This window comes from Pongo abelii, chromosome 19 (assembly GCF_028885655.2).
Source record: "Pongo abelii isolate AG06213 chromosome 19, NHGRI_mPonAbe1-v2.0_pri, whole genome shotgun sequence".
NCBI lineage: Eukaryota > Metazoa > Chordata > Mammalia > Primates > Hominidae > Pongo > Pongo abelii.
In genome coordinates, this window is record NC_072004.2 from 31,228,283 (window position 1) to 31,300,371 (window position 72,089).

The 72,089-nt window shown below is 40.0% G+C and overlaps 2 long non-coding RNA genes and 1 pseudogene across 2 annotated transcripts; 1 reads left to right on the top strand and 2 right to left on the bottom strand.

Moving 5' to 3' along the window:
- LOC129051283 (putative uncharacterized protein LINC02693) overlaps positions 1–12,509 on the bottom strand; it is a 19,183-nt pseudogene extending 6,674 nt beyond the window's left edge.
- A 12,167-nt stretch (positions 12,510–24,676) lies between these two features.
- On the bottom strand, positions 24,677–44,469 carry LOC134760540 (uncharacterized). Its single transcript, XR_010138194.1, has 3 exons — positions 44,266–44,469; positions 41,793–42,526; positions 24,677–25,071 (listed from the first exon to the last, which is right to left on the bottom strand). It is a non-coding gene; the product is annotated as an uncharacterized LOC134760540 (long non-coding RNA).
- A 65-nt stretch (positions 44,470–44,534) lies between these two features.
- LOC129051284 (uncharacterized) lies at positions 44,535–47,389 on the top strand. Its single transcript, XR_008515387.2, has 3 exons — positions 44,535–44,782; positions 46,602–46,748; positions 47,119–47,389. It is a non-coding gene; the product is annotated as an uncharacterized LOC129051284 (long non-coding RNA).
- The last annotated feature ends 24,700 nt before the right edge of the window (positions 47,390–72,089 follow it).

Below are 72,089 nucleotides of genomic sequence, written 5' to 3' on the forward strand. Positions count from 1 at the left end.
TCCATGTTAGCAAATATATTTTAGAAAATTAGAGCCCAGTTTCTCTCTGTAGGTGAAAGAGTTATAAATAAACAAAGGGAGAATGCTAGCATAAACCCTAAGGTGCTGGACTGGACTTAGGAATGTCAGTATGAACCCATGTCTATTTTAATGTATCTGTTTAGATGGACAGATGTAGATAGGTAGATGCTGAGTTTGTATTCATGCATACATGTTTAGAAACATTCACGTGTTTCCAAACTATGCTGAGAGGGCCTCGAAGCAGTGATATCCCAGTATTAATGAGCACACCCAGTACCCAGATCCTGGTTTCTAAATGCCATTCTCCTATAAAAGAAACCAAGGCTTCTTGGAGAAATGACTAATTCTAGCCCTGCCATGAAAAACACGAGATGAGACTAGAGCAACTTGCAGTGCCAGAAAATAAGAAAGTGCTTTTAAAAAACATAAAACGGTGGGGACATGTCAAAAGAAGCCAACCTGGAAGAGCTATGACTCAAGGTGGAACAATGTGAGTGGCAAACAACTATGACAGCACTAAACTGTAACCAAGAACATAAAATAATATCCACAAGTCCATACTGATATAGAAAAGATTAAATAAATCAGGAAGGAAAGACAAATCTTCCTTGCAGAAGAATTCCAAGTAATAAATGTTGAAGGAGCACAAATAGAAAACTACCACTAGAACACCACAGTAATCATTACTGCAGGAAAGAGTCATCAACGAATGCAAAAATTTTGGATGAAGAAACAGTATGTTTCTGTGGCCTCAAAACATCTCCCTCCAAATATTTATTATATATTTTTCTTGTTTTTCCTCTTAATTTCATCTAAAGATCTATGACTAAAGCAAATATAACACTGTGTAGTGGGGTTTATGCCATGCAGATGTAAAATTTATGGCAACAACAGCGCAAAGGATAGGAGATAAATGGCACTATTCTGTAGCAAGTTTTTCTATTTTACATTCACTGTAATAGTACAATATTAATTCTAGACTGTGAGAATGTTAATGATGCACATTGTAATCCTTGGAGCAACTGCCAAAAAATGAAAAAATGTGTCACTTCAATGCTAATAAAGGAATAAAACAATACAAAAAAGTACTTGTATAAGAATGTTCATAGATCTTTACTATTATGATAGCCCAAAACAGGAAATAACCCAATATTCATCAACAGAGAAATGTATGAACAAACCATGGTGCATTCATACAACAGAATACTATTCAGCAATACAAAGGAACAAACTACTAAAACACACACTATGGAGGTGTTTCACAAATATTATGCTGAGACTGCTGGACATAAAAATGTATATTGTATGATTTCAAGTAAAACGAACTTACGGTTAAAAAACCCCCACAACAGTACTTTCCTCTGGGGAAGTTAAAAATTGCCTAGGAATGAGCATGAGGGTGTTTTCTGGGGATGATTGAAATATTCCATTCTGAAAAGAGGTGAAGGTTATATGGGTGTATTTATTTTTCAAAGCTGTACAATTAAGATTTGTGCCTTTCAATGCATGTGTATCTTACCTCACCAAAAAAGAACTAAAAAAATAAAAATAAAATGAAGGGTGGTAGGGAAAGGGCTGTGGTACAGAAGAAACAAAAATGGCACATGATTATTAGCTGTTGAAGCTGGATCACGGCTCTATTGTACAATTTTGTTCAATTTTTATATATTTAAATTTTTCTGTAACGAAAAGACTTGCACAGAAAGACAAAACTGATCTGTAATGTCAGCTGTTAAGACACTGGTACATTTGAAGAGGAGGGAGGGAGAAAGCGCTTGTGGGCCACATGAGTGAGGCTGCTTCTATTTCTTGGTTACCCATGTGTATTAATTTTGTCATAATATACATTGAGCTTAAGGGAATGCTTTATGCACGTATTTCTACATGCATGTTATATATCAACAAAATATTTAAATACCACATATTTGCACACATAACTTAGTATCTCAGAGTAACAGCAGCGTTTTTTTTTTCAAAGTGGGACACTTCCACTCACAGCATCATCAGATGAACTGTAATATTCTGATGTATCTATTAGTGTCCTAATCCTTGGGTGAGACCCCCTAGGTCTTCCCATTTTTGCCTCAATTTAGTAAGTAGTAAGACTCTTATTTCTGATGATGTGATTTTATTTCCCAGCAAAGTCCTCCCCAAATCAAGGCCACAATAACTAGCACGGTGTTCTGCACATCGTATGCACTCAGTACTTGTGAAATTGAGCTGAATCAGAAACAAAACGAGGAGCAGAGGTCAAGTCCTGCAAAAGATAGCATGTAAATAATGCAAGTAAGACTGAAAGGCTACAGCTCGGCAGCAAAGACTTCACATTCGTTTGAGAAACCATTTGCTACTAGTTCATCAAAAGACGTTGGTTTCACGCTGTGGTTCTCTATTCTGGCCACACATTGTAACCAGTTGGAGAGCTTTAAACAGCAAGGATGTCTGGATCCTACCCCAGGGATTCTGATTTCACTGGTCTGTTGCAATTTGGGTTTTGGGAATTTTAAAAGCCCCCTGCCACCCAGGTGATTATAAGGTGCATCAGGGGTGAGAACCTTAGCTGTGCCTGATTTCCTTGTGTGCTGCTGGGATTTGCCTCATTGCAGCATCTCAGCTTTGTGGGGAGGGGTGGTGGGCAGTCTTAGAAAACAGCTCTGCCCTGTTGAAATCAAAGGATGGCTTCAAGACGTGCTCAGCTGCTTGACTAAATTGCAGCAGGAGGAAATGTCTTTTCAGCAGATCTATCTTTACATCACTTGCTTTCAGAGTAAGAGGTTGTTTTGGGCACAGCATTTTGATTTAGTCTGTGTTGAAGACCAGTAATAGCCTACAAATACCAAAATGGGATGAAAAGAATTTCCAAACATGTGGAGTGCTTTATACGTGTTTCTTCATCCTTCCCTGTGTCTATGCCCTTTGCAATGCGCTTTTACAGCTGCTCCCATCCAGAGTTAGAATCTGTTTCCCAAGACTTGGATCCAGCTGGCAGTTTTGGGCCCAGTCTCAAAAGGTCTTGAATGCTTCTTCCTTTTCTTTCAGAACCCTGCCATCTCCATGACAACAAGCCCAGGTTAGCCTGCTAGAGGATGAAACACTATGGGGAAGAGAACCAAAGTTGCCCAGTCCACAGTCAACTCACTCTCAACAGCAGAGCTGCCTGGTCACCAGCAGCTGACCCCCTTCTCCCATACACACACATGAAGATTGCTATACCTTATAAAGGTACGGCAGGTTTTATAGGTATAGCAATTAATTTATGGCAGGAGCCTGCCATAAATTGCTGACTTGCTCAATCATGAGCTAAATAAGTTTTGGGATGGCTCATTACACAGTAACAGCTAACTAACACACCCAGAGCTGACAGGATGCCAGGATTAACAACATGCTGACTACAAGTTAGCTGGCACACTATAGGGACTGTCTAGGTACTGAATTCCTTTTCCCCTTATTAGAAGTTGGGTCCCTTGAATTATAAAGAAATGCATGTAGATGTGTATGTGCTTAAAAGTCACACAGTATCGCACAACACAGGAGGAAATAGATGACAGCCTGACCACTAGGGCAAAGGCCAAATAGCAAGGTAAGGCATTTGTCTGGAATCTATTCCCTCCAAATCTAAACTCTGGAGGTCAAGGCTGTGGACAGGTCCCACCTCCTGGGACCCCACTGTCCTCTGATCTCTGGAGGGGAGAATGGTCCCATCAAGCAGCAGATGGGCAGCAGTGGCCTACCTGTGGCCACCTCCTGCTGGCAGCCCCTGCTGTCTCAGGGCACTCTCTCTTCCTTTGGGACTGAGAAGAGATGTGGGTAGGGAGGGGGAGCTCCCTCGCTCCTGGCAGAGAAGTGCGGTTCAGGCCCTTCACCTTCCTGAGTTCAGGGAGTCAGAGCCTTCAGAACATCTGGAATCTGGCTGCTTTGAACTGAGATATGCTAGAAGTGTAAAATATGGAGTGAGTTTTAAAGATTTAGGACAAAGAAATGTAAAATGTTTCATTAATAATTTTATACTCATCACACATTAAAATGATATTTTGGATACATTGGGTCAAATAAATTATATTATTACAAATCAATTCTACTTGTTTCTCTTTAGTTTCCTTAACCTGGCTAGAAGAAAATTTAAAACTACAGGCAGGCATAGCTCATATTCTGTTTATATTGGACACGGCTGTCTTAAAGGACTGCCTCCCTTCCGAAGCTCAGGCTGCCTCCAGTCATGGTGGAAGGGGAAGTGGAGCAAGGAAGAAAGGAGATGGGGTGCCATGCACTTTCACAACAACCAGCTCTCATGTTCCATAGAGCAAGAACTCACTCACTACCACCGGGACAGCACCAAGCCATTCCTGAAGGATCTGTCTCCAGGACCCAAACACCTCTCACTAGGCCCCACTTTCAACTTTGGGAATCAAATTTCTTTCTTTCTTTTTTTTTTTTTTTTTTGCTAGAGGACAGGAAGGTTATACAATCTGAAAATTTTAAATAATTTGTCATTTTGTTGTTTCCATTTGTGAACAAAGGACTTAATAAAAAATTTAAGATTTAACATTACAATAAAATACATTCATTTCAATATCACACTGGAATTCAACATTGTTTTGCACGGGGGCTGCAGAAACAATGCAGAGCTTCTTCCTCCTCCAGACCCTCACAGCTCAGCAAGCCTGTCAAGGGCTGGTTGCTGGCCACTGCGTTTCCAGTTTTTGTAGGTTCTCTTCCTCCCAGGTGATTAAGGAACAAGGCCAAAGGTGTTTGAAGCTTTCAGAAAACACAGGATTTTTCTTTCTGTGGCTCACCAGCATTTTCATTTCTGTATCAGCAACACCATATGCAGGCCACAGCTGAGCCAAAACACACGATGAATTGAGTCTGAAATCAAATTGTACCTAATATTTACAGCCATGTGCATTACTAAAAAGGGACATATCTTCCAACAATTCCAGTAAGTTCCCAAGACTTAGTTCACACTAGGTACTACCCTGTGATGGTGTCCCGTGCTTGTTACTGGGGGCAAAATGGGACAGTGTTTGCTGAGTTCATGGCTGAGGGGCTGCGGTGCCATGCAGGGAGCAAAACTTCCCACTGAATAACACTCCTCTGTGAGAGCGGCATGGCGGCCAAGGTCAGCTGGCTCAAGGCAACTGCCTCCTTTTTTCCTAACAAGCAACATTTTCAGGGAAAAACCCCAGCTTCAATGTAGGAAGGTTTTGATGGTGGCTCAGGCCTGGGACCGAATTAAAAAGGAATAAGGAGATAAAATCCACATTTTAATTATAAACAAATGTCTCACTGAAAAAATTCCAGACCCATAAATCCATCTATGTATTAGTTATTGGAGTAATTTAAAATGTGAGGAAATTATAAAGTGTGTGTCCCTTATTATATATTTCTTCCCCCCCACCACTTTTTAAACATCTAAAGTTCCTAACACATAGATACTCTTTATGAGGAAAAAAAAACCTGTTGACATTGATACAGTTTGAATATTTGTCCCCTCCAAATCTCATGTTGAAATTTGACATCCTAGTGAGACCCTGTCTCTACAAAAAATTAAAAACTTAGTTGGGCATGGTGGATTGAGCCTGTTATCCCAGCTACTCAGGAGGCTGAGGTGGGAGGACCTCTGGAGCTCCAGGAGTTGGATGCCACAGTAAGCTACGGCTCAGCTCAGCCATGGCTTCTATAGTGAGCTATAACTGCGCTACTTCACTCCACCCTGGGTGACAGAGTGAGATTATCTCTTTAACAAAACAAAACAAAACAGAAGAAAGAAATTTGATTCCCAATGTTGAAAGTGGGGCCTAGGATGGGTGGAGTGGTGCAAGCCTGTAATCCCAGCACTTTGGGAGGCCAGGGCAGTCGGATCACAAGGTCAGGAGATCGAGACCATCCTGGTTAACATGGTGAAACCCCGTCTCTACTAAAAACACAAAAAAATTAGCCGGGCATGGTGGTGAGCACCTGTAGTTCCAGCTACCCGGGAGGCTGAGGCAGAAGAATGGCATGAACCCGGGAGGCAGAGCTTGCAGTGAGCTGAGATCATGCCACTGCACTCCAGCCTGGGAGACAGAGCGAAACACCATCTCAAAAAAAAAAAAAAAAAAAAAAAGAAAGAAAGAAAGAAGAAAGAAATTTGATTCCCAATGTTGAAAGTGGGGCCTAGTGAGAGGTGTTTGGTCTTTGAGGGCAGATCCTTCAGGAATGGCTTGGTGTTGTCCCAGTGGTAGTGAGTTCTTGCTCTATGAAACATGAGAGCTGGTTGTTGGAAAGCATGTGGCACCCCACCTCCTTTCTTCCTTGCTCCACTTCCCTTTCCATCATGATTGGCGGCTTCCTAGGGTCCTCACCAGAAACAGATGGTGGTGCCAGGCTGGTACAGCCTGCAGAATCATAAGCCAAATAAATCTCTTTTCTTCATAAATTACCCAGCCTCAGGTGTTCTTTTATAGCAACACAAAATAGACTAATACAGACATCAATGTGAATATTTAATATTGGAAGGTTTTTTTCATTTTCTATTTTGTCTGTATAGCTAACATTAAAGAAGCCAAAGATATAGAATGCTACATCTCAGATATTGCATTTTGTAAAAAACATGAAGGTGAAATCTTTGTTTCTTCAATTACTAATCAATGATAGTTGCACTTTGCCCATTCTATGCAGAATACAGTTCCATGAACCATGGGGAGATGGAAAATAACCATGTCCCAGCCTTCCAGGCAAGTCCCTGGAAGGAATGGCTTGGTGCTGTCCCAGTGGTAGTGAGTGAGTTCTTGCTCTATGAAACATGAGAGCTGGTTGTTTGAAAGCGCGTGGCACCCCTGGTGCCTGGAAGGCTGGGACAGGTAAGATTGCATCTCTGTGCTCTGCAGTGTCTGTCACACAGCAGGCACTTAATGAGAAGGCTGCTGAATGAAAGAATATTTCCAACCAGCCTGGAGCCCAAATGCAGGTTCTCACTGAAGTTCTGACCTCACGTTGTGGGCATTGTGGGCTTCCATGCACATGTCCACACCACCAGTGCATCCACTTCCTTCCTGGACCTGAGCAGAGCCCCACTTTCCAGCTCCTGCCTGTGAGGGGATAACCAGGCCCCTGGGACCCACAGCTCCAGCAGCTGGAATTCAGAGTTTATGACCTGCTGTTTTCCACATTCCCCCTCTCACCGCCTCAGGACCTGCACCCCGCTGCACTGCACCTTCTATTCTGCTGTCACGGCCCAGAGCTCTGTTCATCTGCTTCAAGCAGCTCTCCACCCCGCTTCCTCCCTCCCCTCCTGCTGGTTCTCTTTCTTTCATTGGTTCTTGTCCCGTTCCCTCAGTCAAAGAACTCTCCTTCCACTCTGCCTCATTCACATTCACTTGGGAACCAAAAATTCACCCCACAGCTTAGTGTTCCCAGTTGTGGAAAAATTCAGACACCTTCTGGAATGAGACAAATGTGAAGAAGCCAGACATGAAAAAACACTTATATGGATCGATTTATATGAAATGCCCAGAGAAGACAAATCTATTGAGACAGAAACTGGATTTGTGGTTGCTTACAGCTGGGGTAGGTGGTGGGGGGAACAGAGTGATAGCTAAAAGGTACAGGACTAACAAAAATGTTGTAAACTTAACCATGGTTTTGGTTGCACATATCTGTGATTATATTAAACCCTAGCAGATCATAAGGTATGTGAATTTTTCCTCAATAAAGCTGTTTAAAAATAAAAAAAAATTAGGCTGGGCACAGCAACTTACCCTGTAATACCAGCACTTGGGGAGGCTGAGGCAAGAGGATTGTTTGAAGCCAGGAGTTCAAGACCAGCCTGGACAATAGAGTGAGACCCGATCTCTACAAGAGATTTAAAAAATTTAGCCAAGCATGGTGGTGCACACTTGTAGTCCTAGGTACTCAGGAGGCTGACGTGGGAGGATCACTTGAGCCTGAGAGGTGAAGGCTGCAGTGAGCCGTGATCATGCTACTGCAATCCAGCCTGGGAGACAGAGAAACATCCCAACTCAAAAAAAATTATTACGAACTATTTTATACATACAAAATTACACACACACACACACATACACAGACTCACATAAAAGTAAAATAAATAATTGTACCCATCACCTACTCCACTACATTTGAAGCCGTCTGCATGGTTGGCCCTTCTGAAATGTAACCCCATCTGGGACAATCATTCATCTGAAGCTTTACAAAAAGTATTATTTCCCTGACTTTCATTATACTTTTATTACATAATAACATCTCTAAATAATATATTGTTTCCCTAAATAATATACTGCTTAACTTTGTAAGTTTTTACACTTTCTATAAATGTGCTGTGTATCTCTGTAACTTGCATTACTCATTCCACATTGTATTTTCGAGAGCCTTCTATGTTTTAAGTAGTTTCTTATTCAATTCTATACATTGCTTACTAATTAGCCTTTAAATTGAATATACTAAGACCTGCTGGAGAGAGAATTCTTGTGGGATAATGAGTATAAAGTGCTTAAAGCAGTGCCCCATTCATTATAGGTATTCAATACATGTAATACTATACACAATATTTTAATACTGAGTAATTATATACATATTATGATTGCCCCTTTCTTTGTGGATGTACATTATTTCATCAGCTGCACTATGAACTAATAGTTTTCTTTCTTTTAGGGGAGGAGGTGGGGTCTGGCAGTATTGCCCAGTCTGAAGTACACTGGTGCAATCACAGCTCACTGCAGCCTAGACCTCCCGGGCTCAAGGATCCTTCCACCTCAGCCTCCTGAGTAGCTGTGTCTATCGGCAGGGCCACCACTCCCAGCTAATTTTTAAATTTTTTGTAGAGATGGGGTTTCACCATGTTGCCCAGGCTGGTCTCTAACTCCTAGCTCAAGTGATCTGCCCACCTTAACCTCCCAAAGTGCTGTGATTACAGGTGTTAGCCATTATGCTGGGCAAGAATTTTCAAACTACGGTAAAATTCAAGTTACAGAGACCTTTGGGAAATGCCTCATTCTAGGTATTTGAAGCTTCCAGATAGCTAAGATTAAAAATTTTTACATACTAACTTGTTTCTAAGTGTATGCTTTTACATTTAAACAAACTAAAAACATGAGCTTTATAAAAAAATTTCAGCCATTTCCAAATTCTCTTCCAAACTTGTTTAGAAACATACATGACAGAGCTTTGGTCGGATTGTGCAACTTTTGTGTGTTCTGTTTTTAAAATATTACTTAACTTGTACACTTCCACACATTGGCATGGCACATCATTGCCATTTCCAATATGTTCCTGTGCTTCACCAATTTCCATAGCTGTCAGAGGGAGAGCAGCCCAGGTGACAGGAAATGAAGTTGTCTGGCTCTGAGACCTTACCAGGAGGACTTCTGGGATCCAGAGTCTTTGCATGGGGCAGATGACATATTCTTAGAGGCCATTCATTTTTTCCACTGTAGCTGCTAGTGCCAGTTTCCACTCCACTGCCTGAGGGTAGGTTGATCTTGAAAGCCCTCACCGATGGATTTGTGGTCACGCCTGGAACCCTGTGCCAAAGAGGACTGGGAGGTCCCATTCAGGAGGGAATCCTCTGACTTATTACTGGCATCTGAGCATCTCCCAGCATGGCTGTTCCTACTTGTAATAAGGTGATGTCAAATGACTCCAGGGCAGTGCTCCAGTTCCCATGAACACATCTGGTCACTCTGGGAGCTTCTGAGTCAGTGAGCTCTCTCCTTACATCCCGATACACTGTTGTTTGCAAAAATATATTTTTATAGGCAAGGTATTTGTGTTTTGGATTTGCACCCTGATGTAGGCATTAATTTGTTTAAAAGGATAATTTAACATTTTCAGGAAGCTGAACATCTTTAAATTGTCTTTCAATTATTTCTAGTTTTATTGCATTATGACCCAGAAATGTGTACAATTTTTGTTCTTGTATACTCACTAAGGATTCTTTTTGTTTTCAGAGTAGGACCAAAGGTATTTCTATTTGTTTGCAAGTCTGTTGGCTCAGTTTCTAAAGAGTTCATTTTGTTACCATGTTCTTTTAAGTATATACATACAGGTTAGTTATGTTTCCAGTTTCCTGTGCTTTTTATTTTTTTTTTAAACAAACTTTTCTGGCCCTTCATTCTCTCAGACTTTTCCTTCCATGCCTTATGCTGTAGATAGAGTCTATGATCTAGCATTTGTCAGTTAAAATTGTATTCACCTCTGGAGACCAGAAAATCTGACCCACAAAGCAAGAACAAGCAAGGGTAGGAGATGAGGCTGAAGAGGCAGGCACCAGGTTCTCTGAGCTTTTATTCACTGCAATGAGTAGACAGTGGCAGGGTTTACACAGGGTTGGGGGTATGCCTATATCATGTTTTAACATTTTCAAGAGATCACTCTGGATGCTTGAGAGGAGGCTGGACTGTAGCAGGGCAAGACAGGAGGCAGGGAGGTTGGAGGATCTTTGGCAGTAGGAGGATTTTTGGCAGTAGATCAGTAGGAGAGGAAGGTGACTGAAACTGGCTGTGGAAATGGAGATGGTGAATCAAGATGCTGGTTGCACTCAAGAGCCACAGGACTTGCTGTGTGGTTGCATGGGGGTTGGGGGAGAAGGGAAAGGAGTCAGGGATGACTCTTGGTGCTCCCCTCAGGGAAGAGGCCCCAAGCCCAGTGGTTATCAACAGATGGATGGTATTTAAAGCTATGAGACTGTGTGGGATCATTCTGAGAGGATCACTAGAGATCTGGTGGAGGAGGAGCAGGAGGATGAAGATAAAGGTGAGAGGGAATCCAGGAGGGAAGGTCCCTAAAATCCAGAAGAAATGGTGGAAGTCCTCAATTGTATCGTCTGTGTCAAATGCAGCTAAATGACTGAGATAAAAGTCGTTTCAGCAAAGTACCCTGGAGGAAAGCTAGAGAGGAGTGGGTGCAAGAGAGGACATGAGGTGAGGCAGTTGCATGGAGCAGAGAAACAGATGGTAAATGGAGAGAAATCTGGGGTTAAAGAAGGTCTATTTGTTTAACGCACAGCATTAAGGAATGCTTGTGTGTGGACACTAGCAAAAAATCGGTACAGAGAACCCCAGAATTCTGGGGTCATAGCCCGAAAGGACTCCTCAGCTCCAAATTTACTTGAAGTTACAGCTTCCATCTTTAAATTAAATGGGATTTTTTTTGCCATCTATTTCATCATACAGGATGTGACACAGAATATATCCGAAATTATTACTTTCCTGGAAGAATACATCTTAGTTTTTAATATCTAAACTGTATAGCAGCTATTTATCTCACAAATCATTTTTCAGGCTGGGTGCGGTTGGTGACTCATGCCTGTAATTCCAGCACTTTGGGAGGCCAAGGCAGGAAAACTGCTTGAGTCTAGAAGTTCGAGACCAGCCTGGGCAAAGTGGGGAGATGTAGTTTCTACAAAAAATTTAGAAATTAACAGGCATGGTGGCACACACCTGTGGTCTCAGCTACTGGGGAGGCTGAAGCAGGTGGATCGCTGGAGCCCCTTTCGTGGTGCAGTTTGGGCAAAAGAGCAAGAACCTGTCTCAAATTTTTTGGCTGATGGTTGTAGACATAATGTTTGAGCTTTCAAAAATTACAGCATTTTAAACTAAATAGTTTGCTGGAAAAAGCCACATGTTGCTTCCAGCAACAACTGGTAGACCATCAGGATCATGACAGTCACTTCAAAAAGCTTTGGTGTGTTGACAAAGGGGAGGTTCAGGTGACAAAGGGAGGTTCAGCAAAAGGATGTTGCTGGTCTCAAGCCATAGCTACTGCATCCAAGGCAACTGCATGTTAACAACCATATCAAATGTGGGTGACCAAGTGGCAACATTTAAGCATTTTACATCCTAACTTATGTGCAACTTAAACCTACTGCCTCATTGTGAGTTAGGAAATTGGTAGGTTTTTTTTCTATTGACTTGCCGTGCCCTATAATTTTTCCTATTTAAAATAATGGGAAACAAGTTTTCAGTTTTTTTCTCAGAAAAAGTCTGACATTTCAGGCAGATATGTCTGACAGTTATTACCAGCAGAAGAGTTTCTAGCCTTTTCATCGTAAAATTTTAATTACTTACCTTGAAAATTACTTAACTTCGTTCCTTCCAAATCTGGTAGTAAAATGGGTGTTCCAGAAAGCTGTGGCACGGATCTGCTGCTTTGCTCTTCTCTGCACAGACCTGGGGCTTGAGGAGCCTGCAGCCACGAAGTACAGGACGTCATCAGAATGGAAAAGTGATCCAGATGGTCCCGCAGGCGCAGTGCTGGGGCGCAGAAGTGCAGCCTGTGCACGGCGGGTGGGAGGCCTGCGGGCTCGCGGGGGCTCGGGACTGTGTTCTTGCGGCCCAGAGGCACACACAGGACAAGGAGGCCCCGACCCAGGCTGTTGGAGCCCGCGAAGAGGGGGTGAAACTCCAAGGGGCGTAAGGGTGATCACACGTGCGGCCAAGCTTCCCGTCTGCATGGCGAGGGGCTGGGCCTTTCCATCGCGATTTTTCTCCCATTATGCCGGGCGCGGAGCGGGCCCTGGGGCGGCGGGACCGGTGCGGGCGTTCTGTCAGCACGGAGTCCTGGAGGCCGGCGGGGGGATTCGCAGCAGCCCGAGGGACGGAGGGACGGCAGAAAGGAGTCTCTACTTCCAGGTTCCCAGTGATCGCTACCTTCGTTACAAGCAGTAAACTGACGACTTCAGACACCGGCTATGGAGCTCCACACGCAGTCCTCAAACAGCCAGCCCCGCCGGCCAGGCGCGCAGCGCAGGTCTCGGGGGCGGGGCGGGGCGGAGAGGACGAGGCGGAGCTGGGCGGGGTTGAGGAGAGGGGGCGGGGCGGGGAGGAGGGAGCGGGGCGGGGAGGAGGGGGCGGGGCGGGGGGGGCGGAGAGGCAGGGGGCAGGGGGCGGGGGGCGGAGGGGGCGGGATGAGGCGAGGCGGGGGGAGGGGATGGGGCGGGGCTTGGCGGGGGCGGACCCGCCCGGCGCTGAATCCAAATCGTATCTAAGCTATTTTCTAGCTCTGACATCGTATACATCACTGCATATGTCAATAGCACGCCAAATACTGTATAAACCAATATTGATTTTTTTTTCTTCTCGGGAGGTACTATATAAATAAAGTACTTACATCGTATCTAATATCAGAACATTCAAATCCCATATGGAAAAGATTATAAATTGACCATGATCCTGTAATTCTGTTTAGCAACAGTGCGTTCCTTCTCAGTCTTCACATTTAAAATATCTAACAGGCTCGATGTCTTGAGGCTTTTTCTTTTTAAACCCAACATCCTTTTTCACATTTATAAGTTTAGTACTTTGGTTTTGCTCAATAAAAAGGTGGGGTTAAAAAAATCTGAATTATTCTGCAATGTTTCAGGCAACAGAGGCTGAAAACAACACTGTAAAGGCGGGGGGACAATTCTCATACTCTGTGAGTCTTCTTGTTTAATTTTCATTAAATTTCCAGAATAATAAGCGTAGGATAGCTAACATCTGTCTTTGCGTCGTAGCTTAGTCAACTTTTACTGAATTCACAATATGGCATCAGAGATTTAATCTGCATTTCCTAATTCTTATAAATTAAAGCTGAAGTTTAAGCTTCATTCGCACGTCAGAAATACCACTTGCCCTGAATAAATAATGTTTTTAGAAGTGAGCATTCCTGATCTCCCTGTTTGTTAAGAATTGTCTTCTTTTTTCAGCTGCTACTCTGCTAAGACAGAGTTAGCCCCGAGCTATGTTATCAGTTCAAGGCTTTGCAGATAGCGCTGTGTTGTGGGGGGAAAATAAACATGGTTTTCAAAAAGGAGGAGAACATTTCTATAACGTTGAGACTTTTAGTAATCAGGGCTATTGATGTCAGATGGCTGTTGGGACAAATGACATCATAAAAAATACAAAATTTAAAATTATGTTTGTTTATGTTCGTTTATCTTCAGATTTCTTAGTAGTAAAGGGGCTGTGTTTTCACTCAGGCTTATGTGATGATGACATTCCTCAGACCAGCAGCTATCTGCTAACATTCTGTCCTGGACTTGGGGCGCATCTGTGACAGTAGCTGGGCCTGTCATCCAGTGAATAGCTCATAGTTGACTCCCCTCCATCAGTATAAGCATGGGTGTGGGTGACTGCATGGTAGAGGGGGCCGGGGTAGCCAGGGACCAGAGGTTAGTCAACCATTGGGTAAGATGTATAACTGTTACTCAGGCTCATAATTTTTCAACTTTTTCAGATAGTAATAACAAGAAAGTCCATCCTTACCAGTGTCAGTCTCTGTTTTAAGTGTTATTCATATATTACCTCATTTAATTATCACACCAACCCTATGAGAAGCTGAGGCTCAGAATGTAAATAGGCTACTGAGGTCACATTGCTGGTGGATCTTAATCTCAGGCCAGCTTGGCTCCTAAGTGTGTGTTCTCACTCTATTGCCTCTGGAACAGGAAGGAATATATGGATACTGTAAATTGTTAAAGAACAAGTTGAAAGAATTTTATTTCCGGCAACATGGGCTGACAAGAACCAGAAAACAACAAAAACTTCTGGAATACATATAAAGAACCATTTTAAAAAATGTATCAATGAGCTGCAAAATAATTAAGAGTTCGCAAAGGCAAAAAAATTAAAATTAAAAAGTGAAAGTAGAAACCCAAAGAAGTAATTAGATGCCATTTTTCACCCTTAAGTTAGTTGCCAAGTGTCATACTGAAACTCTCTTTTCATAGTCTGGGAAGAGGATGGGGCAGCAGAATAGCAGACAAAGTTTAGATCCTGTCCAAGGTAGGAGGGTTAGGAGAAGACATCAAAAGTAGGACACGGCTGGGCGCGGTGGCTCAAACCTGTAATCGCAGCACTTTGGGAGGCCGAGGCGGGCAGATCACGAGTTCAGGAGATCGAGACCATTCTGGCTAACACAGTGAAACCCCATCTCTACTAAAAATACAAAAATTAGCCGGGCGTAGTGGCGGGCGCCTATAGTCCCAGCTACTCGGGAGGCTGAGGCAGGAGAATGGCGTGAACCCGGGAGGCGGAGCTTGCAGTGAGCCGAGATTGCGCCACCGCACTCCAGCCTGGGCGACAGAGCAAGACTCCGTCTCAAAAAAAAAAAAAAAAGTAGGACACCAAAAAGATAGGTTTAGTGTAGGAGGGAACTATGAATCAACCTGTCTGCCTCCCCTGTCTCCTGCCCACTCAATCCCTGCAGCCCCTGGAGCAGCAGACAAGATTGTCCATCCTGAGGGAAATCATCTCTCCTGAGAGTGAGGATACATTAATATATAACCATGGGCAGCCCTTCCACTGGTGGCTTCACACATAAGCTGTATAATCTAAAAAGTCTCAAGCTGCAAATTTAAAGTGATATCAGGTTTTTAATGCCTTCCAGGTGCCTGGCAAAAGCAAAATGGAAGACAGCTTCAAGGAATGTAAGTTTTTAATGAAAAATCACAAACATGTATAATGGGCAAGAGCCAGCAGAAACAACGTACAAAGGAAACAACCTACAGAGACTGAAGATATTAGAGTCACCAAACATCACATGAAGTGTGTCTTACACGTAAAGAAACCAGGGGATTAAAGAGCATGAGTATGAAAATAATCAAGTAGATTGGGAAAAATTACCAAATAGAAATCTAGATTTGAAAAATACCATAATTGAAATGGAAAGTTTAATGGATTAGTGTCACAGCCAACTAGATACTACCAAAAAGAGAATAATGGCTATGATGAAATAAATACATTTTTAGACTTGTAAAGACTTAAGACTTTCTTACCTGGAGACCTGCACTGCAAGAAAAATTAAAGGATGTCTTTTAGGCAGTAAGAAGGATACCATATTGAAATCTAGATCTGCACAAAGGAATGAAGAGCACTGGAAATAGTTACAACATGGACAAATATATGATTTGTTATTATTACTTAAGCCTCTTTTAAATATAATTGTTTAAACAAAAATAATAAAGTACTATGGAATTTACAACATGTAAAATAAAATGGATGACAGTCATAGCTTAAAGACTAGGAGGGAAGAAGTATACTGATGTAAGTTTCTTATACTAAAATGATATATTATCACTTGAAGGTAGACTGTGATCTGTTGAAGACATGCACTATAAACACTAAAGCAACCACTAAAATAACAAGCCAAAGAATTGTAGCTGTTCAGGAAAAAACAATCGCATCAAAAAGCGGGCTAAGGACATGAATAGACAATTCACAAAAGAAGATATACTAATGGCCAACAAATATATGAAAAAATACTCAACCTCACTAATTATCAGGGAAATGCAAATCAAAACCACAACACGATACCACCATAATCTTACAAGAATGACCATAATTAAAAAATCAAAAAATTAAAATAGGTGTTGGTGTGGATGTGGTGAAAAGGGAACACTTTTACACTGTTAGATGGGAATGTAAATTAATACAACCACTATGGAAAACAGTATGGAGATTCCTTAAAGAACTAAAAGTAGATCTACCATTTGATCCAGCAATCCCACTTCTGGTTATCTACCCAGAGGAAAAGAAATCATTACATGAAAAAGATACTTGCACATGCATGTTTATAGCAGCACCATTCACAATTGCAAAAATAAGGAACCAGCTCAAATGCTCATCGATCAACGAGTGAATAAAGAAAATGTGGTATATATGTGTATATGTATATATGTGTATATATATGTGTGTGTATATATGTGTGTGTGTATATATATATATATATATATACACACACACATATAATTCAGGTTTTTCCACTTAGCATTTTATCAATAAACGTATGTGGTTGAGTGCATATGCATGAGAGATTTGGTTCTGCATTTATTTCAGATGGTCTTATGTCCTATGTGCTTATCACTAAATATTATTCTATTGTAGACCATGTGCATTTATTTTTACATATGTCCTTAAAGGAGCAAAAACATTTACCTTTGATGTTAAAGCAAGTAAACAACAACAATCTGTTCTAATGCCAGAGGAACAGCAAACCGAGGGTGATTGTAAAAGTATATATATGAATACATCACTTTAGAGGCCACTTAATTTTTTTCCAAGGGGATCTTTGACTATATGTCATTTGTATTTTATTTAATGATTTTATAATTTAACCCCTAAATTATAAATCTAGAATTTAGAAAGTATATTTCCTTACTGGATTACATTTTTGGAAATATTATTTTATATGTGTACAAATATTACAAGTCATTGTAGACACTGGAAAAGTATATTATTATTTAAAGGCAATAAAGATTCTACAATAAACTGTTATACCAAATAAAATTGTTGGTGCATTTTTTCCAGTAGATTTTGTACGTATTACATATTTAACCTTTTTTATTCAGCACATAATTTTTGAGTATTTGCTAAGTGTCTGCATTATGAACTGAGTTTAAAGACTGAAATAATAGACATGGCCTCGGACATTTAAAATTAAAGTTAGGTCCCCTATTTATATATCTAAAAATGGTAATTATGAAAACTTGTTGAGATTTTTACCTAGATAACATCACGATAATACACTTGATGTTGTTAATATTTGCAAGTGAGCAAAAAAGAAAATAAAAAGATGGTTTAATTCATTCAATGTACACTTTAAAATTGCAGAAAATAGTCAAGTTTCTTTGCTTTGCAATTGAAAGTCTATATGTTTTTCTCTGCAACTTGGCCTTTGTGGAGTGAGAGAAACAATTATTCTTCCAGCCCAATAAAGGCAGAAGAGTAACAATAAATCTAATATTTTAAATGCTGATCAAAAGATAGTAAACGTATTATTTCAGAATACTGAGGTCAATAAGTTGATCTACAAAAAAAGCCAAACTGACAGTATAACTGAATAAGGAAAGGCCCAAAAGAGATAAAATACTTTTTGTTTTGTTATCTCGGTATGACACAACTTACCCTACCTATGAAGACCCTAAATTACCAAGATGGGTGGCTTATAATATGGAGAGTAAACAAAGTCATTTCACTTTTAGCATTTTTATTTCTCTAAGAATAAAATGTGTATGAGGAATTTATAAAAAAATTGACACTATATGTTAATACTACAATGAGCACTTCGAGAAAAGATTTTTTTACTCTCTTACCAACAGGATGTTAACGGTATTTATTTTCTCCAGAAATAGTGTGGCAATAAAAATATCAGTATGTGGGTAAAATTAGTGTAGTTTCTTAAACAAATGAGTTAGGCCACAGGCTAATTATGTGTATTTCACTGGTTTTTGAATGCCTACAATCATATTCTTTATAAGGCACAGAGAAGATTTTCCAAAAAAACAAATATAGGAACCTGAAAAGTAATTACCACTTGGTAGTGACAATATGGATAGGGTGAAGGGCGTCATCAGGAAGCAATGAAAAAGATACATTTGCAGTTAAATTTGAAAACCATGATGTTTAACACATATGGTAATAAAGAATACTTTCTCCTGTTTCAAAATTATTATAGACTTCAAGATAGAAGCTAAAATATCTAGGGATAATGATATGGTTAATCACAAATTAAAAATTAAAGGATATTTTGAGTATTATAAGTTAAGAATGAGAACTTATTGCCCAATGAAAAGGGGATAATTCATTATGTTTCATATCCATTGAATTAAAAGGCCCCATAACCAAGGTAATTTAAAAGTTTAATTTGATTTAAAAGTCTTGTTTTGTTCATCAAGCTGAAGGGTTTGCTCCCAGAAATATTCTAGGATTGCATATCCCCAACTCTGTATGAAGTATACAAAGAATGTTATAAGGGCCACCATCTAAATGTTATTATGTAAATAATTTAGTACCATTTCATTTGCCTTTGTAGATTTAAATATGTAAATGGCTTTCTCATATTAGGAAACATCATTTTTCAAAACCCAGATAAACATAATATATTGCAGGAGAATAATTATTTATTTATTAAAAATGAAATGCTGGATGCTAAGACCAAAAGACATGAATTATTTTGTACTAATAACTACTAACATTTTATTCATTAACACATAAAGGTCAAAGATTTTAAAATAATCTTTAAATGATTAGCAACATGTTGACCTTTTACTTTTTTTGTAAACCTTTTTGAGTCTTAAAAATACTAAATTATACAAGCAATATTAAATATTAAATTCAATAAACTTGAATTAAAATATTCAAATTTACTAGAATATGGACATTGGAAAAATGAAAATAAACAGAAGCATAAAGCAGCATATGTAAAATTAAGAAAGCTACTGAGAGTGTTTAAAGTACATATTCATCTGTAGTCTAACTTCTGCCATAAATAATGAGTCTTCTCAGTAAAACACAAATTGTTCATGAAGGGAAAAAGCATGTTGTATTAGGGAATATTCAACATAATTTTTTTAGTACTAACTTGTGCCTCGAATTTTATTTGTTTTTGTATTATGGACTTATGCACTTGATAATTTCTTTTTTCATAAAAAATTGTATTTACAACTCTGTTCAAAAGCAGTTTTTTTTTATTTTTTGAGACAGAGTTTCACTGTTATCATCTAGGATGGAGTACAATGGTGTGATCTTGGCTCACAGCAACCTTTGCCTCCCTGATTCAGGTGATTCTCTTGCCTCAGCCTCCTGAGTAGCTAGGACTACAAGCATGCACCAACATGCCTGGCTAATTTTGTGTTTTTAGTAGAAATGGGGTTTCACCATGATGGCCAGGCTAGTCTCGAACTCCTGACCTCAGGTAATCCACCCACCTTGGCCTCCCAAAGTGCTGGGATTGCAGGCAAGAGCCACCATGCTCGGCCTCAAAAGCAGTTTTTAAAAGCAAACACAATATAACACCAAAGCTGACAAATCTATGCTCACCGAATTTTGCCAGGTTTAAAAAATTATTTACAGAATACTGCATCAAAAATAAGGCAATAACCCAAAATATACCATTAAAGATGTATCCACTCCTACAACTAGAAAGAACTAATCTATCTGGTAGCAAATGATACTTCATTCAGTTTCAGCATGTCTGAAATCTTTTTTTTTTTTTTTTTTTTGAGACGGAGTCATGCTCTGTCACCCAGGCTGGAGTGCAGTGGCGCGATCTCAGCTCACTGCAAGTTCTTCCTCCTGGGTTCAGACATTCTCCTGCCTCAGCCTCCCATGTAGCTGGATTACAGGCGCCCACCACCACACCTGGCTACTTTTTTTGTATTTTTGGTAGAGACGGGGTTTCACCGTGTTAGCTTGGATGGTCTAGATCTCCTGATCTTGTGATCTGCCCACCTCGGCCTCCCAAAGTGCTGGAATTACAGGCATGGGCCACCAAGCTCGGCCTCAGCATGTCTGAAATCTTTAAGGACAAAAGTGATAAAACATGACCTTCATTCTTCATTAGACTCTTAGAACACTTGAAGGAAAATAATTTCCAAAGCACAAATTGGTAAAGAGATTTAATCTTTCAAAAAGATATTCAGTGTTCAAAATCCAAGAATGCAATATCAGGCTGGGCACGGTGGCTTATGCCTGTAATCCCAGCACTTTGGGAGGCCACGGTGGGTGGATCACCTGCGATCAGGAGTTTGAGACCAGCCTGGACAACATGGTGAAACCCTGACTCTACTAAAAATACAAAAATTAGTGAGGCGTGGTGGTGTGCACCTGTAGTCCTAGCTGCCTGGGGAGCTGAGGCAGGAGAATTGCTTGAACCTGGGAGTTGGAGGTTGCAGTGAACTGAAATCATGCCACTGCACTCCAGCCTGGGTGACAGAATGAGATTCCATCTCAGAAAAAAAAAAAAAAAAAAGAATGTAGTATTGGTATACACAGCTAATATACTGAATTAAAGAAACAGAATAATTTGAAGAGCTATCTTGATGAAAAAGGAGTCATGAGGAAAGTTGTATTCATGTCTCTGAATGAAGGAAATTGCAATGTGAGAAATTAGTACTATGACTACTATACTAAAAGCTTATTGCTAACATGTATTGAGTTATTAACGTGTGTTAGGCAGAGTACCATATAATTTAAATGTCTTATCTCATTTATTGTAGATAAAACGTAATTTTGAGCTCTGGGATTATAAATGAATTAACCGGAATAAACTTCTATTTAAGTGGTCATCTGTAAATTGGTATCTAGGAACAGGTGATACAGTGCCCAAGTTTTCTAAGTATTCTTATTAACTGTTTTTTTTCTTGGATATTGCTCTTTTTTGGTCATTTTGATTTTTTTATTTTAGAAAACTAATAAATTCACTCTTCTTGGTACTGACCCTTGGGTTTCATAGAAGAAAAAGTAGTTAAATTCTGTATCTTTAATTTTATTTCTTTTTTCTCTTTTAAAATTATTTTTAATTGGCATGTAATAATTGTACAGGTTTATGGGTTACAGAATGATATTTTGATATATTTATGCAATGTGTAATGATCAAGTCAGAGTCATTAGCATATCCATTACCTAAATCATTTATTATTTCTTTGCAGGAGAATATTAAAAATCTTTTCTTCTAGTTATTTGAAAACACACAATAAATTCCTTTTAACTACAGTCACCCTGCAGTGCTGCAGAGAACTATAACTTAATCCTTCTCTCCAGCTGTAATTTTGTATGTGTTAACCAAATTTTTCTTATACTCCCCTTTCTCTTTCCCGTATATGGTAACCAATACTCTACTATCTAAGCTTCCATACGTAAGTGAGAACACGTAGTTATGTGGTGTTTCCTTCTCTTTTTTTTTTTTTTGAGATGGAGTCTTGCTCTTTCGCCCAGGCCAGACTGCAGTGGCGCTATCTTGGCTCACTGCAAGCTCCACCTCCCAGGTTCATGCCATTCTCCTGCCTGAGCCTCCTGAGTACCTGGGACTACAGGTGCCCGTCACCTCACCCGGCTAATTTTTTTTTGTATTTTTAGTAGAGACAGGGTTTCACTGTGTTAGCCAGGATGGTCTCGATCTCCTGACCTTGTGATCCGCCTGTCTCAGCCTCCCAAAATGCTGGGATTACAGGCATGAGCCATTGCACCTGGCCTGTGGTGTTTATTTTTCTATGCCAGGCTTATTTCACCTAAGCTAATGCCCTCCAGTTGCATTCAGGTTGCCACAAATGACAGGATTTTGTTCTTTATTATAACTTAATAGTATTCCATTATATATGTATGTCACATTTTCTTTATCCATTCATCTGCTGATGGACACTTATGTTGATTCCATATCTTGGCTATTGTGAATAGTGCTGTAATAAACATGGGGGTGCAGGTAACCCTTTGATATATTGATTTTCTTTCCTTTGGATATATATTGAAAACCATACGATTAAATCAATAAACACAATGAAAGCATTTGGCAAAATTAAACATTCTTACGTGACAAAAGCCTCTCAACAATTTAGTATAGAAAACATATGCTTCAACACAAAAGGGCATAAAGACAAACCCACAGCTAAGATCATACTGAATATGGAAAAGGTGAAAAATGAAAACTGGAGCAAGAAAAGGAGGCCCACTTTCACCACTCATATTTCACATACTGAAAGTCTTAGCCAGGGCAATTCAGTTAGAGAAAGAAATAAAGGGTGTCTGAATTGGAAAGGAGACAGTCAAATTGTCCCTGTTTGCAGACAATGTGATTTCATACACAGAAAAAACTAAAGACTCTACCAAAAACTTCTTAGAGTGATAAATGAATTTAATAAATTTAATAAAGTTGCAGGATATAAAATCAACATACAAAAAACAGTAGCATTTCTATATGTTGCTAGTAAACTAGCTGAAAAAAATTAAGGAAGCTATTTCTTTTACAATAGCTACAAAAATGTAGCTATTGTAGAAATAAACTTAACCGAGGAAGTAAAAGATTTCTACAACAAAAATTACAAACATCAATGAAAGAAATTAAAGAAAACACAGAAAAGGAAAGACATCCAGGTTTATGGACTGAAATAATTAATATTCTAAAATGACTCACTATCCTACGTGATTTACAAATTCAGTATAATCACTAGCTTGTATTTTCAAAAGCATCTTAGCTGCATATTCTTAAGTCATTCAAATGACAATGCCTGGATTTAAGTGTAAGAGGTATTTTTATATCTATTTCATATTGGGCACAATATAGTGTGCTCGACCTCAAATTTGCTCAAAGATTGGAGCAGGTGCTGACAGCGAGGAGAACCCAGACAGTGGGCGCAGGCACTTCTGAGCCTGTGGGGTCACGGGGGCCCTCCCAGGCACCAAGAGTGCAGAGTGCCTGGGTCTGCAGCCGTGGCTTGAAAGGCTCCAGCTGTACCTGGGAGGGTGGGGCTTCTGCCTTCTCCTGGCTCCCAAGAGCACAGGACTGCCTGGGTCGCAGACCCTCCTTGGGCAGCTGCAGTTGCGCCTGGGGAGTTACTGCCCTGGCAATTTGGAAAGGGCTGGGCTCCCACTTGTCCCCAACTCCCACTGGCTCCATAGAGTGTGCAGCCCTGGCCGTGACTCCTCTCTGCGTTTTCCCTGCAGTAGTGCACGGGCGAGGGGCAGGTGGCATGGGGGCCCTGGCTAATGCCGCACAAATGAACCTGATGCTCCTGGGGCCAATCCTGCAAGACCCGGCTGCCAGCGCTGATGGGCTCCCAGATGTGGTGGGAAGCGAAGTTGAGGCCACCATGGAGGGTCTGCACCTGGGAGTGGGTCCTGCCCATCCATTAGGGGGCGGTGCAGTCAGATGCCTTGAGGACACAGGGAACGGGGACCTACCACCGCCACTGCTGCTCCTGCTGCTGCTCCTGACAACACTGCCCGTGCGGCCCAAGTGCTACTGACATGATGGCAACTGCCACTCCAGATGGCCAGCCGCTCCCATCAATAGTGTCCATATCTGGGAAGAAAAGTCAGGAAATAAATTATTGGTCAATAAAAATAATAGCAATAATAGTCCATGTTAAATTGACTGATCACCAGTGTTTGCTTTTGTTTAGGATTTTATTTTTTGCTTCATATTTATTAAACACATTTTATTTTATTGAGAACAAAATGTTAGATTTTTGGAAATTCATTTAGTACTTGTAAGTGTACTCTAGCAATGAAATTCTTAGCCAAACAGTTTAGACTCTAGTTTATATTTTATTGGTCAGAAATATTGTGTAATTTTAAAAATCTTGGTATATGTCTACATATGTTTAGTTGCAATTTAACTTTACCTACAGTCAGGTTTAATAGCTATCCTTTTGTGAAAGGATGATATCTTACCCTTTGTAGATCCACAGTGCCTATCAACAATGTTTACTTGCAACATGTTGACAACTAACAGAAGCAAGGTATTAATTTGCTAATAACTTATTATCCTGGGGGACAGTACTATTCATTCCCAGGCACTTAAATTTCTACCAAGACACATTTATATATAGCTGGAAAGAAATTGAAGAAAGCACAAAAAAGGAAAGACATCCAGGACTGTATTATTTTAATTAATTAATTATTAAATTAACGTTTCAATTATCTTGAGTGCTTTCTCATATGAGATTTGTCTGGAATAGTAACATACCAGGACTTCTGCTTTGGAATTTCCTTTTTTCTGAATTTCTTTTTTTTGTGTGACAACTTAGCATTTTTTTTATATCTTTCTAAGTTGATACTGTTTTATTATTTCCTTCAAGAATTGAGAATGTACTTACATATTGAGCATACGAAATTTCCCGTTATATCAAATCTTTATTTATTACAAAATTCAAATAAGCTAATAGATCCTAATGTTGCCATTGTTTGCATTTTCCTCTAGCCTAAAATTATTTTTATTTCAATTTTTGGAAAATTATAACTCTTGTTTAATATCATCTCCCAACTCAAAACCAGATAAATAAAGCAATAAAGAAAACAGAGGCCAGGCACAGTGGCTCATGCCTGTAATCCCAGCACTTTGGGAGACCAGGAATAGTTGATCACTTGAGCCCAGGAGTTCAAGACCAGCCTGAGTAATATAACAAAACCCTATCTCTACTAAAAATACAAAAATTAGCCACGTGTGCTGGTGCATGCCTGTAGTCCCAGCTACTTGGGAGGCTGAGGGACAAGAATCACTTGAACTTGGGAGGCAAAGGTTACAGTGAGTGGAGCTGGTGCCACTGTCCTCCAGCTTGGGTGGCAGAGCCAGACCTTTTCTCTGAAAAAAAAAAAAAAAAAAAGAGAAAAAAATGTTTCCTAATTAGTAAAGATAGTTTATAGACAAGATCAATAATAAACAAGATGTTTATAATCAAGATCATCAATAAACAAGATGTTTATGAACAGCCACAATTGCATAAGTTGGAAAACAATCATTTAGGTAAAGTTCTGGTGGTGTTGTATGTGCCTGTATGTGTGATAACATTTATCTATTAATCTTAATGTCATGCAAGGACAGTATCTTGATTTCTGCACTCCAAATTATTTCTTATTAGTAAATAAAAATAAGTTTATCAGGTAGCAAATATTGCTTAAAAACTTGAAACACAAAAACATTGATATTATATGTATATATTTGTCAACACATAAAATATTCTGCATTTGTCATTTGCTCAAGTCTGAATGCTTTGGTTAGAAAAAAAGCTTCTAAATTTTATTTCTAGAAGATCACAATCTAAATTTCATATTCCCAAAGTTAATAAACAAACATAGTTGATAATTTTTCACAGCTGAAAGATAGGCATTATGATATATAAAATAGAAAAAAGTGAAGATTTATGTGGTTTAGCTGAGTCAATGAGTCAAAAATGTGGAATGCTGAAAAAAATAATGAAATATTTTATCCCATTCATAGAAGCACTTCTTCAAATTATAATTTTCAGAGATGATCATAGTACATTCAAAATTAATTTTTAAATTTTGGTAACTGCTTTAATAAGGATGATTGAGAAACTGCAGTGTATTAAGAATATAATAGTAGGGAACTAGGAACATCAGCCCTGACTCAGATTTCACCCGTAACTACTGAAAATGATAAAGAGAGGTTGGGGTGACATGATTCATATATTTGAATGTCTATCATGCTGAAAATTTCATTTTATTTTAATTTCTTAATTGAAGGATAAAATTTTATGTATTTATTTTGTACAACATGATATTTTGAGGTATATTTACGTTGTGAGGTGACTAAATCTAGCTAATTAGCATATGTATTACCTTATATGGTTATGAATTTTGTGGTAATTAACATCCAAAATATATAAGAAATTCAAACAACTCAATAGCAAGAAGGCAAATGAACTGATTAAAATATAAGCAAAAGATCTGAGCAGACATTTCTCAAAAGAAGACATACAAATGGCCAAGTAGGCATATGCAAAAAATGTTCAACATCACAATTATTATGGAAATGCAAACTACAGCTCCACTCTGCTGTCATCTCACACCTATTATAATGGTTATTATCAAAAATACAAGAATTAAACGTGTTGATCAGGGTGTGGAGACCAGGGAACCCTTGTACACTATTGGTGGGAATATATTCACTTCGTGTAAAAGTAATTGCAGTTTTGCCATTACATTCAATGGCAAAAACTTCAATTACTTTTGCACTAACCTAATAAATTAGTACAGCCGCTATGTATTAAATATTAAGTTTTAGGCCACTAAGTATTATGGTTCTCCAGAAATTTAAAAATTGAACTACTATATGATCCAGTGATCCCACTGCTGGGTATCTACCTATCCAAAGGATATAAAATCAGTATATGGAACAGATATCTGCACTCCCATGTTTATTGCAGTATTATTCACAGTAGTCATGATATGGAATCAACTTGTGTCCATCGACGGGGGAATGGATAGAGAAAATGTGGCATATACATACAATGAAATACATTCAGCCACAGAAAAGAAGGAAATTCTGTCATTTGTGAAAACGTGGATGAACCTGGAGAATATTATGAGCTAGGCCAGAAAGACAATTATCACATAGTCTCATTCATATGTGGAATCTAAAAACGTTAATAAGTAGAGAGTAAAATGTTTTTTTGCCAGCAGCTAACGTGGTTGGGAATGGAGTTTGGTAGATGTTGGTCAAAGGATACACAACTATAGTCAGAGAGAAGGAGTAAAATTCAAGAGATCTATTGTGCAATGTGCTGACTATTGTTAGCAACTTAATGTATTTTTGAGAAATTCTGAGAGTGGATTAGTGTTCTAAACCAAAATGATAACTATGTGAGATGATGCTGGAAACTAATGGAAACATTTCTTTTTGTATGAAGACAGGACTGTGAACAAGGGTGATTGTAGCATTGTTGGTTGAAATGCAGATGAAGGCCATTGACTTCTTTCAGTGTTCTTCAAGAGCTTTGGAATGCAAGGAACCAACGTGGTATGGAGAAAAAAATGTTACATATAGTGTCAGAAAACTCAGATGATAAACTTAATAAATGCATGAATTTGGGAAGATAATTTACATCTCTCAGGATCAGTTACTTCATACCAAGGTTTATACGTGGGTTATTAGGAAGTCTGATTTAAATGATGTAAGTGAAATGTCTGAAACTTAAGTTATTCTCAGTAATATTATAGTTATTTAACACAACATTTTAATGGGCATATGATGTTAAAGATACATTAAACTATATTTTAATATTTTAACAAAATACTTTCATAAAGGAGTTTCATTCTTGTTGAACAGGCTGGAATGCAATGGCACGATCTCAGCTCACTGCAACCTCTGCCTCCTGGGTTCAAGCTATTCTCCTGCCTCAGCCTCCCGGGTAGCTGGGATTACAGGCATGCGCCACCATGCATGGCTAATTTTGTATTTTTAGTGGAGATGGCATTTTGCCGTGTTGACCAGGCTGGTTTTGAATTAGTGACTTCAGGTGATCCACCCACCTTGGCATCTCAAAGTGTTGGGATTACAGGCGTGAGCCACTGCAGCCAGCCGAAAATAATTTTATTACATTTAAAATACTAATAAAACTTATTTAATCTACATTTTCTTATGTTACAAAAATATGGTTGCAGTATGAATTCAGATGGTTTACACGTTAAAATTACTAACCTCTATGGCTGAAAAAGTTACCTATAAATGTTCATCACCTTTAAGTGATATTCATTCATATATGAAAATTTATCACACTAATCAAATTGCAGATGTAGTAATAAAAAAGCAAAACTGTGCTATGAGTTTTGAACACCAATTTAATTTGACAGAACTTAAGTGACCAGAAAGAAAATAGAATTATTTGCAACTGCAGAAATTGCTGCTGGGTTAAAATTGACATTGAAAAAGCCCACCTTTTGACACCCCCCTCCCCCACATTGGCAACTGTTGGAATCAATTGTCATGCTCCCAAGGCAAATTATTGTCCATAACATCACAAAAAGTAATGAGAGCAAAAGAATTTCTGTAAGAACATGAGGCTTTCCTAAGCACTAAACTAACAAAGCTTGAACTTAGCCAAGAAATGGGAAGCTGCAGACACTGCACATCAGCAAAATGTCTTGGCAGAAGATGGACATGCAGAAGTGCAATCACTGACTTATTTATTTTCCACTCTAGGGGACACCAATATGAAAGTGAGTAATATCGGATAATCATTCCCAGAACCAATTAAACATAGCATGCCATTTCTTGTGGAGAATATTTCATGCTCAGGGAAATTAAACCATTTTATTATGATTAAGTTTCCTTAGTCAAACATGCTTTAAACTTACATTCTCACACTGTTAACTAGGTGGGTATGAATTTACTTTCCTATGGTGTACAGGTGATTTCTGGAGGGAAATAGATGAAGTGCTCACGTGGAATGGAACTAGAGTGTGGTTCTTTTTGTATTCTACTTTGCATTAATTGAAATATGTAGTGTATTGATCTCATTTCCCAAATGAATAAAACGGAGTTCTGAAAGCTTATGCGATTTGCAAATTGAGGCAGAGCTGATAACACACAGTGTTGTTTTGGCAGTGCAAGTTTCTGACTTCAAATCCGTTTAGACCACACAGTGTTATCTATACAGCATAATTATGACCAGATCTAAAAAATCAAATTCTAAAACAATACAGACTATATTTTGATGACGTTTTACTATATGATCAAGAACAATAAGTAAGGATACATTTAATTGACTTTAGTGTGTTTCATCAGTTTAATTTTTATGACTGCACTGTGAATTATAGGCATTTTAAACTTATTTTAATTGTATTTTCCAAATGTGAATTGGACAAATATTTAAAATTGTTGTATTCTCACCACAAAAATGGTATGTAAGGCAATGCATATGTTCATTAGCTAGGTTGAATCATTCCACAATATATATACTTTAAAATATCATATTGTACACAACATGTACAATGGTATCTACAAATTAAAAATGAAAATAATAATAATAAATTATGTCTTAGGCAAATATTCACTGATATTGGAAATAATATTTATGCATCTCATTGACTCAATTTATACTAAAAGGCAAATAGCCATCTTCCTTAATAATAGTTGTAGTATTTTCATAGCCATCTCTGTTTATCTCTGCAGTTTACTGTGGAGCAAATTTTCATACTTCTCTTCAACACTCAGAGGAATACTTCAAAGGAAAATTGAGATATGAAAGTTGGTTGAAGGTTTTATGGGGTAAACTGGGTTATTTGTGGATAGATGTCATAGCACACAACCGTGTAGCAACTTATACTCAAGTACGATTCAAATATCTCCTCCTCACAAAACGTCTTCTGCTCCCTCGATTCCTTTCTTTAGGCATCTCCTGGTCTCTCATGGGAAGAATATATAATAATAGTCAAGAGGGCTTGGGAGGAAAACAGACTAGTATTGGCTAATCCATTACACACTCTGGGTAAATTGTTTGAACCATATTCACACCCTGTTAATAAAACCTATCCCATATGGTTAAAATGGATATTCAATAACATGTCTTTAATGTGTTTAGCACAACACCCAGCTAACTGTACCAATTGTGATAATGGTAACAAAGAAGTGGTCTGAAGCAAACAGAGAGGGAAAGCCCTTATTCCACTTCACATAATCTCCATCATTCTTGCCCCAAAGAGTATGTAACATACAATATAATTAAAAATGAGTATACGACATTTAAGATTTCCAGGCTTATCTTCTGATCAACTTGCCATTAACTTCTTCTGCTGCAGATATTATAGACACTTTATAAAGTAAGCACTCAAAATCCTCGTCTCCCTGGTCGTCCTCATGTTTGTTTGCCACTGGCATCCTAGAGAATGAACTGGCCTTCTCAATAACACTTTTTTTTTTTTTTGAGAAGGAGTCTTCCTCTTTCGCCCAGGCCGGACTGCAGTGGCACAATCTCGGCTCACTGCAAGCTCTGCCTCCCGGGTTCACGCCATCCTCCTGTCTCAGCCTCCCGAGTAGCTGGGACTACAGGCGCCCGCCATGGTGCCCGGCTAATTTTTTTGGTATTTTTAGTGGAGACGGGGTTTCACCGTGTTAGCCAGGATGGTCTCGATCTCCTGACCTCGTGATCCGCCCGCCTCGGCCTCCCAAAGTGCTGGGATTACAGGCATGAGCCACCGCGCCCGGCCCTCAGTTAATTTTGACTTGATCTGTCAAGGCGCTTTCGTCAGTGCTTCTGGGCCGCAGCCGCCACCTACAGCCTCCACAGTGCCCTGCGTCCCGGAACTGGCCCCACTCCAGCTCCTGAGCACCAAGGCCACAGAAGCTGAGGCCCCTGACGGAGGCGCCAAGGCCCTGGGGGTGGTTGCCCGAGTCCCGCACCTGTCTCCTGAAAGGCCAAGGGTGGCCTGCACCTCGCTGACGGCTGTTCCTTGCGCTGTTCAGCCCCTCCTGGGAAGCCGGTGGCAACCCCTGCAGCATGCACTCAGCTGCTCCTGCCCCGCAGGTGGGGCTCACTTGCCTCCAGCCCCACTCCAGCTCCTGAGACTAGAAGGAACCGGACGAGGAGGTGTGCAACCTGACCAAGGTGGTAATAGCGGGGAGCTTCGCTCCAGCGCTCTTCCGGGGAGGCTGGCTCACTTCTGGGACAGTGGCCAACCAAGGCCTGCGACCATCTGCCGAGCCGCTGCCCGACGCCGCCCGACCCTCCCTCGCCCGCCAGGGCCCAACTCCCGTTGGACGAATCCCTGCTGCACAGCGGGCTCTGGTACCTGCCGTGCCTCATTTAACGGGACGCCAGGGCCAGGCGCCTCTGGCTGTGCTTTCAGCCCCAAGATTTCTGCGGCTTGGATCCCGCTGTGCGAGCTGCTCAGTGAGATCTGCTGCTGGAGGGTTGGCCTGCATCTAGGAGGGGTTGATGGTGTCTCATCCCTGCAGTCCTATGGAAACAGGCTGTCTCAGAGAGGGGAGATGGGCAAGCCAGCTGTGGATACCCGGCTGGATGGCCTGGACGCAGCCCTCAGCAGCCTGGAGGAGAAGCTGGAGGGCTAGGTACCCACAGACGGGCTGGAAGCCTGGCCACTGTCACAGAAGTCAAGGAGTGTCCCCAAATCTCCCAGCCCCAGAAGCTGACCCTGAAGGGCTGAGGCCAGCACTGGGAGCTGTTCAAGCAAGACATGCAATTCTGCCATGAGAGCCAGGCCACGCCCCAGTGGACACCCACCCCACACCCTCGGCAGCTCAACCTCAAGGGCTGTGAGGGCATTTCTGGTGTTAGCGTTTCTGGCTGCAAGTTCTGCATCCAACTCACAGGAGGCAAGCGACTCCCACCTTCGGGGCAGGAGCAGCCAGGTGCATGCCGCAGGGGCTGCCACTGGCTTCCCAGGAGGGGCTGCACCATGCAGGGAACAGCAGCCAGCGAGATGCAGGCCTTCCAGCAGAAAGGCACCAGGTTAGGCAACCACCCCCAGGGCAGTGGCGCCATTGTCAGGGGCCTCAGCCTCTGTGGTCTTGGTACTCACTCCACACCCCTAACCCTGCACTTCCACAAAAGTTCAAGGCCAAGCAGCTCATCCCACGGATCCTGGAAGCCCCCAGAATGTGGCCTGGCTCTTGCCGACCAGGCCCAGTTGTGCCTCTATCAGGCCCGGCAATCCTTGCCTGACTTTGGCATCTACTACCTCATGGTCAGGCTCAAGAGCAGAAAAGATCCTGGGACTCGTCAACAATCAATAGTTCACATCGACTTGACCGTTGGTGATGTGGTGACCTGGCGTTTCAGTGATATGTGGTACTGGGATGTCAAACTGGGATACCAGCAGGCGGTTATCAACATGGCCTTCAGCTGCGTGTCTCCCATCTGTCCAGTTATGCACAACCACATCAGGGGCTACATTTTCCTGTTGATCCAGTGTGGGCCCCTGGGGAGGAGCTGGATGAGGGGATCTCTTCCTGCAGCTCAGGGGTGGAGGCCTTCTAAGGGCTGTCTGACTGTGCCCGTCCTGCTCATCCTCTGCGGCTAGGCTCCCAAGCCCACACCCACTGGTTCTGGCTGCCCCACACCTGCTCCAGGCAATCACTGAGCTGGGCATGTTCACCTGGTGCCACTGGCTTTGTGCAGGCCAGGGACCTGGCTGAGCCAGACTCTGCCATCATCCAGGTTAGGGACAGGGGTCCTGAGCTCATAAGGCACCCGCTTCCCTTGTCCAAGAGGCTGAGGCCAACACCCCTGACCTCTCTGTAGTCCCTGAGCACACAAAGAAATCCAACTCTAGCTATGGGATGATGAGTCCTGGTTTCAAACTGAAGTTTATGTCTTCTTACTTTTAAAGACTAGTAATCACTGTAACTCCCCAAGAAGATAAGGTGTCATGAATGTATTTTTTAGTTGTCGTAGACTTATTGAAGTGAGTTTTGCAGTTCTAGTAATCCACAGAACACATTTTAAAAAATTGAATAATCTACCTTTGTTTCAGTGTCAGGTACTGATCTTGGTATGGCATTGGAAAGTAAACATGATGTAAAAAATTGCTGGTCTTATATAATTTATATTCTAGCAGGTAAGAGAAACAAACTGTGCATTAGTAAAATATACAGTGCATCAGGTGGTTCTAAGGAGGAAAACAAAGCAGGGCAGAAAAATGAAGTGCTTAGAAAAACTTTTAGTAATACGATTAAGGTAGGCACCACTTTGAGGAAACATTTGAGCAAAATGATGAACACGGTAAATATTCATTAGGAAAAAATGGAATTTTTGTAAACTGAGAGATGATGTAGGTGAAGAATTTGATGGTTATGGATATATTAATTTTGGGATTTCCATTAAATAGTTAATTGGAGATGTTAAGTAAGCATTTAAATATATAAATCTGAAACTCAGGGGAGAGTTCTGGCCTGGATGTAAAATGTTGAAAATCATTGCTATATTGTTCTTTTGGGCATGTTCAGCTGCATGGGTGCTGGCAAGGATTAGACACACAGACAGTTGCATTTAACCAAGGTTGTAATTTTGGCAGTAGAGTTGAATAAAGCAAGGGAAAGATAAATGAATTGAAGTTGCATAAGCTCTACAAATTTCAAGTTGATAATTAACTTCAATTTGTTTGAGGTAGATGGGAAGCAAAGGGATTATGGATAGTAAAAAGTTGATAGAAACAGTAGATCATTGTTTCTTTGAAGCTCACACTTTGTTTCTAGATATATTGTTTTATGGCCAAATGGAGATACTAGCATAAAAAAATAGAATGGTTTTTATTAAATAACATTAAATGGAAAAATGTATTTGGAGTTGTCACTTTATATAAAAAAGTTGAAGAGACATAAGAGTTTTAGTGATTTACATGTTTATAAGGTATTTTTAAAGAGAGATTTGAGGAATGATGAAGGTTAAATGATTAACACACAAACTAAGATTAAATGAGCTGGGCATGGTGACCCATGCCTGTAATCCCAACATTTTGGGAGGCTGAGGTGGGTGGATCGCTTGACCCCAGGAGTTTGAGACCAACCTGAGTAACATAGTGAGACCCTGTCTCTACAAAAAATACAAAAATTAGCCAAGTGTTGTTTCATGCACTTGTAGTCCCAGCTACTGAGGCTGAGTTGGGAGAAATGCTTGAGTCTGGGAGGTTGAGGCTGCAATGAACTATGATTGCACTACTGCACCCCAGAGTGGGTGACAGACTGAGATCCTGTGAAAGAAAAGAAAAGAAGATGAGAGAAGGGAGAAAAGGGGAGGAGAGGGGAGGGAGAGAAGAGAGAAGAAGAGAAGAGAACGAAGAGAAGAGAGAGAAGAGAAGGGAAAGAAAAAGTAAAAAGGGAGAGAGAAGAAAGGAGAAAGGGGAAGAGAGAAAATAAACAACAACAACAACAACAAAAATGACAATCAAATCAAACAACACATAGATTTACTGAAGCAGAAAGAAAGACCTGAGTCTATAGACCAACAGGTTGGAGCTCCAGATGACAGTGCTGAGAAAAAAAAATCCCCATGGAATCACATGCTAAAGAATACGTGTTTGATTAGGAACTCCAGAGAAGGGGTAGATGCCAATAATGAAATGGAAAGAGTAACAAGGGAAGAAAAAGGAAATTAATAACTAGAGTGATCAATAACCAGAGGAAAAAACCCACAAGGTAAACCAATAAATGTAAAATAAGCCAAAAGAAATAAAATCAACTACAGTAGATCAATTGTTTAATGAAATGTGAACAGATGAATTCCCACTGAAAGACAAAGGTCAGCTTGGGTTTAAAAATACAGTGATAACTGGGCAATATGGTGAGATCCCCATCTCTCCGAAAGAAAAAAAAAATACAAAAAATTAGCTGGATGTAATGGTGCATGCCTGTAGTCCCAGCTACTGTAGAGGCTGAGGTGGGGGGATCACCTCAAACTAGAAGGCCAATGCTGAAGTAAGCTGTGATGGTGCCACTGCACTCCAGCCAGGGCAACAGAACAAGACCTTGTCTCAATCAACACCATCACCAACAAAAAAACCCAGTGATGTATATATACAAGAAAAACACTTAAACAATGATAATGGTGGAAAATAAAAGAATGCCAAGAGATACCAGGAAAGTGCAAAAGCTAAAGTAAAATAAAGAGTGGCCATAATAATAATAGAGGGGTGGAATTTAAGGTTAAGCACTGAAATGGGATAAAGAGGGACACCGTGTAATGACAGGCACAATTTGTAATGAGAGAACACTCGAAATCTGCATGCTCCCAACAGCATCATGGTAAATACAAAAAGCAAAATCTAGTAAAAGATGAGATTTATAGAGAAAATTATAGAGAACACTCAAAATCTGCATGCTCCCCACAGCATCATAGTAAATATAAAAAGCAAAAACTAGTAAAAGAAGAGATTTATAGAGAAAATTTGAGTGGAAGGCTAAATCTCTGTTAGAACTAGAGTAAAAGCCTCCTCCCTCAAAGGATACAAAAGAAGTGAAAGTTTGAATAACCAAAAACTTGATTTGGTATATATGGGACCTTATATCCCTTAAATAGAAAATACACATTTTTTCTATATCTATGAAAATCTGAGAAAAATCATTTGTTTGGCCACAAAGAAATTCATAATAAATTTTAAAAGTGGAGAGTTTACACATTTGGAGAAAATGAATGCTTTCCTAGTAAAATATAAAGTGCCCCTAATGAACTAGATAATGAGTAGAAACTTAATTACCACTGACGAGAAAAACATCTCCCACTGAAAAAAGTACCAGGTCCAGATGGTTTCATGAGAAGGAACTGTACAAACCTTTAGAATTCACCTCTGTCAACACCTTCCTCCTCTGGGAAGCATTCCTGGATTTCCCTCTTGCTGATAAGATCCTGGGAGAATGGCTTCTCCATCATGTCCCTGACACAGCTCCTTGAAGATGTACCATATCATATCATAACCATATGATATCATATCTGCATATCACATCCTAACTGGATTTGATGGCCATTCTGTCTGGGACAATAAGCTACCTGAGTGTAGGAATGACACTTTTTTATTGGTTCCTAGTGCCTGGTACAGCAGCTGACACTGGCTGACTAGGTGAATACGGTAAGTGAAAAAGCAGAATGCACAATCATCAGTACTCTGTGATGCCCCTATGGGAAATCCCCAAGACACACACATAGGAAGGAGAATAAATGAAAAGAAACCAAAATGCTAACAGTAATTAGATTGAGATTTCCCCCATTATCCAAATATTTGTGATGGAGTTAAACAATTTTTATAGGGGTGAATAGTAATTTATACAACCACCTGGGCCAAGGAGTAGAAAAGGAGGAGGAAGGCTCAGAGGATCTTCAGGCAGGCCCTTCTGCTACCTCGGCTTCCTTTCTCCAGCCAGGTGGTCCAGCCCCCAGGCAGACATGAAGGCCCTGACAGGGGCCTCTGCCCCACCACCTTCATGCCTCATAGGGGACCTCTAGCTAGGAGAAGGTGATGAAACAGGGTGGGTACCCATCGGGAGCCTAAGCTGGAGAGAAGGGTCCCGTGGGTTTTACCTGGCCCAGGCAGCAGCTCTGGAAATTCTATCAACACTAGATTCCTTCAAACAGAGCCTCCTAAATTTTAGCAAGAGCTCCTATGCCCTTCGGCCCCAGGGCCTTAGTCCTGTCATCTTCCCCTCAATATAAACCAACAGCCACTGTCCCCTCACTCCGTGGCCCAGATCCAGCTCTGAGTCTCCCTGGCATTCAGGCATGGAGCCCCAACTGCATTCCTGGTGATCAGCTACCCCTGGTCATGACCAAGGTCTTTCCTATGCCCCAGAGCCTGGCACTGACCATCCATCTAGGCTGGCATTCCAGACTAATGCCCACCCTCCCTCTACTGGACACAGTCAGCTCTAGGAAGGGCAGAGAAAATCCATCTAGAATGAGGGCAACTGCTGTGGCTGGGGAAAGATGCGACAGGGCAGATGAGCTTGTCCTGGTCCATCTCAGGCCCCTGCAGGCTGCAGGGAGCCAGGGACTAAGAGGTGAATAACAGGTGTAGCCTTCAGGGAGATCCCCAGAGGACCATGGGACCTGAAAGGAAGGGAGGGGTGGATGGAGAGAGCTCTTGGTGGACAGGAATGTGAAGCGAAGATGGAGGGAGACCCAAGAACCTGCTCTCTCAGAGGTCAGACACTAGACAGGCAGCGGGGCTTCTGGGTCAGCCTGGGTCAGCAGGTGAGTCTGGGGAGGGAAAGGTTGGGCCAGGCGTAATCCAGCTGAACCACCCCAGGGAGGCTTCTCCAGCTTGGGGGAGGGGGAGTTGCTGTAGGAAGAAGTACAGGCAAGGGGACTCACTGGAGTCCCCTCAACCTGGCTTCAGCTTCCTGCTGATACCAGCTTCCCTTTCCAAAGGCCCCCAGCTGGCCCCAGAGTAGAACAGATGGGTCTGTCCTGAAGCCAGTTTCTTTCTCTCAATCACAGCGACTTTGGGCTGCCCTTGAAGTTTGACCTAGGAAGTGGGTGCAGGGCCTGGATCCAGAGAGGAGGGGTCACCGGATGGGTTATAGGATGGGGGAAGGGGAGGTCCAGGTGGAAGTTCAGGAGGGAGGGGAGAGAGTGAGGAAACTGCTGCGGCCCTCTCCTGGTCCTTCATGGGTGAGGGCTCACTCACAGTTCCCACAAGAGGAGGAGGAACAAGGGCTCCCAGCTCCTTCCAGTCCGGGCTACCAGCTCAGATGTGGGGCCTCCAGAGCTGCTTGTACAAGAAGTTGCAGCAGCCAGGCTCCACCATCCTGGGCTTTCCCCTATTGAGGTGGGAATGATGACTGCACCCTGAAATCCCCGAGTCAGGACCACAGCAGTGGGGAGGAGGCTCAGAGGCCCCTTTATTCCACAGGCTTTTGCCTGGCTTCCCTGGGATTCCTGAGTGGCCTCCTTTGAGGGAGGGGAAGAGTTGTCCCTTCTTACCTTCCCCTTGCCACCCTCTCTCTCCTTCAAGAGGGCTTGCTTTCTGCCCTCTCCTAGGCAGCCAGGGAACAGGAGACATCCCTCTCCTGGGACATCAAATTCTCCAACTACACCCTCAGCTGCAGATGGCAAGGTCATGATTTGGAATTCCTGTCTCCAGCCCTGCTTCCCATGCCCACAACAGGGCTGGGCACACAGAGGATGCTCAGAAGAATGAGCACGTGCTTGCCTTTGGCTTGCATTCTTCTTGCCGAGTCGAACAGCGTGGTCAACCCTGAAGGCCACCTGGCTGAAACTGAACCCGGTGGCCTGGGTGGGTTTTATGGGCAGGAGACCTGGAACTGTCCTGGACACAGCCATTTCCTGGCAGCGTGACCTTCGGCCAGTCACTAAACCTCTCTGAACATCTGTTTGTACTCAAGGCAAATGGAGGTGCCTATGTCTGCCTTCCAACTTGTTAGAAGCTTAACCCTGGGTTCAAGCCTTTGAGTAAGAGGCCACAGTACTCTTCGCCCCTTTGGGACTGTGTCTTATCATATTTTATGTCCCCTGTGTCCAACACAGTGACCAGTACATACCAAGTACTCAATATGTGAAATTAGAGTGCATGGTGAATGACAAGACTGTGCCATACATGGCAGGAGCTCCTCTCTTCTAGGGGTCTGTGGGCTTGCCCAGTAGCCTGCCCTAAGCCATGAGCCGATGCCCAACAGACAGGTGTCCCCACACACTCCCCAATGACCCTGTGTCACTGCCACCCTCACATCGTTGCCCCCTCTGTTCTGCTCCACCTCTCCTTTCTTACGAGATCCCTTCTCAGCAATGATCTCCTGCCCATCCACCTAAACTTGGGGATATTTCCATCTATGACCCTACACCCCGTCTATCCACACCATCTCTCTCCCCTTCTGCCTGTTGTCTACACTCTCGATCTGCATCCTCACCTTCACTCCTGACCCACTGTCCTCTGCCTTCAGCAACACCCTTGACCAGCTGGCCTTCTGGTGGCCACATTGGATAGGTGTACTATGGCCTTCATCTAACTTGACCTTTCTGTAGCCCCCTTCTTCTGGACACTTCTTGCCCTTTGGGCCGGCACTCTTGTGCTTCTCCTCCTTGATCTGTGCCTGCTGCTTCCTCTCAGGCTTCTCTTTTCCTCCCTTTGTCTGGCATCTACCTTCAGGCAGGCCCGGTGTTTCCTCCATTCTACTCTTCCTTAAGTCATCTCCCCTCAGTAAATAGCACCACTGTCTGCCCATGACTGCAAACTGGGAAGCTAGAACTTGGTCTGATTTCCCTTAGATGCCCCTTGACCACCAGACCCTGCCTACTCTACTTCTCAAAACCTCCGGTCATTGCCACGTGCCCATGGTACCACCAAGGATCTTAGCCATTCTTGCAGCCCTGGCCATGGCAATTTTTTTTTCTCAATCCCACTCCCTTCTCTGCTAAAAGCCTTACAATGGAAACAGGATGGCATGCACATTCCTGGCAAGGGCCCATGAGACCATGCCCAGGTGGGCACTAGCCACTTGCAACTCCCTACTCCACTCTTGAACCCGACCCACATATCCTCTCCTGCTGGCCTCCCATCTAAGAGGGTGAGACCCCCAGGACCATGGCTGTGTCTTAGTTCTCTCTAGATGTAAAAGCTCACCTGGGTCTTGGCAGGTGTTCAATTAGTTCATGCCTAATGATTAGGTGAACGGACCTGGAGGATCATGGTGGGGAAAGGGGATAGAGAGGGCCGGCTTTTCCTGAACCCTCTGAGGAGATAACAGGCAGGCTCACCTTTCAGGATATTCCTTCCCAAAATGCTGCTGGAAAATATAAGATCAGGGGTGGAGGTCCAACTAACTCCCGACACTGGACTTTGTTGGGGATAGAGTGTCAGGGAGGCCCACAGCTGACTCCTGAATAAAACACAGTCACAGGGACTGTGGTATTATTGTACCCATCACATAGTGGGGGTGGGGGTGGGGGAAACAGGACCAGAGATACTGAATGACTTGTGGAGGTCACACAGTAAATTAGGGACACAATTGGGCTCAGGGAGCAGCCTCTTTGGCCAATGTCCTAGTTCCTTCCTGCGAAAGTCCCTGGCCCCATCACCTGCACCCCTCCCGCACAGGCCACTGCAACCATGAACCTGCTGGGAGACAGAGGAAAGATGGGCAGAGGCACTATCCAACAGGGACCCTGGTACTGGGATGATGTCTTCTCAGAAGATGCTGGGACCTGGGATGCGGCGTTCATCTTAGGGCCTGGGCCCTGGGATGTTGGCCCTTGGGCAGACCTGCAGAGCACTGGCTCATAGGTAAAGGGCTGCCACTCCTCCACCCTCCTCAACACACACCCTGTGCACTCTGTCTGAGCCAGATACTGGGCCAGAAGTGAGGTTCAAAGGTCATGGCCATTTCCCAACCTCCAGGGACACATTTCAGAGGGGCAGACACTCCCACCATCACCAGGACAGAGAATGTGGAGAGGCCTGGAAGTCTGCCACCACGAGCCAGTGCAGGAAACAGAGGGGTGCCAGGACAAGAGCACTGGCATCCAGCCACCCATCTCAGAGATGCTGCCTGGCCGACTGGCAGGGGCTCCAGACAGGGACCCGCTTAGTCCCTATGCCCTCCTGCCAGTTGCTGTTTTCCAGCCTGGTCACAAGGTGACGGGCTGCCTCTGCAGGAGCCTGAGTGAAGGTGGCACAGACCTGGAGGGAAGCAGACCAAGGCCTACCCAGAGAGTCTGGGTAGACCACCTGCTGCTGCCAAGCACGTCCAAGTCTCCCCTTGCATAAGGCTCACAGCAACCCTAATTGTGTATTGTGCTTACATATAGGGATGTTGGGCCTGGAGGAATTAAGTGGCTGTCAGCAGCTGGCAGGTGACCCAGTGGAGTCAAATTCACGTTTTCCTAGTCTCAAAACCTGAACTCTGCATTATAATGAGAAGGGTGGATGGAAGACCTATTAGCAGGCTCAGGGGAACGGTGCCTCCTTCCTCTGGGCATCCAGGACTCAGGCCTGGCACATGGCAGGCATCAATGTTCATTGTAATGACATCAACTACAAAGAAAGAAATCAAAGGCACCCAAGGTTCAGAGGTAATCTGTCCACCCCACTCCCTTTGGGCGAAAGAACAAGCCAAGACCCTGAGAAAGGAAGTGAAAGCCAGGAAAATAGGAGGCCAGTGCAGAGGCCACATTCCACCCGGCATCCATCCATCCCAATCTCAAGTGGAATGAAAGCCCAAATCAGGAGCTGACCAGAATGACCCAAGTTTGCACTCCAGCTGTTCCCTGCACGTTGGAGTGCTCCCAACTGGGCACTGGGCTATGTGTGGACTGCCTTTGTAATGAAGGGAATGCGAGGATGGACATGGAAGCACCTTCTGTGTCATCTGTCTGCATCTTTTTTGCAGGTGAAGGTGCAGGACCCCATCCACACCTCACCAGATTGTATCCTCTCCCCTACCTGACCTTATTGCTGCTCACACTCTCCATCCCTAAATGTAATCCCGATACAAGGGAGGAGTGTCCCCCTCACGATGGGAAGCACCTGCTTGGCTGGAAACCCAATCCGAGGTAAATTCAAGGAGCTCTGTGAACAGGACTGCTAGGGTCTGGCTCTGGGTTGGCCACAGGATAATGAAGCACTGGGAGTTGTCTGTTCTTGGGTGTAGTGTGGTCCTTTTCTTCCTAGAAGGTTGGCTCCTTTGCAGGGGGAGGTGACTTAAACCCCGGCGGGTCTCAGCCAGCCTCCCAATTCATCGCGGATTCAGGAACCACGGAAACACAAAGGACATGGGGTCCCACAGCCCACACAAAGCCACACAGATAGGCTACCAAAAGGTGGGGGAAAAAAATCTGTAGTGCGTTAGCCACATTCATTTAAGCCGACTCCACTTACAGGCGCGCACACACACAGGCACACACACACGCACACACATACACAAAGTCACACACACACGCAGACATCCAACACTTGCAACACTCCCTCAGAAACACACAGCCCGGCAGCTTCTGAGGCTGGGTGGTTCTGAAGGAAGCCCCACGTGGGAGACAGCAACCCCGTGGAAAACAGGGGGCTATACCTAGAAATCAAAGTGGGGCAAGTTTCAAAAAGACTCACCCTTACAACGACTAGGCAGGCCGGAGGCATCCTGCAGATCCTTTAGGATCCTTAGAGATTTCGTGGTTTAGTCCTGGGGCTCTGCCTTACGTTTCTTCAGGCTCGTTCACATCTGCCCTCTCCTAGGATCGTCGGACTATCCTGTGGATCCCACGGAGAAGACAGGCGAGAGTCCACCGCCTTCGCACCTCCACGGTGGTCTCCTTCCCAGGTAAGCCGCAGGGATTTGTCATTAGGCAACAGTGGCATTCATCGTGATGCTAGCCAGAGCTCACAGCTCAGGCCTGGTGCCCTGAAACTAGCGCATGCGCATTAGCGAGGCAGGCCGGCGCACCGGACTGTCAGAGCTGTCAGCCTGCCCAAGCAGAAGAAAATGGTACAGGCAGAGCCGGCCTGGTATCGGGAAAAAGGCTGCTTGACATAACCCACTGCGGGACCCTAAAAGTCTTGACCTTAGGGACCCATCGGGTCGTCTCCGTTGTCGGGTCCCGCTGGACGAGGAGGCGTTTCAAGAGTGTGAGTTGGTCGCTAGAAACTGCTCTTCTGACACCCTTCCTGAAAGAGGCTGTTTGCAGGAATCAGGTCCCATGGGGATTGGAATATAGTCTGGTGAGTTGTTGAGGGGTCTTTGGGTGATGGAATCTAAACTGAGACCCCAGAGGCAGGTGTCAGCAAAAGATGGCCGGGCCCTTGGCCTCACTGCGTTACTTCATCCCGGGCCTCGCAGAGGATCTCTAGGAAAGGCAGAAACCATGACAAATGCAAGTCCAAGGTGGAGCAGTGTTCTCACACCTCGAACTGGCCTCTCATGGCTGCAGATGAGGTTGAGACATTGTCTCAGAAGTTGTCTGTGGTGATTGAAAGCCTGAAAAGGGTGCCCAGCAGTGCTGTTGACGGGCACTGTTGACCCTCCATGAAAGCCAACAAAAATCAAGGCTCGCCTGAGAAAGCGAGCTGACTTGTGCTGGAGTCCAAGCAATGTTCAAAGATTCCTGTCAGAAAACCCAAAACGCTCCTGCAAAGTTCAAACAACCTCAGCCCCAAAAGGAGACCACGACCCACAACCTGGAGGGCAGCCTGCCTACCTGAAGTCCCTTTAGCTGCCTGAAATCCCTGGCAGCCAAAAGATTTATGGCGAGAGGCAGTCCCATCTAGCAACAGCCCAATGAAAGAACCTCTCCACAATGAGAAAGGACGTGCCGATGAAATGAAACAGAGCCTAGATTATCAGGCAAAAGCCAGCCATGGCTGCCTGCTACTCATCCTATAGTAATCATGCAGCCCTTCAATAGAAGTGGGAGAACGAGAATTTCCTTGTTGGCAAATGTAATGGGAATTTATGGTTGTAAAAGTATAACAGCTGCCAGTCATTAAAACGTGACAGCGTTTAGAAGAAAACACTCATGTAATGGATTCCCATGAGGATCGTCCTCTGTGAAGTGGGAAACATTTAGTGTGTAAGACGTTGAGCCAGCCCCAGGAAACCCTAGGCCGACAAGGAACACGGAAGTCAGCAAAGAAGAGGCAAGTGCGGTGGCCACATCCCACCCAGAATCAACCCATCGCACTTCCATTTGGCTCTAGGTATGAAAGCCCCCAAATCGGGAGTTTGCCAGGATGGCCTCAGTTTGCACTCCAAATGTTCCCTGCACCTTGGAGTACTCCTACCTGAACACCAGGCCATGGGTGTACTGTTTGTGCAATTAAGGTATTGAGGGGATGCAGTTGGAAGCACCTTCATCTGTCTTCACCTTTCTTTGCAGGTAAAGGTGTGGGACCTCATCCACCCCACAACAGATTGTGTTCTCTCCCCTATCTGACCATATTGCTGCTCACACTCTCTGTCCCTGAATGAAATCTGAAGATGATGGAGGAGTGCCCCCTCACGACGGGAAGTACCTGCTAGGCTGGGAACGGAATTCGATGTAAATTCAAGGGGCCCCGCGGACAGAACTGCTAGTGTCTTTCCCTGACTTGGAAGCAAGACAGTAAAACACTGGGAGATGTCCTTTCTTGGGTGTGGTGTGTTCCTGTTCTTTCTAGAAACACGGCTTTTTTTTTTTGTTTGCAGTGGAGGTGATTTTGACCCAGGCCGGTCTCAGCCAGACTCCCAATTCACTGCAGATTCATGATCCACAGAAAGATAAAGAACACCGAGCCGCGCAGACCAAGCAGAGCCACACAGACAGGACAACAAAAGGTTGGGAGACTTAAAAAAAAGAAGCGCTGCAGTGCATTAGCCACATTCCTTTAAGTCGACTACACTTACAGGCACACACACACACACACACACACACAGCCACACACACACGCAGACTTCCAACACTCATAACACCCCCACAGAACACACAGACCGGTAGCTTCTGAGGCTGCATGTTTCTGAAGGAAGCCCCACCTAAGACAGAGCAACCCTGAGGAACACAGGTGGGCTGTATCTAAAAATCACAGTGGGGCAAGTTTCAAAAAGACTCACCCCTACAACGACTAGACAGGCCTGAGACATCCTGCAGATCCTTTTGGATCCTTAGGGATTTCGCGGTTTATTCCTGGGGCTCTGCTTGACGTTTCTTCAGGCTGGCTCACGTCTACCCTCTCCTAGGATCATGGGACTATCCCGTGGATCCCATAGAGAAGATAGGCGAGAGTCCGCCCCCTAGGCACCCTCCACAAAGGTCTCTGTCTCCGCCAAGCTGCAGGGATTTGTCGCTAGGTGACGGTGGCATTCATTGTGACGCTAGCCAGAATTTACAGCTCAGGTCTGGTGCCCTGAGACTAGCGCATGCTCATTAGCGAGGCAGTCTCGGGCGCCCAGATGTCAGAGCTGTCAGCCTGCTTAAGCGGAGGAAAATGGTACAGGCAGAGCTGGCCTGGTATCAGGAAAAAGGCTGCCTATGATAACCCAGTGCAGGACCCTACAAGTCTCGACCTTAGGGCCCCCTCGGGCCGTCTCCGTGGTCGGGTCCCACGGGAGAAGGAGGCATTTCGAGAGTGTGAGTTGGTCTCTGGAAACTGCTTTTCTGACTCCCTTCCCGAAAGAGGCTGCGTTCAGGAATCGGGTCCCATGGGGATTGGAATATAGTCTGGTGAGCTGTTGAGGGGTCTTTGGGTGATGAACTCATACCTGAGACCCCAGAGGCGGGTGTCAGCGAAAGATGGCCGGGCCTTTGATCTCATTGCCTCCCTTCATCCTGGGCCTCGCAGGGGCTCTCTGGGAAAGGCAGGAACTATGGCAAAGGCAAGTCCAAGGTGTAGCAGTGTTCTCACACCTTGAACTGGCCTCTCACAGGTGCAGAGGAGGTTGAGACATTGTCTCAGAGGCCGTCTGTGGCGATTGCAAGCAGGAAAAGGGTGTCCAGCAGTGCTGTTGAGGGGCACTGTTGATCCCCCATTAAAACAAAGGAAAATCAAGGTTCGCATGAGAGAACCAGCTGACTTGTGCTGGAGTCCAAGCAACATTCAAGGATTCCTGTCAGAGGACCCAAAAGTCTCCTGCAAAGTGCAAACAACCTCAGGCACCACAACGAGATCGTAATACACAACCTGGAGCACAGCCTGCCTACTCGAAGTCCCTTTGATCCCTGAAATCCCCAGCAGCCAATAGAACTGTGGCGAGAGGCAGTCCCACCCAGCAACAGCCCAATGAAACAGCCTCTCCGCTCTGAGAAAGGAAGTGCAGGTGAAATGAAACAGAGCCTAGATTACCAGGCAAAAGCCAGCCACGGCTGCCTGCTTTCCATCCTATAGGAATCATGCAGCCCTCCAATAGGAGTAGGAGAACAAGAGTTTCCTTTTTGGAGGATATGGTGACAATGCTTTGTGATGTGTGGATTTATTATATAGAGTTAAACCTTTGTTTTGATTCGGAAGGTTGGATACGCTCTTTTGAAATGTCCCCTCATTTGGAATGTCCCCTCATAGATTTGTACAATCTTTTGAAATGTCCCCTCATTTGAAATGTCCCCTCATAATTTTGTACTATCTATGAGGGAACATTTCAAAATTTTTTGAGGCATATAGTGAAAAACTGAATATCCTGGGATAAAAACTACAAAGAAGCTATGTATGAAAATGCTTTCTGATGTCTGATCTCATCTCAGAGTTAAACCTTTCCTGAGATTCAGCAGGTCAGAAACACTTTCTTTCTAGAATCTATGAAGGGACATTTTTGAGAAAATTGAGGCCTATAGTAAAAAACTGATTATCTTGTGATAAAAACTAGAAACAAGACTTCAGTGAAATGATTTGTGACGTCTTGATTCATCTTATGAAGCTAAATCTTTGTTTTGATTCAGCAGTTTTAAAGACTTTTTTTGTAGAATCTGTGAAGGGACATTTGGCGGCCCTTTGATACCCATTGAGAAAAACAGAATATCCCCTGATAAAAACTTCATGCAAGCTATCTGTCAAAAGGCTTTAGAATGTGTGCATTTATCTCACAGAGTTAATCTTTGTCTTGATTCAGCAGGTTGGAAGCACGTTTTTTGCAGAACCTAAGAAGAGACATTTCAAAGCACATTGAGGCCTATAGTGAAAAACCGAAAATCCCGTGATAAAAACTACAAACAAGCTATCTGTGAAAATGCTTTCTGACGTGTGAAACTATGTCACACACTTAAAGATTTGTTTTAATTCAGTAGTTTGGAAACACTCTTTTTGTAGGATCTACGAGGGGACATTTCAGAGCCCATGCAGTCCTATAGTGAAATAACGAATATCCCATGGTAAAAACTAGAAACAAGCTATCTGTGAAAATGCTTTAGGATTTGTGGGCTCATCTCAAAGAGTTAAACCTTTGTTTTGATTCAGCAGGTTGGAAACACTCCTTTTGTAGAATCTACGAATAAACTTTGTGGAACCCATTGAGGCATATAGTGAAAAACAAAATATTCTGCGATAAAAACTAAAAGCTTGCTATCTGTGAATATGCTTTGTGACGTTTGGATTCATCTTACAAAGGTAAAACTTTCTTTTGATTGAATAAGTTAAAAACACTCATTTTGTAGAATCTGCAAAGGAAAGTTTCAGAGCCCATTGAAGCCTATACTAAAAAACCAAATATTTCACGATATAAAGTAGAAACAAGCAATCAGTGAAAACACTTTGCTGTGTGTGAATTCATCTCACAGAGTTAAACTTTTTTTTTTTTTTTAGTAGGTTGGAAAAACTCTTTCTGTAGAATCTGCGAAGGGACATTTTAAAGCCCATTGAGGCGTATAGTGAAAAACTGTATATCCTGTGATAGAAATTAGAAACAAGCTATCAGTGAAAATGTTTTGCAACGTGTGGATCTATCTCACAGAGTTAAACCTTTGTTTTGTTTCAACAGGTTGCAAACACTTTAATTGTGGAAACTATGAAGAGCCTTTTCGTAGCTCATTAAGGCCTATAGTGAAAAATTGATTATCCCACGATAAAAACTAGAAACCCTATTTGTAAAAATGCTTTGCAATGTGTAGATTCATCTCACAGAGTGAAACTTTTGTTTTCACTCAGCAGGTTGGAAACTCGTTTTTCGTAGAATTTCAGAAAAGTTATTTGGAAGCCCATTGAGGCCTATAGTGAAAAACTGAATATTTGCAATAAAAAACTAAAAGGAAGCTTTTTGTGAAAATGCTTTGTGATCTGTGGATTCATCTCACAGTGTTAAACCTTTCTTCTGATTCAGCAGATTGTTAACACTTTTTTTTGTAGAATCTAGGAAAACACGTTTTGGAACCCATTGAGGCCTATAGTGAAAAACAGAATATCTCGTGATAAAAACTAGAAGCAAGTGATCTGTGAGAAAACTTTGTGATATTTGGATTTATCTGACAGAGTTAAACCTTTGCTGTGATTCTGCAAGTTGGATACACTCTTTTTGTACAGTCTACGAAGGTACATAGACCCATTGAGAAGTATAGTGAAAAAACAAACATTCATCAACAAAAACTAAAAAGAAACTATGTCTGAAAATGCTTTGCAATGTGTGATTTCATCTCACAGAGCTAAACCTCTCTTTTATTCAGCAGATTGTGAACACTTGTTTTATAGAATATACAAAGGGACATTTCACACCCATTGATGCCTATAGTAATAAACCAAATATTTTGTGATAGAAACAATAAAAAATCTATCTCTGAATATGCTTTGCCATGTGTGGATTCATCTCACAGAGTTAAACCTTTGTTATTATTCAGCAGGTTGGAAACAATTTTTTTGGAGAATCTAAGAAGGGACATTTGGGAGGTCATTGAGACCTGTAGTGAAAAACCGAATATCCCGTGGTAAAAACTAGAAACAAGCCATCTGTGAAAATGTTTTACATTGTGTGGATTCATCTCGCAGAGTTAAACCTTTTTTCTGATTCAGCAGATTGAAAACTTTCCTTTTGTAGATTCAACAAAGAAACATTTCAGAGCCCATTGACAAACCGAACATCACACAATAAAAATGAAAAACAAGGTATCTGTGAAAATACCTTGCAATGTGTGGATTTATCTCACAGAATTACACCTTTGTTTTGATTCAGCTCTTTGGATACACTCTTTTTCTACAATCTACAAAAAGAGTTTTAGAAGCCTGTTGAAGCCTACAGAGAAAAGCTGAATGTCCCACTGTAACAATAACAAATAACTATGTCTGAAAATTATTTGCGATGTGTGATTCCATCTCACAGAGTTACACCTTTTTGTGATTCAGCACATTGATGAACAACCCATTATCCCATGATAAAAACTAGAAACAGGCTCTAAGTAAAAATTTTTTGCAATGTGTGGATTCATCTCATAGATTGAATCCTTTGTCTTGATTCAGCAGATTGGAAAATATCTTTTTGTAAAATCTATGAAGGGATATTTTGAAGCCTATTGAGGCCCATAGTGAAACACTGATTATCCTGCAATAAAAAGTAGAAACAATCTATCTTTGAAAATGCTTTGCAATATGTGGATTCATCTCACAGAGTTAAACCTTTGTATTTATTCGACAGGTTAAAAAATACTTTTTTAAATAGAATATACAAAGGACATTTCATACCCATTGATGCCTATAGTAAAAAACTGAATATTTTGCAATAAAAATAATAAAAATTCTATCTCTGAAAATGCTTTACAATGTGTGGATTCATCTCACAGAGTTAAATCTTTGTTTTAATTAAGCAGGTTGGAAACAGTCTCTTTGTAGAATCTAAGAAAGAACATTTTGGAGCCCATTAGGGCCAATAGTGAAAAACCAAATATCCCACAATAAAAACTAGAAAAAACCTACCTGTGAAAATGCTTTGTGATGTTTGGATTCATCTGATAGAGTTAAACCTTTGTATTTATCCAGCACATTGGAAACAGTCTTTTTGTACCATCTCTGTGGGACATTTCAGAGGCCATTGAGGCCTACAGTGAAAAATCGAATATCCCACTAAAGAAACTAGAAACAACCTATCAGTAAAAATTCTTTGCCATGTGTATATTTATCTCACAGAGTTAATCCTTTGTCTTGATTCAGCAGGTTGGAAACACTCTTCTTGTAGAATCTGCAAGGGTACATTTTGGAGCCAATTTTGGTCTATAGTGAAAAACCAAATATCCTGCAATAAAAACTAGAAACAAGCTATCTTTGAAATTGCTTTGTGATGTGTCAATACTTCTCACAGAGTTAAACATTTGTTTTGATTTACCAGGTTGGAAACACTCTTTTTATAGAATCTATGAAGGGACATGTTAGAGTCCATTAAGGCCAAGAGTAAAACACTGAATATCCCACGATAAAAACTAGAAACTATGAAAACGCTTTGAGATGTGTGAATTCATCTCAAAAAGATAAACCTTTGTTTTGATTCAGCAGGACGGAATCACTCTTTTTGTCCCTTTGTCTACAGAGGGACATTTCAGAACCCATTGAAGCCTACAGTGAAAAACTAAATATCCCACAATAGAAACTAGAAACAAGCTATCTGTAAAAATGCTTTGCCATGCAGGGATTCATCTCTCAGACTTAAACATTTGTTTTGATTGAGCAGAATAAAAAGACTGTTTTTGTAGTATCTACAAAAGGACCTTTCGGAGCCCGTGGACGAGTATAGCAAAAAATCAAATATCCCGCAATGTAAAATAGAGAAAAGCTATCTGTGAAAACGCTTTGAAATGTGTGCATTCATTTTACAGAGTTAAACCTTTGTTTTGATTCAGCAGGTTGGAAACTCTTTTTGTAGAATCTATGAAGTGATATTTCGGAGCCCATGGAGAAGTATATGGAAAAAGTAAATATCCTTTGATGAAAAGGAGAAAGAAGCTATTTGTGAAAATGGTTTGGGATGTGTGGATCCATCTCACAGAGTTAAACCCTTGTTTTGATTCAGCAGGCTGGAAACACTCTTTTTGTAGATTCTATGAAAGGACATTCCAAAGCTAATTGAGACCTATAGTGAAATCTTGACTATCCCACGATGAAGACTAGAAACAAGCTATCTGTCAAAAGATCTTGGATGTGTGGAATAATCTCTTATAGTTAAATCTTTGTTTTTATTCAGCAGGTTGGAAACATTCTTTTTGTAGAATATACCAAGAAACATCTTGGAGCCCATGGATGAATATATTGAAACATTGAATATCTTGCAATAAAAACTACAAAAAAGCTATGTGTAAAAATGCTTTTTGTTGTGTGGATTCATCTTACAGAGTTAAACACTTATTTTGATTCAGCAGGTTGGAAACACCCTTTTTGTAGAATGTGCTAAGGGCCATATCAGAGCCCATTGAGGCCTACAGTGAAAGACCGAATACCCTGCCATGAAAACTAGAAACAAGCTATCTGTGAAAATGCTTTGCATTGTGTGGATTCATCTCACAGAGTTAAACCTTTTTTTCAGTCAGCAGGTTAAAAAAAACTGTTTTTGTATAATCTATGAATAAATATTTAAAAGCCTATTGAAGCCTGCATTGAAAAACAAAATATGTGGAGATAAAAACTAGAAACAAGCTGTTAAAATGCTTTGCAATGTATGGATTCATATCACAGAATTAAAACTTTGTTTTGATTAAGCAAGTTGTAAACAGTCTGTTTGTAGAATCTACAGGACATTTTGGTACACATTGAGGCCTATAGTAAAAGCTGAATATCCCATATCAAAAATGAGAAACAACTTATCTGTGAAAATCCTTTGTGATGTGTGGATTCAACTCATAGAGGTAAAACTTTGTTTTGATTTAGCCGATAGGAAACACTCTTTCTGTAGAATCTATAAAGGGACATTTCAGAGCCCATAGAGAAATAAATGGAAAAAGTGAATATTCTTTGATAAAAAGTAGGAACAAGCTATCTGTGAAAATGCTTTGGGATTTGTGAATCCATCTCAAAGAGTTAAATTTTTATTTTGATTCAGCAGACTGGAAACACTCTATTTGTAGATTATATGAAAAGACATTACAAAGCTTATTTAGGCCTATGGTGAAAAGCTGAATATCCCATGCTGAAACTAGAAACAGGCTATCGATCAAAAGATATTGTGATGTGTGGAATCATCTCTCAGAGTTAAACAGTTGCTTTTATTCAGCAGGTTGGAAACACTTTTTGTGGAATATACGAAGAGACACTTCAGAACCCATAAATGAGCATATTGAAACACTGAATATAATATCCTGCAATAAAAACTAAAAACAAGCTACCTCTGAAAATGCTTTGCATTGTGTGGATTCATCTCACAGAGTTAAATATTTATTTTGATTCAGCAGGTTGGAAACACTCTATTTGTAGAATCAACTAAAGGCCATTTTGGAGCCCATTTGGGCCTACAGTGAAAGAACAAATATCCTGCAATAAAAACTAGAAACAAGCTATCTGTGAAAATGCTTTTTGATGTGTGGATTCATCTCACAGAGTTAAACCTTTGTTTTAATTCAGTAGGTTAAAAAAAATCTCTTTTTGTAGAATCTACAAAGAAACATTTCAAAGCCCATTGAAGCTTGCAGTGAAAAACAAAATATGTGGAGATAAAAACTGGAAACAAGCTATCCGTCAAAATACTTTGTGATGTGTGGATTCATATTACAGAATTAAAACTTTGTTTTGATTAAGCAGGTTGTAAACAGTCTGTTTGCAGAATCTACGACAAGACATTTTGGTGCACATTGAGGCCTATAGTAAAAATTGAATATCTGCATTAAAAATGAGAAACAAGCTATCTGTGATAATGCTTTGAAATGTGTGGATTCAACTCACAGAGGTAAACCCTTGTTTTGATTTAGCATTTAGGAAATGCTCTTTTTTGTAGAATCTATGAAGGGACATTTCGGAGCCCATGGAGAAGTAAATGGAAAAATCGAATATCCTTTGATAAATAGTAGAAACAAGCTATCTATGAAAATGCTTTGAGATGTGTGGATCCATCTCACGAGTTAAATGTTTGTTTTGATTCAGAAGGCTGGAAATGCTATTTCTATAGATTATACAAAAGGACATTACAAAGTTCAGTGAGGCCTATAGTGAAAAGCTAAATATCCCGCAATGAAAACTAGAAACAGGCTATCTGTAAAAAGGTCCTGTGATGTGTGGAATCATCTCTCAGAGTTAAATCTTTGTTTTTATTCAGCAGATTGGAAACACTCTTTTTGTAGAATATACAATGGGACATTTTGGAGCCCATAAACAAGTACATTGAAACACAAATATCCTGCAATAAAAATTAAAGACAAGCTACTTCTGAAAATGTTTGCATTGTGTGGATTAATCTCACAGAGTTAAATATTCTTTTTCATTCAGCAGATTGGAAATACTCTCTTTGTAGAATCTACTAAAGGCCATTTTGAAGCCCATTTAGGCCTACAGTGAAAGACCAAATATCCCATGATAAAGACTAGAAACAAGCTATCTGTGAAAATGTTTTGTGATGTGTGGATTCATCTCACAAAGTTAAACCTTCATTTTAATCCAGCAGTTTGGAAAACTCTTTTTGTAGAATCTATGAAGAAACATTTTAATGCACATTGAAGCCAATAGTGAAAAAAATGTGGAAATAAAAACTAGAAACAAGCTATCTGTGAAAATGCTTTAGAATGTGTTAATTCATATCACAGAGTTAAACCTTTGTTTTGATTAAGCAGGTTGGGAACTGTCTGTTTGTAGAACCTACGAGAAGATATTTTGCTGCACATTAAGGCCTACAGTGAAAAACCAAATATTTCACAATAAAAATGAGAAACAAGCGATCTGTGGAAATGCTTTCCAATGTGTGGATTCATCTCATGGAGTAAAACCTTTGTTTTGATTCAGCACATGGAAAGCACTCCTTTTGTACAATCTACAAGGGGACATTTGGGAACCTATTGAGGTCCATACTGGAAAACCAAATATCCCATGGTAAAAGCTAGAAACAAGCTATTTGTAAAAATGCTTTGCAATGTGTGGATGCATCTCACAGATTTAAAGCTCTGTTTTGTCAGCAGATTGGAAACACTCTTTTTGTAGAATCTACGAAAGGAAATTTGGGAATCCACAAAGGCCAATAGTGAAAAACTGAATATCTGGTGACAAAAACTAGAAAAAAGCTATCTGTGAAAATGCTTTGCAATGTGTCAATTCACATCACAGAGTTAAACCTTTATCTTGATTCAGCAGGTTGGAAACAGTTTTTTTGTAGAACCTAAGAAGGCACATTCAGAGAACATTGAGCCCTACAGTTAAAAACTTTATATCTCAAGATAAAAACTAGAAACAAGCTATATATGAGAATGCTTTGTGATGTGTGGATTCAACTCACAGAGTTAAGCCTTTGTTTTGATTCAGCCAGTTGGAAATATTTTTTGTAGAATCTATGAAGGGACATTTCAGATCCCATGAAGAAGCATATGAAAAAAACCAACATCCTGTGATAAAAACTAGAAACAAGGTATTTGTGAAAATTCTTTGAGATCTGTGGATTCACCTCACAGAGCTAAACCCTTGTTTTGATTCAGCAGGCAAAAATCTCTCTTTTTGTAGGCCTGAATGGACATTTTGGAGCCCAGTGTGGCCTGTAGTGGAAAACTGAATACCCACGATAAAAACCAGAACCAAGCTATCTATGAAAATCCTTTATGATGTGTCTTTTCATGTCACAAAGTTAAAACTTTGTTTTGATTAATCATGTTGAAAGCACTTGTTTTTGTAGAATCTATGAGGGGATATTTGAGAGCCTATTGAGGTCTGCAGTGAAAAACCAAGCCAAATATCCAGTGATAAATACTAGAAACATACTATACGTGAAAACGCTTTGTGATGTGTGGACTCATCTCACAGAATTAAACCTTTGCTTTGAGTAAGCAGGTTTGAAGCACTCTTCTTGTAGAAATCATGAAGGTACATTTTAAAGCCCATTGAGGCCTATAGTCAAAAACTGATTATTCTGCAATAAAAACTTGAAACAAGCTGTCAGTGAAAATGCTTTGTGATGTGTGGATTTCTATCTCAGAGTTATATATTTGTTTTGATTCAGCCAGTTGGAAACACTGTTTTCATAGAATCTATGAAGGGACATTTCAGAGCCCTTTGAGGCCTATATTAAAAAACCAAATATCCCACAATTAAACCTAGAAACAACCTATCTGTAAAAGTGTCTTGCGAAGTTTGGAATGATCTCTCAGAATTAAACCTTTGGTTTGATTCTGCAGGCTGGAAACACTCTTTTTGTAGAATCTATATAGGGATTTTTCAGATCTCAATGTGGCCTCAAATGAAAAACAGAGTATCCCATGGAAAAACTAAAAAGAATCCTTCTGTGAAAATGCTTTATGATGTGTGCACACATCTCACAGAGTTAAACCTTTGTTTTTATACAGCAAATTGGAAACTTTTTTTAGAATCTACAAAGGAACACTTAGGGGCCTATTGAGGCCTCTAGTGGGAAACCAAATATCCCGTGATAAAAACTAGAAACAAGCCATCTGTGAAAATGTTTGTGATGTGCAGATGTTTCTCCCAGAGTTAAGCCTATATTTATATACAGCAGGTGGAAAACATTCTTTTTGCAGAATCTAAAAGACGACATTTCCGAGCTCTCTGTGGCCTATAGTAAAAAACAAAATATCCCCCTATAAAAACTAGAACAAACAATCTGTGAAAATGCTTTATGATGTGTAGATCTATCTCATACAGTTAAAACCTTGTTTTGATTCAGCAGGTTGGAAATACTTTTTTGTAGAATCTACAAAGGGAAATTTTGGAACCCATTGGGCCTATAGTGAATAATCAAATATCACACAATAAAAACTAGAAAAAAACTATCAGTGAAAATGTTTTGTGATGTGTGGATTTACCTCACAGAGTTAAACCTCTGTTTGTATTCAGCACGTTGAAAACCCTCATTTTGTAGAATCTACAAAGGGACATTTCGGAGACCTTTGAGGCCTATAGTCAAAAACAGAATATCTCATGATAAAAACTAGAAATAATCTATGTCTGAAAATGGTTTGCAATGTGTAGATTCATCATACAGAGTTAAAACTTTATTTTTATATGGCATTTTGGAAACACCGTTTTAGTAGAATCTAAGAGGGAACAATTCTGAGCTAGTGAGGCCTATGGTAAAAAAAACGAATATCTCGTGATAAAAACTTGAAACAAGCTATCTGTGAAATTGCTTTGTGATGTGTGGATTCAACTCAAAGAGTTGAACTGTTGCTTTGATTCAGCAGATTAGAAAAATTCTTTTTGTAGAATCTTTGAGGGGCATTTCTGAGCCCACTGAGGCTTACACTTAAAAACTGAATATTCCATGATAAAAACGAGAAAAAATGATATTTGTGAAAATGCTTTGCAGTAGGTGGATTCACCTCACAACATTAAAACTTTTTTTTTATTCAGAAGGTTGGAAACTCTTTTTTTGTGCAATCTATGAAGAGACATTTTAAAGCTGATTGAGGCTTACAGTGAAAAACCAAATATCTCATGATAAATCTATGTGAAGCTGTCTCTGAAAATGCTTTGCAATGTGTGATTTAATCTCACAGAGTTAAATCTTTCTTTTGATTCAGGGGTTGGAAACATTCTTTGTGTAGAATATTCAATAAAACATTTCAGAGCAAATTGAGGCCTACAGTGATAAACTGAATATCCAGCAATAAAAGCTAAAAACAAGCTATCTTTTAAAAATGCTTTGCAAATGTAGATTCATCTTACAAAGTTAAATTTTCTTTTGCTTCATTAGCTTGGAATCTCAGTGTTTGTAGAATCTATGAGGGGACAATTCAAAGACAATATTGTCCTGTAGAGAAAAACCAATATCCTGCAATAAAAACTAGAAACAAGCCTCTGTGAAAATGCTTTGCGATGTGTGGATTCATCTCAAAAAGTTAAACTTTGTTTTGATTCAGCAGGTCAAATTTGTACAATCTACAGAGGGATGTTTCAAAGCCCATTGAGCCTTAGCAAAAAACTAAACATCCTGTGGTAAAAACTAGAAACAAGCTATCTGTGAATATCCTTGGTGATGTGTGAGTTTATCCCACAGAAGTAAACCTTTGTTTTCATACTGCAGGTATGAAAAACTCTTTTACTTGAATCTAAAAGAATAAATTTCTGAGGACTTTGAGTCTTGTAGTGTAAAATCAAATATTCCATGATAAAAACTAGAAATAAGCTATCTGTGAAGATGCTTTGCAATGTGTGGATTCATCTCTTAGTGTTAAAGCTTAGTTTTGTTTCAGCAAGTTGGAAACACTTTATTTGTAGAATCTACGAAGGGACATTTTGGAACCCATTGAGACCTATAGTGAAACACAGAATATTTTGCAATGAAAACTGAAAACATGTTATCTATGAAAATGCTTCACATGTGTAGATTCTACTCAGACAGGTAAACCTTTCCTTATATACAGTAGGTTGGAAACACTGTTTTTGTAAATTGTAAGAGAGGGCAATTTAGAATCCATTGAGGCCTATAGTGAAAAATGCAATATTCCATGAGAAAAACTAAAAAAAGTGTATCTGTGAAAATTCTTTGTAATGTGTGGATTCATCTTACCGATTTAACAATTGTTTGTATTCAGGAAGTTGATAATAGTCTGTTAGTAAAATCTAAGAAGGAACATTTCGAAGCCCATTGATGCTTATATTGAAAAACCAGTTATCCCACGATAAAAACCAGAAATAAGCTATTTGTGAAAAATGCTCTGTGATGTGTGGATTCATCTCACAGTTAAAATTTTGTTGAGGCTAACCCTGAAAAACCAAATATTTTGTGGTATAAACTATAATAAAGCTATTTCTGAAAATGCTTTGTGATGTGTGATTTCATCTCACAGAGTTTAACTTTTCTTGATTCAGCAGGTTGGAAACACTTTTTTTTTGTATAATCTATGAAAGGGCATCTCAGAGCCTATTGAGTCCTACAATAAAAAAGTGAATATCCCTTGATAAAAACTAAAAAAAGCTATCTGTGAAAATGCTTTGCAAGATGTGAGTTGATCTCAAGGCTTATATTGAAAAACCAATATCTGGTGATAAAAATTAGAAATAAGCTATCTGTGAATTAGCTTTGCAATGTGTGGATTTATCTCACAGAGTTAAACCTATGTTTATATACAGAGGTTGGAAACACTCTTTTAGTAGATTCAGAAAAAAGACATTTCTGAGCCCTTTGAGGCCTGTAAAGAAAAATCAAATATTTCCCAATAAAAACTGAAAAAAAAAACTATCTGTAAAAACACTTTGCCATGTGTGGATTCATCTCACAGAGTTAAAGCCTTGTTTTGATTCAGCAGGTGGTAAATGCTTTTTTTGTAGAATCCACCAAGGTACATTTCGGAGCCCATGGATGCCTATAATAAAATAGCAATAAAAACTAGAAACAAGCTGTGTGGTAAAATGCTTCATGATGTATGGAATCATCTCACATAATTAAACCTTTGTTTCTATTAAACAGGTTGGAAACACTCTTTTAGTAGAATCTATGAAGGATCATTTTGAAGCCCATTGAGGCCTATAGTAAAAACTGGATATCCCATGATAAAAACTAGAAACAAGCTATCTGTGAAAATGCTTTGTGATGTGCAAATTCATCTCATAGAGTTAAACCTTACTTTTAATTCAGAAGGTTGGAAATACTTTTTTTGTAGAATCTAAGAAGAGACATTTCAAAGCCCATTGAGTCCTATGGTAAATAACCAAATATTCCCTGATAAAAACTAGAATCAAGCTATCTGTGAAAATGCTTTGCAATGTGTGGATTTTTCTTACTGAGTTAAACCCTTGTTCTGATTCCATAGTCTGGAAACACTAATTTTGTAGACTCTATGAGAGGACATTTTGGAGCCCCTTGAGGCCAATTCTGAAAAACTGAATATATCTTGATAAAAATTATAAAGAAGCTATCTCTGAAAATGCTTTATGATGTGTGATTTCATCTCACAGAGTTAAACTTTTCTTCTGATTCAGCAGTTTGTAAACGCTTTTCTTGTAGAATCTATGAGGGGATATTTCAGAGCCCAGTGAGTGCGACAATAAATAAATGAATATCCCTTGACAAAAACTACAAACAAGCTATCTGTGAAAACACACTGAGATGTGTGAATTCATCTCACAGAGTTTAAACTTTGTTTTGATTCAAAAGGTTGGAAACACTTTTTTTGTAAAATCAACCAAAAAACATTTCTGAGCCTGTTGAGGCCTATAGTGAAAAACCAATATGCCATGATAAAGTCTAGAAACAAGCTGCCTGTGAATTATCTTTGAAATGTTTGGATTTATTCCACAGAGGTAAACCCTTTTTTGTTTTTGATTCAGCAGGTTGTAAACTGCTGTATAATCTATGAGGAGACATTTTGGAGCCCATTAGGACCTATAGTGAAAAACCAAATATCTTTTGATAAAAACTAGAAACAAGCTAACTGTGAAAATGTTTGTGATATGTGGCTTTATCTCATAGCTAAACCTATGTTTATATACAGCAGGTTGGCAACACTCTGTTAGTAGAATCTAAAAGAAGAAATTTCTGAGTCCTTTGAGGCCTATCATGTAAAACCAAATATCCCCAATAAAAACTGAAAAAAACATTATCTGTGAAAATGCTTTAAGATTTGTGGATTCATCTCACAAAGTTAAACCTCTGTTTTGATTCAGAAGGTTGGAAACACTGTTTTTGTAGCATCTACAGTAGTAAATTTCAGAGCTCATAGTGGCCTATACTAAACAAAACAGATATCCCATGATAAAAACTAGAAAAAAGCTGTGTGTGAAAATGTTTTGTAAAGTGTGGATTCATGTCACAGAGTTAAATTATTCTTTTCATTTAGCAGGTTTGAAACACTGTTTTTGTAGAATCTATGAAGGGGCATTTCAGAGCTTATTGAGGCCTATAGTGAAAAACTGAACATGCCATGATAAAATCTAGAACAAGCTCTCTGTAAAAATGTTCTGCAATATGTGATTTCATCTCACAGATTTTAATTTTTGTTTTGACTCAGCAGGTTGGAAACACTCTTTTTGTAGAATCTATGAGGGTACATTTCTCAGTCAGCTGAGGACTATAGTGAAAGGCTGAATATCCTGTGATAAAAACCAGAAAGAAGTTATCTGTGAAAATTCTTTGCAATCTGTGGATTTATCTCAAGGTGTTAAACTTTTGTTTTGATTCAGCAGTTTGGAAACTCTCCTTTTTTACAATCGACTGGGAGATATTTCAAAGCCCATTGAGGCTTATAGTGAAAAACCTAATATCCCACTATAAAAACAATAAAGAAGTTATCTCTGAAAATGCTTTGCAATGCGTAATTTTACCTCACAGAGTTAAACCTTTCTTTTGATTTAGCAGGCTAAAAACACTCTTTGGCCAGGCACGGTGGCTCGTGCCTGTAATCCCAGCACTTTGGGAGGCTGAGGCAGGTGGATCACGAGGTCAAGTGATCAAGACCATCCTGGCCAACATGGGGAAATCCTGTCTCTACTAAGTATACAAAAAATTAGCCAGGCATGGTGGCAGGCACCTGTAGTCCCAGCTACTCAGGAGGCTGAGGCAGGAGAATGGCATGAACCTGGGAGGCGGAGCTTGTAGAATATATGATAGGAAATTTCAGAGCAAACTGAGGCATATAGTGATAAACCAAATATACTGTGATAAAAACTAGAAACAAGGTATCTGTAAAAATGCTTTGTGATGTGTAGATTCATCCTACACAGTTAAAACTTTGTTTTGCATCAGCCCTTTGAAAACACCCTGCCTGTACATTCTACAAGGGGACAATTTGGAGCCCATTTTGGCATGTAGTGAAAAATCAATATCTCACAATAAAAACTATAAACATCTATCTGTGAAAATGTTTGTGATGTGTGGATTTATCTCAAAGAGTTAAAACTTTGTTTTGATTCAGCAGGTTGGAAACACTTTTTTTGGTAGAATCTAAGCAGGGACATTTTGGAGCCATTTGAGGCCTATAGTGAAAACGGAATATCTCGCAATAAAAACTAGAAGCAATGTATCTGTGAAAATGCTTTGTGATGTGTGGATTCATCTCACAGAGTTAAACCTTTCTTCTGATTCAGCAGGTTGGAAATATTGATTTTATAGAATCTATCAAACAATATTTCAGAGTCCATTGAGGTCTACAGCAAAAAATCCAATGTCTCACAATAAAGACTAGAAAAAAGCTATCTATGAAAATGATTTGTGACGTGTGGATTCATCTCACAGAGTTAAACTTTGGTTTTGATTCAGTAGTTTTGAAACACTTTTTTTTGTAAAATCTATGAAGGAACATTTTGGAGCCCTTTGAGGCTTATGGAGAAAAATGGAATATCCCGTGATAAAAACTCAAAGCAAGCTATCTGTGGAAATGTTTTGCCATGAGTAAATTCGTCTCACAGAGTTAAACCTTTGTTTTGATTCAGTAAGTTGGAAATGCTCTTTTATACAGTCTATGAGGGGATATTTTGGAGCCCATTGAGGCATATAGTAAAAAACCAAATGTCTCATAATAAAAACTATAAAAAAGCTATGTCTGAAAATTCTCTGTAATGTGTGATTTTATCTCACAGAGTCAAACCTTTCTTTTGATTTAGCAGGTTGGAAACACTCTTTTTCTTGAATGTACGAAAAGACATTTTGGAGCAAATTGAGGCCTACACTGAAAAACTGAAATCCCATGATAAAAACTAGAAACAAGCTATCTTTGAAAATGCTTTCTGTTGTGTGGGTTTCTCTCACAGAGTTATACCCTTGCTTTGAATCAGCAGGTTGGAAACACTATATTTTCAGAATCCATGAAGCAACATTTCAGAGCCCATGGAGGACTATATTGAGAAACCGAATATCCTGCAATGAAAACTAGAAATAAGCTATCTGTGAAAATGCTTGGTGATATGTGGATTCATCTCATAAAGTTAAACTTTGGCTTTGATTCAACAGGCTAGGGACACTGTTTTTTTGTAGAATCTACAAAGGGACATTTTGGAGCCCATCGAGGCCTATGGTGAAAAACTGAATATTCCTTATAAAAAATAGAATGAAGCTATCTGTGAAAATGCTTTCTAATATGTGGATCTCAGAATTAAAACTTTGTTTTGATTCAGCAGTTTAAAAACACCCTTTTTGAAGCATCGACAAAGGGATATTTCAGAGCCCATGTGCATGTATATTGATAAACCAAATATCCTATGACAGAAACTAACAACTATTTATTTGTGAAAATGCTTTGCAATGTGTGGATTTATCTCAGAGAGTTAAACCTTTATTTTCACTAAGAAGGTTGGGGCAGTCATTTTGTAGAATACACAAAAAATACATTTTGGAGCCTATTGAGGTCTACAGTAAAAAAATTGAATATTTCACAATAAAAACTAAAAACAATCTGTGTGTGAACCTGATTGGCAATGTGTGGATTCATCTCATGGAGTTAAACCTTTGTTTTGATTCAGCAGGTTGGAAATGCTTTTTTTTTTTTGTGGAATCTATGAAGGGTCATTTTGGAGCCCATTGAGGCCTATAATAAAAAACCGAGTATTTCGTGATTTAAGCTAGAAACAAGCTATCCATGAAAATACTTGTTGATGTGTGGATTAATTTTACAAAGTTAAATCTTTATTTTTATTCAGCAGGTTAGAAATGCTCTTTTTGTAGAATCTGTGAAGGGACATTTCAGAGCCCATTGAGGCCTACAGAGGCCTACAGTAGAAAACAAAATACCCCACAATAAAAAATAGAAACAAGCTCTATGTGAAAATGCTTTGTAATGTGTTCATTCATTTTACAAAGTTAAACCTTTGCTTTCATTCAGCAGGTTGAAAAAACTCTTTCGTAGAATCTACAAACCAACATTTCTAAGTCCATTGAGGCCTACAGTGTAAGGGCGAATATCTCGTGATTAAAACTAGAAACAAGCTATCTGTGAAAATAATTTGTGCTGTTTGCATTCATTTTACAGAGGTAAACCTTTGTTTTGATTCCGTAGGTAGGAAACACTCTTTTTGTAGGATCTACAAAGGGACATTTCAGAGCCCATTGAGGTCTACAGTGAAAAATCCAATATCCCATGATAAAAACTAGAAACAACCTATCTGTGAACATGCTTTGCAATGTGTGAGTTCATCTCACAGAGTTAAACCTTTGTTTTGATTTAGTAGGTAGAAAAAACTGTTCTTTTTTTTATTATACTTTAAGTTTTAGGGTACATGTGCACAATGTGCAGGTTAGTTACATATGTATAGATAGACACAATAAAAATGATAAAGGGGATATAACCACCAATCCCACAGAAATACAAACTACCATCAGAGAATACTACAAACACCTCTACGCAAATAAACTAGAAAATCTAGAAGAAATGGATAAATTCCTCAACACATACACCCTCTCAAGACTAAACCAGGAAGAAGTTGACTCTCTGAATAGACCAATAACAGGTTCTGAAATTGTGGCAATAATCAATAGCTTACCAACCAAAAAGAGTCAAGGACCAGATGGATTCACAGCCAAATTCTACCAGAGGTACAAGGAGGAACTGGTACCATTCCTTCTGAAACTATTCTAATCAATAGAAAAAGAGGGAATCCTCCCTAACTCATTTTATGAGGCCAGCATCATCCTGATACCAAAGCCGGACAGAGACACAACAAAAAAAAAAGAGAATTTTAGACCAATATCCTTGATGAACATTGATGCAAAAATCCTCAATAAAATACCGGCAAACCGAATCCAGCAGCACACCAAAAAGCTTATCCACCATGATCAAATGGGCTTCATCCCTGGGATGCAAGGCTGGTTCAATATACACAAATCAATAAATGTAATCCAGCATATACACAGAACCAAAGACAAAAACCACATGATTATCTCAACAGATGCAGAAAAGGCCTTTGACAAAATTCAACAACGCTTCATGTTAAAAACTCTCAATAAATTAGGTATTGATGGGATGTATCTTGAAATAATAAGAGCTATCTAGGACAAACCCACAGCCAATATCATACTGAATGGGCAAAAACTGGAAGCATTCCCTTTGAAAACCGGCACAAGACAAGGATGCCCTCTATCACCACTTCTATTCAACACAGTGTTGGAAATTCTGGCCAGGGCAATTAGGCAGGAGAAGGAAATAAAGGGTGTTCATTTAGGAAAAGAGGAAGTCAAATTGGCCCTGTTTGCAGATGACATGATTGTATATCTAGAAAACCCCATCGTCTCAGCCCAAAATCTCCTTAAGCTGATAAGCAACTTCAGCAAAGTCTCAGGATACAAAATCAATGTACAAAAATCACAGGCTTTCTTATACACCAATAACAGACAAACAGAGAGCCAAATCATGAGTGAACTCCCATTCACAATTGCTTCAAAGAGAATAAAATACCTAGGAATCCAATTTACAAGGGATGTGAAGGGCCTCTTCAAGGAGAACTACAAACCACTGCTCAATGAAATAAAAGAGGATACAAACAAATGGAAGAACGTTCCATGCTCATGGGTAGGAAGAATCAATATCATGCAAATGGTCATACTGCCCAAGGTAATTTATAGATTCAATGCCATCCCCATCAAGCTGCCAATGACTTTCTTCACAGAATTGGAAAAAACTACTTTAAAGTTCATATGGAACCAAAAAAGAGCCCGCATCGCCAAGTCAATACTAAGCCAAAAGAACAAAGCTGGAAGCATCACGCTACCTGACTTTAAACTATACTACAAGGCTACAGTAACCAAAAAAGCATGGTACTGGTACCAAAACAGAGATATAGATCAATGGAACAGAACAGAGCCCTCAGAAATAATGCCGCATATCTACAACTATCTGATATTTGACAAACCTGAGAAAAACAAGCAATGGGGAAAGGACTCCCTATTTAATAAATGGTGCTGGGAAAACTGGCTAGCCATATGTAGAAAGCTGAAACTGGATCCCTTCCTTATACCTTATACAAAAACTATTTCAAGATGGATTAAAGACTTAAACATTAGACCTAAAACCATAAAAAACCTAGAAGAAAACCTAGGCATTACCATTCAGGACATAGGCATGGGCAAGGACTTCATGTCTAAAACATCAAAATCAATGGCAACAAATGCCAAAATTGACAAATGGGATCTCATTAAACTAAAGAGCTTCTGCACAGCAAAAGAAACTACCATCAGAATGAACAGGCAACCTACAAAATAGGAGAAAATTTTTGCAACCCCCTCATCTGACAAAGGGATAATATCCAGAATCTACAATGAACTCCAACAAATTTACAAGAAAAAAACAAACAACCCCATCAAAAAGTGGGCAAAGGACATGAACAGACACTTCTCAAAAGAAGACATTTATGCAGCCAAAAAACATATGACAAAATGCTCACCATCACTGGCCATCAGAGAAATGCAAATCAAAACCACAGTGAGATACCATCTCACACCAGTTAGAATGGCAATCACTAAAATGCCAGGAAACAACAGGTGCTGGAGAGGATATGGAGAAATAGGAACACTTTTACACTGTAGGTGGGACTGTAAACTAGTTCAATCCTTGTGGAAGTCAGTGTGGTGAGTCCTCAGGGATCTAGAACTAGAAATACCATTTGACCCAGCCATCTCATTACTGGGTATATACCCAAACGACTATAAATCATTCTGCTATAAAGACACATGCACACATATGTTTATTGCGGCACTATTCACAATAGCAAAGACTTGGAACCAACCCAAATGTCCAACAATGGTACACTGGATTAAGAAAATGTGGCACATATACACCATGGAATACTATGCAGCCATAAAAAATGATGAGTTCATGTTCTTCATAGGGACATGGATGAAATTGGAAATCATCATTCTCAGTAAACTATTGCAAGAACAAAAACCAAACACCGCATGTCTCACTAATAGGTGGAAATTGAACAATGAGAACACATGGACACAGGAAGGGGAACATCACACTTCGGGGACTGTTGTGGGGTGGGGGGAGGGGGGAGGGATAGCTTTAGGAAAAAACTGTTCTTGTAGAATCTAAAAGGGACACTTTGGAGCCCATTTAGGCCTATAGTGAAAAACCCACATATCCAGCAAAAAAACTAGAAAGTAGCTGTGTGTGAAAATGCTTTTCAATGTGGGCATCTCAATGAGTTAAATTTTTCTTTAGATTGAGGAGGTTGCAAACACTTTTTTTGTAGAATCTATGAAGGGACATTTCAGAGCTCATTGAGGCCTGTAGTGAAAACCAGAATATCCTGTGATAAAAACTGGAAACAAGCTATCTACAAAAATGCTTTGTGATGTGTTCATTCATTTTACAGAGTTAAAATTTTGCTTTGATTCAACAGTTTGGAAACACTCTTTTTGTGGAATCTATGAAGGGTCATTTTTAAGCCCATTGAGGCATATAGTGAAAAATGGGATATCCCTCTATAAAAACTAGAAACAAGCTATCTGTGAAAATGCTTTGTAATGTGTGGATTCATCTCATAGAGTTAAACCTTAGTTGTAATTCAAAGTTTGAAAACTTTTTTTTTTTTTTTTTTTGTCTAAGAAGGGACATTTCAAAGCCCATTGAGGCCTATGTTGAAAAACCAAATATTCCCTGATAAAAACTAGAATCAAGATTTCTGTGAAAATGCTTTGTGATGTGTGTATCATCTCTCAGAGTTAAACATTTGTTTTGATTCAGCAGATTAGAAACACTTTTTTTTTAAGAATCTACAAAGGAACATTTTGGTTTCCATGGATGAGCATATTGATAAACAAAATATCCCATGATAGAAACTAGCCACAAATTATTAGTGAAAATGCTTTGTGTTGTGTGGATTCATCTCACAGAGTTAAACCTTTGTTTTGATTCTGCAGATTGGAAACCCAGTTTTGTACAATCTACGAAGGGACATTTCAGAGCCCATTGAGGTCTCACAGACTGAAAACTGAATATTTCACTATGAAAACTAGAAACATGCTCTCTGTGCAAATGCTTTGCTTATATAGATTCATCTCACAGAGTTAACCTCTGTTTATATACAGCATGTTGGAAACACTCATTTTGTAGAATTCAATAGGGGGTGATATAGAGTCCATTGAAGCCTATTGTGAAAAACCCAATATTCCATGATAAAAAGTAGATAAAATCTATTTGTGAAAATGCTTTGCAATGTGTGGATTCATCTCATGGAGTTAAATCTTTGTTTTTATTCAGGAGGTTGAAAACAGTCTCTTTTTAGAATCTAAGAAGTTCCATTTCGGAACCCTTTGAGGCTTTTATTGAAAAACCGAATATCCCATGATAAATATTAGAAACAAGCTATCTGTTAAAATGCTTTGCAATGCGCAGATTCATCTCACAGAGTTAATCCTTTGTTTTGACTAAGTATGCTGGAAACACTAATTTTGTTTACTCTATGATAGTACATTTCAGAGCCCATGGAGGCGAATACTGAAAAAACAAATATTTCATGATTAAAACTATTTAAAAAACTATCTCTGAAAATGCTTTGTGATGTGTGATTTTATCTCATAGAGTTAAACTTTTCTTCTGATTCAGCAGCTTGGAGAAACTTTTCTTGTAAAATCTATAAGGGGACATTTCAGAGCCCACTGAGGCCTACAATAAAAAAAAGAACAACCCTTGATAAAAAGTAGAAACATACTATCTGTGAAAATATTTTGTGATTTGTGAATTCATCTCACAAAGTTAAATCTTTGTTTTGATTTAAAAAGTTGGAAACAATTTTTTTTGTAGAATCAATGAAAAAACATTTCTGAGCCCATTGGAGCCTAGAGTGAAAAAGTGAATATATCATGATTAAAAACTAGAATACGCTATCTGTAAAAATGTTTTGAAATGTGTAGTTTCATCTCACAGAGTTTGTCCTTTGTTTTGACTTGGGAGGTCAAAAACACTATTTTTGTAGAATCTACAAGGGGACATTTCAAAGCCCACTGAGGACTATAGTGAAAAACTGAATATCTGGTGATAAAAACTAGAAACTAGCTATCTGTGAAAATGCTTCATGGCTGGGCGCAGTGGCTCACACCTGTAATCCCAGCACTTTAGAAGGCTGAGACTGGTGGATTACCTGCAGTCAGGAGTTCAGGAGCAGCCTGGCCAACATTTTGAAACCCCGTCTCTACTAAAAATACAAAAAAAAAAAAAAAAGTTGGGCATGGTGGCATGTGCCTGTAGTCCTATCTACTCAGGAGGCTGAGGCATAAGAATCGCTTGAACCCAGGAGGTGGAGGTTGCTGTGAGCTGAGGTCACACCACTGTACTCCAGCATGAGTCACAGAGTGAGATTCTGCCTAAAAAAAAAAAAGGCTTTGTGATGTGTGGATTCATTTCACAGAGTTGAATGTTAATTTTGATTCAGCAGGTTGGAGAAACCTATTTTGTAGATTTGACGAGGGGACATTTCTTAGCCCACCAAGGCCTATAGTGAAAACCAAATATCCCATGATAAAAACTAGAAACAGGTTTTCTGTAAAAATATTTTGCAATTTGTGGATTTATCTCACAACATTAAACCTTTGTTTTGATTCAGGAAGTTGTAAACTCTCCTCTGGTACAAATCGACAAAGGTACAATCCTCAAAACCCATTGAGGCTTACAGTGAAAAACAGAATATCCAGTGATAAAAACTATAAAAAAGCTATCTCAGAAAATGCTTTCTTGTGCATGATTTCATCTCATAGAATTAAACCTTTCTTTTGGTTCAGCAGGTTGGAAACACTCTTTTTGTAGAATCTATCTATGAAGGGACATTTAGGAGCCTATTGGTGCCTATAGTGAAAAACAATACCCTTCAAAAAAAAAAAAAAAAAAACCTAGAAATAAGCTCTCTGTGAATTAGATTTGCAATGTGTTGATTCATCTCAAAGAGTTAAACCTTTTTTTTTTTTTTTGTTTCAGCAAGGTGGAAACACTCTTTTTGTATAATCTACGGAGGGAAGTTTCAAAGCCCATTGAGGTCTATAGTGAAAAACCGAGTATCTCCTGATAAAAACTAGAAACAAGCTTTCTGTGAAAATTCTTTGTGATGTATGCATTTGTTTCACAGAGTTAAACCTTGTTTTTATACTGCAGATTTGAAATACTCTAAGACATTTTGGAGCCCTTGGGGCCTATAATGAAAAAACGTATATCTTGCAATGAAAACTTGAAACAAGCTACCTATGAAAATGCTTTGCAATGTGTAGATTCATCTGACAGTTAAACCTTTGTCTTGATTCAACAGGTTAGAAACACTGTTTTCATATAATCTATGAAGGGACATTTTGGTGCCCATTGAGGACTGTACTACAAAACCGAATATTACACAAGTAAAACTACAAACAAGCTTTTGGGGAAAATGCTTTGCGATGTGAAGATTTGTCTCACAGAGGTAAACCCTTACTTCCATACAGCAGATTAGAAACACACTTTTTGAAGAACTAAGAAGTTACAATTAAGAGTCCACTGAAGCCTATAGTGAAAAACTCAATATCCAGTGATAAACACTAGAAACAAGTTATCTGTGAAAATGCTTTGAGATGTGTGATTTCATATAAAAGAGTTAAACCTTTATTTTGATTCAGAAAAATAAAAAAACATTTTTTTGTAGAATCTACAAAAAGACATTTCTGACCCCATTGAGGCCAATAGTAAAAATTCGAATGTCTCATCATAAAAGCTTGCGAATGTCTCATCATAAAAGCTAGAAACAAGCTATCTGTGAAAATGCTTTGCAATGTGTGGATTCATCTCACAGAGTTAAACCTTTGTTTTTTTTTCAGGGGTTTGGGAACATACTTTTTATATAACCTATGAATGGACATTTCAGAGCCCACTGAGCCTACACTGAAAATCCAAATATCCTGCAATAAAAACTAGGAATAAGCTATCTGTGAAAATGCTTTGTGAGGTTTGGATTAATCTCACAGATTTAAGCTGTTGCTTTGATTCAGCAGGTAGGAAACACTGTTTTTGTAAAATCTACTATGAGACATTTCTGAGCCCATTGAGGGTTATAGTGAAAAACCAAATATCATGGTTTAAAAACTAGAAACAAGATATCTGAATATATGCTTTGTGATGTGTGGATTCCTCTTAAAGAGTTATACCTTTGTTTCAATTCAGCAGTTTGAAAACACTCTTGTTATAGAATCTACAAAGGGACATTTCAGAGCACTTGAGAACTTCAGTGAAAAGCCAAATATCCCATAATAAAAACTAGAAGCAAGCCAACTGTGAAGATGCTTTGCAATGTGTGGATTTATCTCACAGAATTAAACCTTCCTTTTTATTTTGCAGGTTGGAAACACTTTTTTTGTAGAATCTACAAAGAGACATTTCAGAGCTCATTGAGGCTTATATTGAAAAATCTAATATCCCATGATAAAAACTATAAAGAAGCTATCTCTGAAAATACTTTGTGATGTGCGAATTCATCTCACCAGCTGAACTTTTCTTTTGATTCAGCAGTTTAGAAAGTTTTTTTGTAGAATCTACTAGGGGACATTTTGTAGCACATTGAGGTGTACTGTGAAAAATAGAATATCTCTTGATAAAAGCTAAAAACAACCTATTGTAAAAATGCCTTGTGATGTGTAGATTCATCTTACAAAGTTAAAACTTTGTTTTACTTCAGCTGGTTGGAAATTCTTTCTTTGTAGAATCTACAAGAGGACAGTTCATAGCTCATTGAGGCATTTAGTGAAAAACCAATAACCCACGATAAAAACTAGAAACAAGCTATGGGTGAAAATGCTTTGTGATGTGTGGATTCATCTTACAAAGTTAAAACTTTCTTTTGATTCATCAGGTTGGGAACACTCTTTTTGTAGAATCTACAAAGGGATATTTCAGAGCCCTTTAATGCTTATAGTGAAAAACCAAATGTCCTGTGATGAAAACTAGAAACAGGCTATCTGTGAAAATCTTTGCATCTCATCTCACAGAATTGAACATTTGTTTTGAATCAGCAATTTGAAGGACTCCAAATTGCGGGGGAGCAACAACAACAAAAAAGGTTTAACTTAATTTAAAAAAAGGTTTAACTCTGTGAGATGAATCCATACGTCGCAAATTATTTTAACAGATAGATTGTTTCTACTTTTTATCCTGGGATATTAGGTTTTTCACTATAGTCCACAGTCGGCTCCAAAATGTCCCTTCATAGATCCTACAAAAGAGTGTTTCCAACCTGCTGAATCAAAACAACAGTTTAACTCTGTGAGATGAATCTGCGCATCACATACGATTTTTACAGCTATATAGTTTTTAGTTGTTATCCCAAAGGGCTCAGTTTTTTACATTAGGTCTCACTGTTCACCAAAATGTCTTTTTTGTATATTCTACCAAAAGAGTGTTCCCAACCTACTGAATGAAAATAAAGGTTTAACTCTGTGAGATGAATCCACACATCACAATGCATTTTCACTAATAGATTATTGCTAGTTTGCATCGCAGAATATTCGGTTTTTCTTTTTTCTTTTTTTAAATAGAGTCTTGCTCTGTCACCCAGGCTGGAGTGCAGTGGTGCCATCTTGGCTCACTGCAATCTCTGCCTCCCAGGTTCACGCCATTCTCCTGCCTCAGCCTCCTGAGTAGCTGGGACTATAGGTGCCCGCCACCACACCTGGCTAATTTTTTTTGTATTTTTAGTAGAAACGGGGTTTAACCATGTTAGCCAGGATGGTCTTGATCTCCTCAACTCGTGATCCACTTGCCTCAGCCTCCCAAAGTGCTGGGATTACAGGCATGAGCCACCACGCCCGGCCTGGTTTTTCAATATACTTGTCCATGGGCCCCGAATTGTCTTGTTGTAGATTCTTTAAAAAGAGTGTTTCCAACATGCTGAATCAAAAAAAAAAAAAAAGGTTTAACTCTGTGTGATGGATCTTCTCATCACAAAACTTTTTTACAGATAGCTTATTTCTACTTTTTATCATGGGACATTCAGATTTTTAATACGGGCCTCAATGTGCTCCACAGTGTCCCTTCATAGATTCTACAAAAAGAGTGTTTCCACCCTGCCCTCCATAGATTTTCCATAAACAGTGTTTTCAATGTGCTGAATGAAAACAATGGTTTAAGTCTTTGGGCTGAAGCTACTTATCTGAAAGCATTTTCACAGATAGCTTGTTTCTAGTTTGTATTGAGGGGTAATCGATTTTTCACTATAGGCCTCAATTAGCTTCTAAATGTCCCTTTGTAGATTCTTTAAAAAGAGTGTTTCCAATCTTCTGAATCAAAACAATGGTTTACCTATGTGAGATGAATGCACACATCACAGAGCATTTTCACAGATATCTTGTTGCTGCTTTTTATCATGGGATATTCCATTTTCCACTGTAGGCCTCACTGGGCTTCATAACGTTCCTTTGTAGATTCTACAAAATGAATGTTTTCAACCTGCTGAATCAAAACAAAGGTTTAAATCTGTGAGATGAATCCAGAGGTCACAAAGGATTTTCACAGATACCTTGTACGTGGTTTTTATCAAGGGAAATTTGATTTTTCCCAACAGGCCTCAATGGGCTCTAAATGATCCCATCCTAGATTCTCCAAAGACAGTGTTTCCAACCTTCTGAATCAAAACAAAGTTTAACTCTGTGAAATGAATCCGCACATCGCAAAGCATTTTCACACATTGCTTGTTTCTAGTTTTAATGGCAGGATATTCAGTTTTTCACAATATGCCTCAATGGGCTTCGAAATGTCCCTTCATAGATTTTACAAAAGGAATGTTTTCTAACTGCTGAATCAAAACAAAGGTTTAACTCTGTGAAATGAATCTGCATATCTAAAAGCATTTCCACAGTTTGCCTGTTTCTAGTTTTTATCGTGGTATATTCAGATTTTCACTATAGGTCTCAGTGTGCTTTGATATGTCCCTTCTTAGATTTTACTCAGTGAGTGTTTTCTACCT